Source organism: Ambystoma mexicanum, chromosome 2q (assembly GCF_040938575.1).
Source record: "Ambystoma mexicanum isolate Mex_15411 chromosome 2q, UKY_AmexF1_1, whole genome shotgun sequence".
NCBI lineage: Eukaryota > Metazoa > Chordata > Amphibia > Caudata > Ambystomatidae > Ambystoma > Ambystoma mexicanum.
The window spans coordinates 415282919-415355007 of record NC_090924.1 but is presented as its reverse complement, the minus strand read 5'-3'; positions in this window follow the sequence as shown (position 1 = coordinate 415355007).

Sequence of the window (72089 nt, the reverse complement as noted above, 5' to 3'; positions counted from 1 at the left end):
AGTTTTCTACGATCTACCGATTTATGCTTAAAAACACATGGCCGAACCGTAGGGACAATAAAAAAAAAGTCCCGGAACTATCCTTTAACACAATCACAATGTTCTCAGGATTTCGCATATCCAGTTTCTTGGGTGATTCAATGTTCACCCCGGATCCTCCACTACAAGGCTCATATCCACTTTTACATCAAATCTTCAATCAGTCTCCCTCTGCCAGGCTCAGACAACCTTTATCTACTTTGCCATAAACTTTCTTTATCAACATCGAAAACTTTGAACTGTGCACAGGATTTTTCTAGACCCGTCGCAGCCCCACTTCGATTCACAATCCTTTGCCACTCTTTCACTTTTGTCAACTCTCAGCTGGATACCTCACAGAGACCTTCGATTGAGCACACACACACAGTGCTGGACCACTCTGTCAAAAGTAACAGTTCCCTGTTGAAAAGGTCAAGGGAACTTTCCTCCTTGCAATCCCCTTCTGGTTCGCCATCTTTTCTCCTCTTCTTAAACTGCCATCTAGGAACTGCTGTTTCCTCATTTACTTTACCTTGCTCAGAGTGTGCTCTCGTTCTCCACCTTTTATCCATGTGGGGAATTGTAATGGAAGGCAGGTGTGAGTGCTAGTCAGTAACTGCCTGACCTTGCCTGACCATTGTATTGGGACACGTAAGGCATACGGCTCAGGTGTTAGTCTGTTTTCTCACATAGCGGGCTGCCCATTTGAAAGTGTTTGTGTTGTAAAGGGGGGGGGTTAAGATCCTAAGTATCCTACCTGATAGGATGGGGTAAAGGTGCTGCAGGGAAGGGGATACTGCATCTCACCATCCAGTGTCCACTCCCACTCCCCAAGACCCCAAATTCGCCAGTTATGGTAAGCTAAGCAACCATAACTCACGCCACCACCATGCACTGCTAAGACTAACACCCATTTGTGATGTCATCTTTGATGTCCTGAGTGTTAGTCTTAGCAGTGCACGGTGGTTACTTAGCTTACCATAACTGCACACATTTCTGAGGTTTTCAATTTTACTTGTAACCATAACGATACTTTAAAAACATTTTTCATGGAATTTCATAGGTTTTTATTAGGGCAACGTGACCATAACGTCCCTTTAACAAAGTTATTTTAGTGAATTTCATGGATTTTTACCAGTACATGCTGATTTCCTACAATTTACGAATATCAAACTTACCCCAATATAGCAAGGTTTCTGTACAATTTTATAAAGTTTCACCTTAAAACATTTTCCACTGTTTTTTCATTCGTCAAAAGCCTGTGAATGCCTGACATCGTTGCAGACTTTCCGGACAGTGTCATGTGACCTTGTGCATGCGTGTGGCATGATGATGTGTCGCGAACTTGTCCATACTTTGCGATCAGGTCCGTGCTTCACGGACAGTTCGGGATTACATTTTCTGCTCATCTAGCAACTTTCAAGATCAAAATGTACCCTTGGACAACTCCTACAGCTATGCTTACTCATTATCCATTAACAATCTAGCACAGAGCACATACTTCGAAGAATATTAGCAAAACTGCTATTTATCTTAAAAATGGCATCAGCTATTGCCATCCCTCCTCCCCAAGCACCATCACCACCACCAGCTGGAGGACCTACACAACAAAGAAGCTCTGTACTTCAAAAGACAAAGAAGAGGTCCAAGAAGATGAGGTAGAGGAAGTGCCTACCTCTAGCACCCACAGTGAATCATGGGAGTGGCAGTTCTTTAACACTGTTGGGAATGTACCAAAGGCAAAAGCTACCAAAGTGAAATGCACTGAGTGTAGCGTTGTACTCAGTCGCAGACTACCTGGACAGTACTCCTAAAGGACCACCTTCATGCGCCGCCACACCAAATGCAACCACTGCAATGCTCTCTGAAAGGCTGTTCGTTACTTAGCAAGTACTAGACTGTCTTCCTCCACCTCATCTTCCTCCACTAATACTGTAAGCACACAGCCTACTTCTGTGGGACACAAAATCCCACCAGCTACCTTGCAAGTGATAGATGAGGCTGTTGATATGTATCTTTCGAAGACAACAATACTCTGTATATATTCCAACACACCATTCTGCAGGGGGGAGCATTTTCGAAGTGCTTTTCAAGCTTTAATCAAGGAGCATGAGAAACACTGCACCCTACCCTAGTTGTAACGGTTCTATGTTATTTCGTCGATCACTTTTACATCGTGGGACTTTTCATCGGCGACCCTTTCATCGCCAACATTTTTTTAAAATTGTTTTATTTATTTATCATACCCCAACCCGCACAAACACCCCCCCCTAAAAAAAAAAGTAAAAAAAAAAATGTGGCGATGAAAGGGTCGCCGATGAAAAGTCCCACGATGTAAAAGTGGTCGACGAAATGCGTGTATACCGTTGTAACACATGCGCAATGTCTTACCCTGTCCACCTGCCCCTTCCATATTACTGCTTGGTGCCTCTTCCCTCATTTCCCTCCCCACCTTAATTTCTGACCTCTCCTGCAAAAAATTAAAATAAAAAAACAACAAAAAAAGGTTCCTTTAGGAAACACCTTTCACAGTAAAAAAAAGAACTAAAAAAATGATCTTATAGACTCCATCTACTTAACATTTCTAATTAAAGTTAGAGTCAATAAGATTTTCCAACATTTCCATTAGCATTTTGTGTTATGCTAGTGGGAATAATGTAGCATTTATCCCCCATTCCAGGGGCTGAAACGAGGGATAATGGCCCGGTAGCCCAAATTATGGGCCCATGCGAATTGAGGGCAGATAAAAAGAGCTCTGGACCGTTATCCCCCGTTCCAGCCCCTGCAACCGGGATGAATTCCATTAGCGCCCCAGGGTTGCCAAAGCCGTAACCTGGGGTGCTAAAAAAAGGATTTTCTTTCCTACAGTGGGACATGTGCGGCATCCCGCTACAGGAAGGAAAATCCTTTTCCATGATGGTGACCATGGTGAGGGAAGGCGGGGCTCTGTATAGAGCCCCTCTTCCCTTTCCATGGCAGCTGTGAGAGGCAAAGAGAAGTAAAGTAAGTAGGGTGGTGTGGGGTGTGAAAATAAAAAAAAATGGAATGGGGTGAGGAGGAAGATGGTGGCTGGGACAGCCGGCCATAAGGTGGCTTGGAACACGGCCTTGTATCATCGGTTCAAGCCTGCGTTCCTATCCACCTGATTGGCTGGTTCCACCATCCAGATTGCTAATGTACAATTGTATATTAAGTTTGACAAGTGTAATGTTGTGCTTTTTAACATGTTTCCACCGCCATGTTCGCGGACAACGAGTGGTGTCCGCGAATCCAACACGGCAACTGTTTCCAAAAATAAGACGCACCTCACTCTTCTCACCATCCAATCAGCGAGTGTGTCTGATGTCCGCGGACATCACCCCGTCATCTAGGCCAATCAGGGGCCCGTCGACGGTGTAACAGATTTTATAGTACTGCACACTCCAGCCAGGGACTTCTTCTACTGACACTGAAGGTGGCGCACTATAAAAACTTTTTTCTTGTTATTTAATTCCTGGATTCTTGGTTTGAATAGGCCCCAACATGTAACAGATTTAGAACACGGCACACTCCAGCCAGAGACTCTTTCCACTGACAATGAATGCGGCACACAATAAAAACGCTTTTAATCTTTATTTATCCTCAGATTCTACTTTGAAAAGGCACCCAACCCGTCTCACACCCACTTTAACAAATGCCCTGTGTCGGAATGAGCTGTGTAGCAGGCCGGTGTGTAACAATGAAATATTTATAAATTTTTAGAATTCAAAGAAAATCAAGCAAATCAAAATTAGGGCAGCAGCCACCACTGTGTGGCTGTATTCTTGCAAAAATCCCACAATACAGCTACTTCACACTCCTAACCTAAGATACATAACCTTTCATAGAAACGGAAACAAAATCACTTTTCTTCAGATTAACAGATAGCACACAGGTTAAGCACTCCCCCTGCAACACTTCCCCCAAACATCTGCTGACTAAATTCTTTGTGGATGGAAAGCAGTGGCAAGGAGTGAGAAAGAAGAGGGAAAACAATTACAATTGAGCCCACCACCCCAAGATGGGAGGCCAGAAAAGAAAATTAAAACCTTCAAAAAGAGCAAAATGGCATACTCAGATTTTACTAGTCACTTGTATCTCAGTTTACAAATGCGGTAGGATAGCTATGACAGAAATTTGTGTGGCTGCACTTAAGAGACAAGGAAGCTTACAGAGTACTGAGCAGGGCACCAAGCAATGTGAACACAGGTGAGAAACTCGATTTTGGGAGGAAAACAATGCATAAGAAATCACACCCGGCAGAATTGCAATTCTTATTTGACAGAGGCTTTAAATTGATGAGCAGCTAAGAATAGGGGGTTAGCTGGCAAAATCGGAAATCGGTTTTTGGATAAGAAACAAAGGCACATAACAGACCGGATTCTGAGGAAAAGGGAATATTCTTAATCGGATTATGTTTTTTTTTTATGGGAAAAAGGCAAATCGGAATTTAGAGAAAAGCACAATACATGGGCAAATTACGGTTTGGGTTGCACAATGACAGGTTCTACTGAGGCTATATTTTAATGACTATATTTATTAAAGAAAGGCACTTGACATTAGGTGGTTGAGTTCGAATTCCAACCAGCTCACTGTGGATCTCTTTATGGGGGAATTAATTTATTTATTTAAAAATGGTACAAGGGATTTATTAAGATAATGGAAGAATTATAAAAGGAATACGCTAACAGATATGGACGAACACAGATTCTTCTAAGGAAAGGTGAATAGATGATACTGGCCATTTGGGATTTTGTATGGGATTTTAATAGGATTTGAATAGGATGCAAGGGTAAAAGAGTGGGATATGCAGTTTTTGGGTACTGGGTGATATGATGCTTACAAGATAAGCTTGAGTTTGATAATTTGGACAGCCAGTAAGGTCTCTGAAGAACGGGGCCAAGGGTCGGGTCACTGGGAAAGCGGGGTCAAGAGGTCTGGTCACTGGGACAACTGGGCTCTCCTTGATAGGAACAGCTGGGCTAGGCCTGGTCACTTTGGTCAACGGGATGGGTCAGCTGGGAAAGGTCTGGTCACTGGGCTCTCCTAAATAGGATCAGCTGCCTTTCACCTTTCTCCCTGGATTCTTGGATATGGCTGGATATGGAGGGGTGGTTCTGCCTGGATCTGGATGGTCCTGTCTGGATGGAATCAGCTGCCTCTGGATCATGTTTAGAGTTTTTGAATTATTTGAATCACCTTGTGTCTCCCTGTCTCCCCCTTAAATAGCCAGAGTGGCATCATAGCATTTTACAATCTGGGGGTAAGCACTCAGCAGTTACTCCTAAACTAGGATAGGCCAGGCTACCAGTGTCCCCTCCTCCCTCCAAGCTGATTGGTTCAAGGGAAGTGATATCATTTTATGTGTGCATATTATGACTTCCTTTGTCTCGCAAGCCTATTTTCTTTTTAGAAAAATGAGTTATGGATCAAAACATCAGATTTACACCAGTCACCATCGTAAAAAGCCGATATGCAGATCCCATATTTCAAAAGGAATTGGCCAGTTCGAACATCAATTCTGTTTGATATTGCATCACCCTTTGGCACAATTTTGCCAATTTTAGAAGAAACATAATATCTAAAATTCTGCAAATGGCTACACATATGCATGCTAGTATTTGGCATGTTTTCTGCAAATTTGATGTCTGTGCCATTTATACTTTACCCAGAAATGCATGTCCGCAGTTGCTAGCAACATGCACTTGGTCTCATTTTTCTTGTTTAAAAATCACATGAAAACTGTCATAATATCACATTGCTGCTTATTCAGATTGCAGGGAATAATGTCTCAAAGTATAATTGTCCTTTATTGTCTATGGGGTAGATTTGCCATAGATGTGGGTAGTACTGCCATCCCCACAACTAAATTGCCTTCTTCTAGGTCAGCCTGAATAAAGGGTTTCCATGATGCCCTTTGAAGCCATCCATTGGGTGCTGGGAAGGGATATAGAAGGAAATCACAACTTTGGGTCAAAACACAGGTCTACACCCCTTCCTTTGTCCTTTGGGGCAGTTCTGTCTGGCAGTCTGGCAGAACCAGTAATTATCACACTGTTAATCTCAGCACGTCCTTGCAGCATCAGTTCACTTGTAAGTGCGAAATTGGGAACCAAGCCTTCCTGTCAAACTGGTATGACTGGAATTCCTGGGCCTCAGCCAGGATGATTGAAGTCTTTGTTGGGGAGAAAGACCATAATATACAAAGCTTTGCAGCCCCTCCACCCACATACAAAATTGTGTTTCTGTGTGAGCCACGGTATTGTTTAACATTTTAGTTTTCCAATGGCATTTTCCTGCTTTGCAAAAGCACATTTTCACATGTGTTTATTATCTTTCATGTTAATTTCACCAATGCGGTTTCTGCCACACACAGTTCCTTTTGAATGAACTTTCTGGAAGGCTTTTAAAGATACAGTCATTTTCTGGACACAAAGATATGCTGAAAATAATTTCTTTGTAATTGACACGAGGTCAGATATAGAGTCACGCTATTGCTTTCCTTTGCAGTAATTTGCATGCACATGTTCATTTAAAAAATAAATCATAGCCGCGCGGACTGAAACCAAATTCTTTGCTCTTCATGGACCTTATTAATGAAAACAATGTCATTCTGGGAGGGATTGCCTTACTTTATGGAAATCAAATGAAATACACAGCAGGGCTGTGTTTAATGGAGCAAAACTTTGTGGTCTTTAAAATGAAAAGAGGAACAAAGTGCAATGCTGTCTTGAATGCAGGTAATTTTCTTGTGCTTGATTTGAAGCAAAACAAATGCAGCCATTCCCTGGGGTGGCAGTGTTCAAAGCTCGCCACACATGTGCCAAGAACACAACACAGCCGTTTTTGGGTGGATGTTGAAATGCGGTTACAGCTGTTTTTGGGTGAATGTTGAAATATGATTTTGTGATGAAGGGAATTTCTGTTGGGGCTGGTAAATGTACCCCACAGCGGACCGAACAGGGAAGTGAGTCCGCGGACCAAACCCAGATAACACAATTTATTTGTTACATACTGTTTGGTCATTTAAGAAAAAACTACTGGATGGATTTACACCAAATCTACAAAAGCACACTTGGTGAAAATCTGTCCATTGTGATGGGCCATATGCTTTTTTTGGCAACTTTTGTGAGGATTTGTTTCCAAAACTACAGGGCCGCTAGTACATACATACTACAGACTGGGCATGAGTGAGCATACAGCATATGTCTGTAGGGTATATGCCATAGGGTGTATGTTGCATGAGTGTATGGCTGGAGTGTGAGTATATAGAATCTAGGTAGCATATGCATGTTTTGTGTAAAGTGAGATGAAATGCACATCGTATATGCCTCCTATAAATATGAAAATGAACATTAGATTAATGTTAGAATTTCATGTGAGTTTATGTAGTTATCAGAGATGTAAGGGAGTTTTACATTTTGCATATGTACACAATTTATATCTCCTATCCATCTCATATACATTTGCAAACTGACATGCAAGTTAGAAGTGACTTTAATGTTGGGGTGTATCGATATATCAGAGTACATTTATGAAATGTACATCTCGTGCACTTACGTAAATCAAACAGAAATGGGGGCTGCCTCAATTTAAAGTGGAGAGGTGCCTGAATAATGCCTTGTTTTAGGCTTATTTGTACAGATATACTTTTTAATTACCAAGACAAAGGTGTACCTGTGATATGCAGGCAGTGACTTGCTCCCTTAAGAAACTGCACCCCACAAATGGCACAGTTTCACAAATACCAGGAACATGTGCGAACAGGCCCAAAGACTGAGTTTTGAATAACTTTACATTGACAGCAGAAAATGCTGAAAGCTCCAGTGTAAAAACACGCTTTGTATTCATGGAGAACAGTTCCTGCCACACTGGAACAATATGACTGACATCACTATACAAAACTGAAGTATCGGTGAGATACAGAAGAGCATTAGATTTCAACAGGCATTGCTCCATTCTCTACCAATCATGCAACTTCACATCCAAAGATACAAAGCACCATATTAAAGGGAGAAAAACAAGTGAATTGTCCTGTAATTTTATCGGTTGTTGCCATATTTTCCAAAGAAGCACCTTTCTTCTGCATCTGAAGAAATAACAGCAAATGCAGATTCTAAACTTTGTGCCAGAGAAAAGATGTTGTTTAAACTGACAATTGTTGATTTATTCAGAGTGAAACATATTTTATTATGTATATGGCAATGCATGGTGTTTTTTACTGCCTTACACTTTACAATGGACGTGAAGAGGCTTTTCAGGCAGATAGACACATACCATTCTCTAAGTTGGCTTGTGGCAATGCCGGACAATCTTACAGTGAAATCACTGAAATACTCAATTCTTCACTTCAGCCATGCACGCAGGTTCCCATGTGGGGGAGGTTAAGATGCTCACAAAATTTGCATTGACCATCTACAATGTTTATCCTGGCTTTGCCTTTAACCATGAAAAATCCATTAAAGTCCTTGAACAAGATGTACTGTGAACAGGCCCTTTGAGGTAAATAACAGCTCCCACCTTTGCAAGTCCAACTCAAACATTTGTCACATACCCTCGGGTATACCTTGGGGTATAACCACGGCTATCCAACATTTCAACTGAAACTGTGTCACAGAAATGACGAGTGTTGTGGGGAAATCGAAGAGGGCAGGGGAGCTGTGGAGGCCATCAGCGAAGTGGGGCTAGCACTTGGTGAGAGTCTTGGACGGCAGGGAAGCATTGTTTTTGCAGTTTATCCCTATAACCACAGGTATACTAACCAGAAATAACCAGTGTCATTGGTTGCTGGAGTACGTGCAGGTATTTATCAGCACATCCGGGCATTGCTGCATTAACATGCCACGCCACCTGTTTGGTTGTTCATGTTGTTGCAGCTATGTGTCATGTGTAGTCGCATAACCACAGCATGCAATCTGATTGGTCAGTAGTGTACATGCGGGTATCCATCATCGTACCTGGGTGTGGCCGTTTTAACGTACCGTGCCACCTGATTGGTTGCAACTGTTGATGTGGCTATTATAGCCGCCGGTATTCAAATTCTCTGAAAACGTGGAATCACTAGTTTAGAGTTGCCGAAAAGGCAGCATGACACCAGGCTAGAGGTGGGGAGGGTGACAAAATACAGTTTGTGAAATTGTAGAGTCTACATTTCAGTAAATCATATTTTTGAAATGATGACATTTGCTGGTAAGTGTGGCTATACGCGCGCGCGCCTATATCCGTGACTATAATGATGGTATAGAGGACGAGCCAAGTGCCCCCACCTAAATCCTCTCACCCATATTGCCTATATGTTGGGAACCAGAGTTTGAAACACGTGCAGTACCAGTGAAGATACCGATACCAAGGAGAATCATGGAGGCAATATTCCCATTAAGAAAGCCATACTTGCATACGAGACAGTATGACGGTTATTTGAATGAAATCCCAGAAGAAGTAGGACCAATAAATAAAAGAGCAGATTGGTGACATCACACAAAACCAGACTGATGTACATGGAAGAGAGGCAGAGATGAAAGAGTGAAGACATTCTATAAGGCATCAAACAAGAATCAAAGATGAGTGACAGCTCGGGCTTGAGATGAAGAAACCTATGCTAACGAAATGATGAAGATATTAAGTCATTTTATACGTGTACAGATGCAAAGAAATGCAAGTAGACAAAGTATTCTTGAGGCTAGCTATGCAGCGAATAGATTGCGGCATGAGCCAACGTATACATACATGGGAGTAAGTAAAGAATGGATTTTTCCACAACGTGTTATAGCAGAGCTGGACCAGAGAAGGAAGCTGTTTCGAGTGTATCGCAGCTGAAAAACAACAAAATTACAGAAGTGAATCTCAGGCTGGATCAGACCCAAGAAGCCATGGTCTTATCGGGCTGGCATGAGAAGACATTAGTTACAATTGTGTGAAAGAATGAAACTTTTGTTCAGAAGGAATGGTTGAAAACAAGGAAGACGTCAGAGTTTCATTAAATAGTAGTATTCTAAATGCACCAGAGCCCAAATTTGTGGTCTTCAGTCAAGTGAAGGGATGAACTTGGACAAACATGACGAACCACACCTACACAGAGAGGCAGAGCGTGCCTATACTCCCATGTATTCTCCAGAGCAAAGAACATTTCCAAGGCGAAGTTCAAAGGTTTCATTGACGTGCAGACCACTGAGGTGATGATAGATCTGGTAATTGGTGATAAGCTATGGACATGACCAGCTCACTAGCATCTGGAAGTCCAGCCTGCGTGCTGCTAGCGTGGGTGGAAAAGTACTGACTAATGTAAAAGTGCCAACCAATTGTAGGGGGCCATATGATTAAAGGATAGTTCCGGGACTTTTTTTTTATTGTCCCTACGGGTCGGCCATGTGTTTGTAAGCATAAATCGGTAGATCGTAGGAAACTTTCCTATGGACCTTACCCGACTTTTCGCCCATTATCGCACTCGAAATCAGCCTCCATTTTGTGATAATCCTATCATTCCGCCGCATCGACCTGGCTCACCTGCCTTTGCGGCACTAAATCAAATCCCCCGCCCCTGAGCCTGACATCAGCAGACGCGTACTGCCCATTTCAAGCACGTCTCGTGTCAACAATCGCTGCGCCTCAGCTATTGACGTGTTGCCATGGAAATGGCAGGACGCCTCTTTCCCCAATAAGTATAAACAGACCGTTTCACAACACACAGCAGCAGATTTTCGATTCCATTCCTCTCTCTGTGTTACTTTGAGTATTCTGTGACTCGTTTCAGTGCTCTGGTCAGCTACCTTCGCCGCTTGTAGCCCGTGTGAACACCTGTACCATCTCTGTAAATTATTTTACTATCTTTACCGCACAATGGCCACAATAATGCCGTATATGTACGAGCCCGAGTACACCGAGGAAGAACTACTGGAAAGTCAAGCACGCGAAAACGATGGGGATTCGGACGGCAGTTGGGAGGACCAGTCAACGGATGAAGAGCCTGGACCATGTCGCATGGACGGCGTCTCCACCTGGTGCACGTGCAATCGGTGCGAGCTAATGCCAACTGAGGAGGAGAACTGCTGCTGCCGTGAAAATTCCGGGTGCTTGGCCTACATTTCGGAAAGCGAGCAAAGTCTGCAGGAAGGCGAGCAAAGTCCGCAATGCATCACCGAGCTGCCAGAGTTCAGGGAAGCCTGCCTCTCACGGACCGTGTTGAGGATGATGATGGTGCTTATGCACGAACTTCGCGGCACTGTTCGTCCGCGTAATCCGAGTAACGAGTAAGTATACTCTGTTTGTGATGTCAGTGATGCCACCACTATTTCATGGTCGTCTCCCACATATAAAATTACATTTACATATCATTCGAACGCATGTAAATTTGTTCCATATAGTGCATTTTCTAGATATAATTTTTTTCTAAGAAAAATGACATGTGTTACCTGAATCGACATTGATAAGAAAGTTTGGTCAGTTTAATACAGTTTGCATCTTTTTTTTTCACAGGTGGTACAGGCTGGTGGCCTATCGTTGCTTCACTTGGTGGCTTCACGGGAGGCTCGGACACCGCGTTCGGAGAGTAATACCTGCCTGTGCGGTACTTGCCATTAGACAACATTTCCCCAGTGACAGTGGACAATACCGCGGATTTTCCCTCGATGTGCTGCAACCTCAACTTTACAATGTGTAATGTTTATTATTTATGTTTAATTAAAATCTAAAATAAAGCCCAACATATATTTTAACAATGGTTGTTTTGATTTTTTAAATGAATCTAGTGTATATTCTCCTGGGAGGGTGAGGTATTTATAAACTCACCCCCCTGCATTCCATGTAGTAGATCCTGCAGCCATCCTCTTACATTCAGTTAGATGGCCTCTCCTTGGTGAGGCCCTGCGGCAAACGGGTCTTGTCTGCACGACCACCGCCCCGATCCACCCCCCGCCCTATCAAAGGCAGTTCGCACCGGGGTACTTGTGCTGGCAAGTGGAGCTGTCAGGGAGCGATAAAGGCCAAGAGGTGCCAAAGACCATGTACACTTCAAAGTGGTCTATAGAGCATGGGTTGTTGTTCCCATGTCTACCTCCAGACCCTGTGTCTCCTGCCAAGCATCCCCCCTCACGCTGGACGGCCCCCTGCAATCCACATAAGTGTGTCTCCATTCACGAGTCTTCCTGTGTCTTGTCTGCACGACCACCGCCCCGATCCACCCCCCGCCCTATCAAAGGCAGTTCGCACCGGGGTACTTGTGCTGGCAAGTGGAGCTGTCAGGGAGCGATAAAGGCCAAGAGGTGCCAAAGACCATGTACACTTCAAAGTGGTCTATAGAGCATGGGTTGTTGTTCCCATGTCTACCTCCAGACCCCGTGTCTCCTGCCAAGCATCCCCCCTCACGCTGGACGGCCCCCTGCAATCCACATAAGTGTGTCTCCATTCACGAGTCTTCCTGTGTCTTGTCTGCACGACCACCGCCCCGATCCACCCCCCGCCCTATCAAAGGCAGTTCGCACCGGGGTACTTGTGCTGGCAAGTGGAGCTGTCAGGGAGCGATAAAGGCCAAGAGGTGCCAAAGACCATGTACACTTCAAAGTGGTCTATAGAGCATGGGTTGTTGTTCCCATGTCTACCTCCAGACCCCGTGTCTCCTGCCAAGCATCCCCCCTCACGCTGGACGGCCCCCTGCAATCCACATAAGTGTGTCTCCATTCACGAGTCTTCCTGTGTCTTGTCTGCACGACCACCGCCCCGATCCACCCCCCGCCCTATCAAAGGCAGTTCGCAAAGGGGTACTTGTGCTGGCAAGTGGAGCTGTCAGGGAGCGATAAAGGCCAAGAGGTGCCAAAGACCATGTACACTTCAAAGTGGTCTATAGAGCATGGGTTGTTGTTCCCATGTCTACCTCCAGACCCCGTGTCTCCTGCCAAGCATCCCCCCTCACGCTGGACGGCCCCCTGCAGACCGCATAATGCCACGACATATACACGTCATTCATTCACAAACACACCCCTGTTTCGAATTCTTAATAACCCACTTCATATTTCTAATGAGAACTTCTTTGCGCTTTGCTAGTCAACCCGTGAAGGTGCTGGTTATCTGCTCTTCGTCTCTGTGAACTTCCGTGACCACTTTGAGCAAACTCGTCAGTTTGCAACCTGTGAACTGCTCCCTGTTCTACGACAAGAAACTACTCTGATCCCTGCATCTAACTGTTTGTTCGTCAAGGTAAGTCCATGTACCATAATCATTTTGCGTCCAATTTTTTAATTTATATCTATTTGCTAGTAGTCATCAAATTGCATCCATGTTTTCTTTTCGTTCACGACAGTACATGCAAGGAACTAGTCACATGTTCTGAGTTTAGTCAAATTACTTTTTCTATTTTTTGAAAGTTATTGAAATACTTATCCGCATGTGAATAACATGTATAGTTCCAAGAACCAAAACGGACCTTGCATTGAACCTTTTATGTGTCATTTAATGTTTTAACACATTGGTATTCATAGAGAATTGTTGATCTTTACTTTTCAGAACTTTCCATAATGCCTGCCTGTTCCATTGGCGGTTGCCCTTCGAAGACCCATAACAAATCTGAAGGTACTATAATGCATGTTTTCCCTAAGACAATAGATCAGATAAGAGAATGGGTCCGATATTGCGGATATCCAGCCTCTGAGATAGAAAGTAGAGTCCTAGAAGTCTTTGCGGACAAGAGGGGTGATCGATACCGCATCTGCAGCAGGCACTTTAGCCCAGACATGTACTCCACATCATTGCTAATAAGGACGAAAACACCGCGAGCGAGGCGAAAATTGCTCTCAACCGCTATTCCCACTCTATTCGTCCACATCCCTCCACTGGTGAGTCAAGTTTACGTATTTATCTCTCGGCATTGCGGTAGTGTGTAGCATTAGCTAACAATAATTTCCCCATTTATGTATCCACTCAATATGAAGGCTGAAGATTCTCCATCCGTGTCGTTATTGCAGTCATCAGCCACTTCAAGCGCCTATCGGGTAATCTTACTTAGCTATTCTGACACTGACTTGTTTTAGGCATGTAAATCAATAGTTTTAATTGATCGTGTAATTATTTTACCTAATGGTACACCACAGTACTCGTCCTCTAGTCTTTGTTTTCAGTTATAATTATTGTTAGCCAAAATAATGCAAGTACTGTCTTTCAGGGAGATGCTGAGGAGTCCAACGCATTGACGACAACCGTAGATGTCACTCAGATGCTCGAGGTACGTTTCCGGACAGTTCCATCGATGGAGATCATCAGATCTTGCATTCTTGTAGCGTGATTGTTACACACAATGTTTCTTTCGTTTTTAGCCATTGGTATGTCCTTCTGTCGTCGCCCTCCTATGTGTCTTCTTTTTTCAATATTGTGTTCATTACTAATGAAAGTCCTATGTTTCAGGGAGTCGATGGAGCATTAGTCCAAGAGGAAGGGGGAGCATGCAGTTACGGGTCGGCGCAACAGCTTGCAGAAGTGTGCACCGCAGTTACAGCGTCCCTTGATGTTCTTATGCATTTCGAGGTATGGATACTGACAGATCAATCATGCGAGATCAAATGACGTGATTACATCCGCTATACTTCCTTCTTTATTAACGCAAGTACTATGTTTCAGGGAGCTGACGGAGCTTCTTCAACAAGAACATCACCCCTAGTAGTTGATGCAGATCTCTGGGTGGTGACACTTCCAACGATGGAGCAAATCGAATCATATTTAGATATCCATTATTTATTTTAGACAACTGATCATTTGTGCAGGTCTATTTAGATGAGCCGTTGACGCCTGCAGAAAGTTTATGTTCTTTTAAACAAAATAGAAAACCATACTAATGCAATTACTGTGTTTCAGGGAGTTGCTGAAGCGTCATCTTCAATAATATCATCAATGGAAGTCTATGCGGAGCCCGAGGTATGGATCTTGACAGTTCCATCTAACTAGATCAACAATGCGTGAACTATTGTCGTTTGAATGTTCTACACAATGCGTTCATTCGTGTTTTGCTATTGAGATGTACGTATGGGTATTGGTCCCCAAGTACATTTTGTGTTTTCAATATTATTATACATACTAATGAAAGTTCTATGTTTCAGCGAGTCGATGGAGCCTCAGTGAGTGATGGATGTGCTTATCATGAAAGTATAGTCGTTGCAGCGCGAGAGGAAGTGGAGACATGCACACACGAGTCGGAGCAACAGCGTCCAGATGTTGAAGTTCGAGGAAAGAAAGTTTCAAAGAAAAGAAAGCAAAAGAAGGTTAGTGTCCTGTTCACTATATTATGTTGTCTTTCACTGTCAATAGTTCAATACTGTAAGTTGTGTTTAAACTGAACATCCCTTTTCTAATCTGTCCTCTAGTTGCGAGTGGGTGTAAGAACTAGATCTACACAGACAGTGAAGCGAACGAGAGATGTTGCTTGTCAAACCTTTTGGCAGGGACTTGAGACTGGAGATGCATCGTGCCAATGGGAAGAATATGAAGTGATTGACAACGGAGCTATACCACCACCAGCCATTGATAGTGAATGTCCTCCTGGTAGTTTGGATGCAGTCGTAGATCAATTCACAGAATCCACACCCGCAAAAAATAAGAGCACGCGAAAGTTGAAGACATTGTTTTTTTCTCCCATCTCCGGACAAGGAACAGATGTTGCAATGGAAGAGAATGAAGTGGACGACAATGAAACACCATCAATATCACTCAGCATAGCGGAAGACGATATCAGAGATTGTACCTTTCATGCGAGTGACATGTCCTCAACGTTACAGGCCGAACCAGCTGGGATGCAGAGTGACAGTATAAGGAAAGAGGCCAAATTCATTGTATTCGATAGCTGTTTGATGGATATTATTATGATGATGAAATGTGGGCATTGGGTTGGTGGGGAAGTATGTGGGGAGCCATTGATTAATGTGACTCGTGCAATTCGAGGCACTAACCTTAAAATACATGCCACCTGTACACAATATCATCCGTTCGCATGGTCTGCACAACCCATGCTGGGGCAACTGCCAGCAGGCAATCTACTTTGTGCAGCGGCCGCACTTTTTAGTGGTTCAAGTTTTAAAAAGTTACAGTATTTCTTTCAGTTTGTGGGAATCCATTTCATTGCGAAAAGTCAGTTCTACAAATACCAAACCGATTATCTATTTCCAGCCATCAGCGAAGCTTGGAGAATGGAAAAAATGTCAATGGAAAGTACATTCGCGGGCAAACGCTTCAGGCTAGCCGGTGATGGACAATGCGACAGTCCAGGATTTTCAGCCAAGTACTGCACCTACCACTTTCAGGACATGGAAAGTAAGAAAATTGTGAGTTCGGTGGTCGTGCAGGTGTCACAAAGTACATCCTCAGTGGCCATGGAGAAAGTTGGCTTTGTAGCATCATTGCAAGAACTACAATCGCGGGGAATGGTGATCGACCTGATAGCCACGGACAGACACGTTTCAATTGCCAAGACAATGAGAGAACAGTACAAAAATATAAATCACCAATTTGACGTATGGCATCTTGCAAAAACAATCAATAAAAAATTGTCGGCTGCAGGAAAAAAAAAAGATATGCAAGGTATTTCACAGTGGTCCAAGTCAATCAGCAACCATCTTTGGTGGAGCTCAAAAACATGTGAAGGGTCGTTGGAAATTCTACTGGAAAAATGGCGGTCAGTAATGTTGCACTGTAGCAACGTACATCAATGGTCGACAAATGAGCATTTCCACAAATGTGAACATGGCCATTTGTCCACAGAGGAGGCACGGAAGAAGAAGTGGTTGATTCCTTCATCACCCACTCACAAGGCCATTGAAAAGATTGTATTTGATAAAACTATAACAAGAGATTTGAGGGGACTCACGGAATTCTGCCACACAGGAGATTTGGAGGTGTTCCACAATATGTGCCTAAAGTACAGGCCCAAAAGATTGCATTTTGGCATGGAAGGCATGATAAATCGGACTCTTCTAGCGGTCTTGGCACATAACCATAATGTTGGCCGTCAACAAAGTAGGACGACCGGAACTTTAGGGACGCTTCGCTACAATAAGGCCTTCACTAAAAGAAGTAAACAATGGGTGATCAAACCAGTGTTTGAGGATATGCAATATGAGTTTATTGAGAGACTTATCGTAGATGTCCTCGATAGGCACATACATGGAGTGGTGAACGAACCTATGCAGGGGACAACTGCATTGCCACCCAACATTGCCTCTGTTCCATGTCCACCTAAAGCAGAGCTCATTGAGAAATACACATCACGGTTTAAATGATTGTAATTCGATTGTCTGTTCTCTCGAGTCTCCTCATGTTGCAGGCCCATTGCAATTAAACCAAACAGTAATATAAATCATTTTTACAAAAATTATAGAATGTTTCCGTATTACAAACACATGGCCGACCCATAGGGACAATAAAAAAAAAGGCACGCAGACAAGATGCCCTTACACTAACTGGAGCTAACTAGAAATGTGTGCTCGCTCAAAGTGAAGGTCAGCTGCTTTGATGTTTTGCTCGGGTGGCGGAACGGCCCACGACCCAATATAAGGTTCTATTGTGATTTGACCTTGACAGGCCGGGACCATCCTGAAAGACTAAGAAAAGATAATGAATAAAATTTCAGAAACGAAACGATGAGCCACGTTCATTAGAAGAAGTAACGTCGGCAAAGAAGGAGTGGTGTTTCGGGTCTGCCCTACACAGAGACACAATGGAAAATGCAAATATAATGTAAGTAACTTTTGATGAGTTTATACCGCAATTTCATTACTATACAGTGGCTTTAAAGACGGGTTCAGTTGTACTTGTTCGTTCTATGTGGCATAGTGTTTTCTACCGCGCACTATCTGGAGGAGAACCATCTTCTTTTACTGAAGCACCTCAAAACCTTCCTCTTTGCTTCTGCTTTCTCTCTCCCTCTCCCCTGCTACAACTGGTCCACTGTCTGCGACCTCGGTCCTGGGCCCTTCCACTCTCCACCTGCACTGCCTCCCTGTCAACCCCTGCACTGGGGGACTGTCTCAGTATCCTACAGCCCCCCCTTCCCAGCACTTGTTCTGCACTTACCTTGCACTTGCCACCAGCTGGCCCTATTTATTTATTATTTTATGCTACTTACCTTGTACTCCACTCCCCCCCCTCCATGCCTCGCCACGCCTTTAAACACTTGTGTACACCCAGTAGCGCTGTCCTCGCTATGAAATGAATAATTTTAATAAGGATCTGATGGTGAGACTAATTTCATTTTTTATGTTTTTAGGTACATCATTCACTACTGTCTGTGTCACGAGTACCAGACACCGGCGGACGGCTTCTACAGCCGCCAGTTGCTTCTCCGCGTGAACAACGTTACCACCCTGACCATTTTATGGGACGATCGCCAAGTACAAGTATGCCCTTACGCGGTACTAACGGTTAGATGCAACATACCTACCGTTGTGGTGGCCTAGTGCCTCGTTGTTGGAACAGCCATGCGATTATCAGTGCGACAGAAGAGCTTATTTTTATCGTAAACCAACACCCTGTGTACTGCACACGAACATCGCTTCCCTCAAGACGAACTAATTTGGATCGAGAGCAAATAAAAATGCAAATCGCTGAATATTCTCTAAACATTTGATGTCCAATAAACGTACTTTGCCAAATGTACAATCTTGCCGTTTGCTTTTAAACCACGGTTTCACATTCCGAATTGTGGTGCTGTATTGTGAGATGCTCTAAGACCCTGTGTACAGCAAAGGACCATCGCGTTCCTCAATACGAACTTTTTGGAACATGAGCAAATAAAAATGCAAATCGCTGAATATTCTCTAAACATTTGATGTCCAATAAACGTACTTTGCCAAATGTACAATCTTGCCGTTTGCTTTTAAACCACGGTTTCACATTCCGAATTGTGGTGCTGTATTGTGAGATGCTCTAAGACCCTGTGTACAGCAAAGGACCATCGCGTTCCTCAATACGAACTTTTTGGAACATGAGCAAATAAAAATGCAAATCGCTGAATATTCTCTAAACATTTGATGTCAAATAAATGTACTTTACCACATTTACAATCTTGCGGTTTGATTTCAAAGTACAGTTTCATATTCCGAATTGTGGTGCGCTGTATTGTGAGCTGATCTGTGTTGATTTCCGGGGTCTGTGTGGAGTCGCGTAGAAGACGCCTGGGCGCGTTTGCCTACGCAGCACAGTCACGTCACGGATAGAGGCGGGGAATATGAATGTTTTGATAAAGTCTGTTTCAGGGGCGGGGGATTTGATTTAGTGCCGCAAAGGCAGGTGAGCCAGGTCGATGCGGCGGAATGATAGGATTATCACAAAATGGAGGCTGATTTCGAGTGCGATAATGGGCGAAAAGTCGGGTAAGGTCCATAGGAAAGTTTCCTACGATCTACCGATTTATGCTTACAAACACATGGCCGACCCGTAGGGACAATAAAAAAAAAGTCCCGGAACTATCCTTTAAGAGCCCTATAGTTTGTATAACCAATGGGACGTCGTCTATTTAGTGACCTTCATAGTGACTTGTTTGAAGTATGGGCTTAGTAGTCCCACCTGACTTTAAGGACCCTATCAATTTCATAGACTAGTATGAAACGTATACCTAGATGTTCCCTTAAGCCTTTCACATTTGTCACTAGGTTTTTGTAGTTTGCCACATAGAATGACGTTAGCAAATACGTAGGGTAACGTCATCAATGAGGAGTTTGTACTATAAGTTTAATGTTTTTGTTAAATGCATTGAGAGACCATGCTATGAGACGTCAGTTGATGGCCTTTATAATCCCTGTTTTAGATAATTGATATTAAAACAGTCAAATTTGGCAACTTCCTGAGTCATTTTAATTATTGATATTTGAGTATTTCTGCATCCCCATTCGTCTCAAAGTATTGCTACGTCGTCTTAAAGGGTTGGGTCGGCTGTCCCGGTTCTATGGGGAAGATGTGAATTGTGAGTGCATCACAAATAAAATACTGTGTTTGGGCAGGGAGGACAGTGGGCATCATGGGGAGCGGGACAGCAATTTTTTGGGCATGGGGGAATAACTACAGTATTCGATGTATGTAGAGAGAAAAAAGGACCCACTTTTTTTTAACGTTCCGCTTATACCTGTGGCTACACGGAAGGGTACATATTGTAACCGCTGTTATTCATTTTGATTTTAAAAAAGACATTTTTTGACACACACTATATGAAATGGATCATATAAGGACTATTGATCCATTTATACAGTCTGTGTTTTTATTACCTATTTTTATAACTGAAAAGTTGGCCCTGAAAAGTGACGTTTTGGGGGAAAGGTACAGAGGAGGGTGGAACTGGGAAGGGAAGAACATTAGTGTTGACACATATAACAAGGGGTACTATTTTTGTTTTCTTTTTTCAAAAAGAGGTGGAATTGCCACTTAAAACAAATATATATATGCCTTGGGGCAGCAGTTGGCCTTGTATTGTGAAACAGCCCGTGACCAGCCATGGTGTACTCTCCCACTGCGATTCAGTCGTGGCATTGGTAGCACATAATTTTGCTCTGCCGCAGATCAGGTTTTGGCAGCAGTTGATGAGGATGGATCCTTGTGGTTGTAGCAGAAGGGGTGGATGGGGTGGAGGTTGCAGTAGTGGGTGCTGGTGAAGAAGTAGATGCCACTGCAGATGGTCAATGGCATACAGAGTTAGGCCCATGTGTCTTCACCTTGTGGTGTTCGTGGGCCTGCCGATACTGCTTGTCCACCTCGTCCCAATGGACACGGACCATGCAATGGATGAGAACTGATGTTCCCAAGCTTTGGGACAGAACAATGGTCTGGCCCATGTCCAAGTACCTTTTCAAAAATGGTGCATTGCACTTCCTCAATGTCCTTCCTTGCGTGCGTTAATTCACAGGGAAATATCGCCAGCTATCTGTCGTCTTCTTCATTCCACACAACTTTTTGCCAGGGGGAGGGTCTGGTGTAGGTAGCCAGATGACATCGTTATCATTAGTACTACTGTGGCCAGACATATTGAACATCTCATCAAGGAGGAAAATGTAAGAATAGTAAAAAACACAAGACAAAATGGTTAATGGGCCTCATTACGGGTTTGGCGGTAGCCGTGCCCTTGTTAAGGGCACGGCTACCGCCAAACTCACTACTGGCCCCGGCACCCGCGAATGGGCCATTACCTGCCCATTACGAGATGAATGGGCCGGTAATTGCCCATTCGCGGGTGCCGGTATGGCCGGCCTCCCGATCCCCATTCTGTCCCACAGGGCAGAATGGGGGTCGGGAGCATGGTTGCACCGGCAGCGTTAATAACGGTGCCAGTGCAATCATGAGTTCTGCTCACAGGTGCCGGTCTGCACGCCTGGCACACCGGCAAGCAGAACTCGTAATGTGGCGGAGAGGTAACAACGGCACCGGTAGCACTACCGGAGCCGTTGTTGCCTTTCCACCACATTCATAATGAGGCCCAAAGCCTCTAAAATAAAAAAAAATGCTTAGAACGAAGGAAATATCAAACTAATATTAAGAATAGACAAACACAACAAATGACAGAAAAAGAGGAAAGAGGCAGGCACAAAAGGGTGGTAAAAATGAGGAGTGCTTCGAGTGTCTTGGGGCATAGTGTTTGCTTGAGGGGTGGGTTTGCTTGAGGGGTGGGTGTCTTGGGGCATAGTGTTTGCTTGAGGGGTGGGTGTCTTGGGGCATAGTATTTGCATGAAGGGGGGGTGTCTTGGGGCATAGTGTTTGCATGAGGGGTGGGTGTCATGGGGCATAGTGTTTGGTTGAGGGGTGGGGGCCATTGGGCATAGTGTTTGCTTGAGGGGTGGGTGTCTTGGGGCAAAGTGTTTGCTTGAGGTGTGGGTTTGCTTGAGGGGTGGGTGTCTTGGGGCATAGTGTTTGGTTGAGGGGTGGGAGCCATGGGGCATAGTGTTTGGTTGAGGGGTGGGGGCTATGGGGCATAGTGTCGCACTCCAAGAGTGAACCCAAAAATAAAGCTAAAACAGGCACAGTTAGGAGATGTACGTCCTTTTTTTTTTTTGTGAGTACCTGACTCAACGAAGGCCATACTCCTCTTGGGCAATCCAAACAGCAAAGTATAGCAGTCCAAAATAATGGAATGTCCAATTAAGTGTCAATAATATATATATCATTTAATTAAACAGACGATATGCAATAACTAAATAGAAATAAAATAACAATGGAAAATGTGTAGTACAAAATATAAGTTTGAAACACAAAATAAAAAATCATCACACCTCAAAAACATTCTTTTTCCATGTGTTTTAATAAGGGGGTTGAAAAAGCGTCCTGCAACGCCACGCCCCACTGTGCCTACCGCCCTACCCACATTTACTTTTCAGCCCACTATAGCCATCATGTAAGGTACTTTCGGCCTTCTGTCAAAATCAGTTGTGCACCCCTGGTATAGAAGAACTGCTCACCACCAAGGACAAAAAGCAATGATAATATTTAAAGAGTTTCCTCTGGGTGTGGTGAATACACACAGCTAAAACCACCAGCCAATCAGAGAGCACGGTTTGTATCTGCGTCAATATGAATGTGTGCCACCTGTTGCTGCACCTACGATACAGACGATTCGATTGGTCGCTGGCATTCGCATTAATACATCATTGTACCTGGGCATAGCAGTATTATTGCACCGCACCACCTGATTGGTTGTTCTTGTTGACGCAGCGATGTGCCATGTGTAGGTGCGTAACCACAGCACACAATCTGATTGGTTAATAGTGTATGCGCGGTTATGCGCCATCGCGCCTGAGCGTAGCTGCTTTAACGTATCGTGCCACCTGATCGTGCACTGCGTTAAAGCTCGGCGTGCCATTGGTTGTATTTGAAACCATGAGTGTTCATTTTTCGGGCCCAAGTGTACCCGCGGTTACGAATGTCGACAGTTGATTAGGTTTTGGTTTCCGCTATACTTTCAGGAATCCCCTTTACTTTTCCTCACTGCTTTTGGAATCTTGGCTGGTAACAGTTAATTTTGAACCTCCTGGAAATATCAAAAGGCAGTTCATTTTCCCTACTTATTTTTGTTCTACCTTGATCCTATATCTTTTATACCTTGTCTTGTTGTTTGTCTGTTTTTTAATTTTATTTTTTAAACCTTTAAATCATAAGGTGCTGCACCGGGGGCGTCTATTGCAGCTTCACAGAGCCTAGGGACATTGGTTCTAATACAACATTTATTACATTTTCGTTGGACGGATGTTGATGATGCTTATCAGCAGGCTCATGAGTGTCACAGGTTTCAAGCACATTGAGTTCAATGTTAACGTCGTTCCGGCACCAGGGTTGTATCAACCTCTTCTTCTGTGGCTTGATATTTCATGTCACGTGCAGGAGCATCTGTTGAGTGTGTTGCATTTTCCTCAAGCGGGGTATTGATGATCGTGTCATCTGGGACTCAGACGGATGTCATGCAGCCGGCATCCATTTTAAGCATGTGCAATGTTATGTGCACTGTGTGCCACAATTGGATTGTCATGGGCGGTGCCACTCTAGCTGTGTGAGACATGGCTATTGCAGAACACCAGCATAAATACCATATCTGAATTTCTTTTTTTTAAAGTGGCAATTTGTTTACCCTCTTTTTTGAAAAAAGTCATAAACAATAAATGGAGAAATGTATGGGTTTTTTTGTATCCCTTTGTTACATGTTTTTACCTACTGCTCTCTCCATCCAAGTCCACACTCACTTCACCCTTCCACCATATGGTTCTTTTAAGAGCCATTCTTTCAGTTTTTAAACTAGACATAAAAAACAGACTGTTTAAATGGATGCATAAATGTTATATCATCCATTGAAGTGAAGGAGGTACAGAGACTCAGGTACGTTTTCTATAAGTATTTATTTTCATAAAAGAATGCCCTCCTGTCCAGGATGGATGTGTTTATCTGGACAGGTTGTGCCCTTATATGCATACTGCTTCAGAACCTTTATAGGTTCTATGGTACCTAGGTAACCCATTAACATGTTGATCTTACTTTGACACTTGATTGGCAACTAGGTAAACAAATACGAGTTTGAATATAACAATTTACCATAGTATGTTTATAAATGCTGTTAACTGTCCCATAACATGTTTGTTTATTACAGTAATCTTTTATATACTCTAAAGATGCATTTCTTATAACAGATCTTCATACCCTTATAAGGCAAACAGTATCGCAACCTGTGATATGTGAACAATGATCAATAACACATACATGAGTGCACAGTATACATGTATATACTACCTCTAACATAAGAATATATAACACACCTCCCTTCCTATCCATCAGGAAGACTAAGAAAATACACTTTTCTCCATTTTAGGCCTTATGGCTAGTTTGTGTTTATTCATGTCCAGCCATCACTCAGAATTACTGCATTATCTAATACTTTGTCCACTGTTAAAGGACCTTGAAACTTGATCCCTCCCTTAAGGACTCCGAGCGGTCATTGAACCCAGACCTGGTCTTCACTCTTGTGAGCCTGGCATTACATTTTTGATCATGTAAACTCTTTGTAGCTTCATTTTTAAACATTGCTATTTCTTTTAACTCATTTTCGCCCCATTCTATAAACCTCATCCTACCTAACCATGGAGGACATACATGAGTGGCAGCTTTCCTTCACTTTAGTACTTTGAATGGGATCAAACCTGTTGTTGCATGGGGTGTCAGTCTATATGCCAAAGTCAGCTTTTCTATGCCCTCTTCCCAACTTCTCCCATCATGAATGGACATACAAACTCCATGCATTAGGGTTCTGTTGAACCTCTCCACTATACCATTTGTGGAGGGATGAAATACAACTGTCCTGTGGTGTTCCACTCTCATATTTCCCCAGAAATTTTTCATTAATCTAGAGGTGAATTGGACCCCATTGTCTGTTAAAATATTTATTGGGATGCCTTCTCTCTGGTAAAAACTATCCATAAATTGCACCACCACCCGGGAGTATGCCTCAAGGACAGATTTTACTTCTACCCAGTTGGAAAACAGGTCTACAATGACTATAACATACTTTTTCTGCCCACCTTTGGATGATAATGGACCCCGAATCTCTGGTGCTATGCATTACCATGGAAAATCTGGCAGTTCTATATGTTTGAGGGGTTGAACATGCATTCTAAGTACTTTGTCAGATGAAGAACACATGGTACGCCATTTAATTATTTCTTCAATTTAAGTGTCTAAACCTGGCCTCCAGTAATCAGTACGAAGTATAACTTTTGTTTTAGAGATGCCCACTATCAGCCAACTCTAGTAATGTATTTCTTAATCCCATGGGAGTAATACTTCGACCAGGTCTCACCACATGGGGACTTTCTATCTCCATTTCATCTCTTAATTTGTGGGATGATCCTAAACCCATGTCACAAACCCATCCTGGCCAATTGCTTAGTATGAACTCTCTGACTTTACTAAGTTCATTATCCTCTTTCAGGGCAGTATCACACTCCTATTGTGAGATAGACTCTCCACATACCCAGAATAGATCCTGAAGTGGTTCTTACATTTCTTCATCACATGTGTCCACTGAATTCCTGGAGAGATAGTCAGCTATGAAATGATCTCTTCCAGCAACATACCTGATAGCAAATTCATTGGCTTGTATAGATGTCATCCAATTAATTATGCATCTGGAAACAGCATCATACCCATGTAATGTAAAAATTGCAACTTATTTTTCTTTCTTATTAAGTGAATTTGTTACATTTAGTGACCTTTTACACTACTCATCATTCATAATAAGGAAATCTTGAAAAATAAGATCCTATATAAAATGCAATACATACATCATATTAAGACCCACACACTTTAAAATCTGATGACATCATAAAACTCATCTTGATGATGCAAATAAAATCAATCCATGCAGAAAATGTAATTATCTGTAAAACTGCAGGCACAATTTCCTAATGACCCGTTGCCATATGTAAAAGGCTGATGAAGCAGTCACTAAAGACTGTGAGCTGGAAATTAAGCTCTAGGATTGATCCAAAGTATGGGAGTTAATGTTGTTGTAAGTCTTCCCATACTCCAGGCTCAAAATGCCACATGGGGTCAGGATATGGCAAGGTGTTTCAACCTGGTTAGCACACAATCTACAAACCCTTTCGAGCCTTGGAATTCCCTCCCAAACCCCTGTATTTTCGAAGACTGGTAGGGTGTTTAGCCGAAGCGCGACTATGAATCTAATCAGGAGTGGTAGACTAGGTTTTAGCAAGTAAGACATCGGAGCGCCGGCCAAATAGTCCAATGATAACCCCACCCCATGGTGTAAAAACATTTCCTCGATTTTCACCAAATTCATGTCCAGTCAGGACTCCAGGAGATTGGCTATGCCAACTTCCACAATGCGGGACCTCGTCAACATCTCGATGTCCCTATATAAGACACTTTTAGAGAACCTTCTGGAGTTGTCCACCATCCTGCTTAACAGCGAGTCATCTCCTGTTCAACCATAATGAATCTTGGCCAAGAACTTGCAGGCAGCAATTTTCCAGAGTGCCAGCAAAGGAGGCACACCCAATTCCAGTCTTATTGCCTCCACCGACAGTCTAGCTAGGAGGGACAGTACAGAGCTAATAATCTTTGCTTTCAGTCTAGGCAGCCAATCTACCGCCCTTAGGGGAAAAACCTCCAGGGCATACAATATGCCTGGGATAGTTGCAGACCTGTAAGTAATTATGTTTGCCTCAAATAAATGCTTCCCTGGGCATCAATGATTCTTTTAAACACAAGCCATTTAGCACAGCCCCTATGAGAAATCCCCTCAGCCAGGCAGGAAGGCGATAAAGAAATCCTAACCAAATCACCCAGATAATTATACTCTACTACCTGTTCCAACCTGATGCCTCCCATCCTCCAAATAAAGGACAGTTGCTTTGGGAGTAAGGCTGTGATTTCTAGCAAAATAAAAAGGACATTTAGAGGTCTCTGGAGTGCGGTCTAAAATTACTGTATCTTCAGTGTATGTCAGCCAGGGAATACCCTCCCTGCCATACCACAGCGTTTGATTGTTAATCGCCCTAAGAGCCAGAAGAAAATCCGAAATATACAGGTTGAAAAGCAGGAGGGCTAAGGGACACCCCTGCTTTAGCCCTCACTTAGTAAAGAATGGACATGGTAGCTCCCTATCTTGTGATAATCTAAACTTGACCTGGGTGTCACTGCACAAAGCCTTGATAAAATACAAGAGCAAAGTATCTATGCCCTATTGTGGCAACTTTCCCCATAGTTTCTCTCTTATTACACTATCAAAATCAGCCGAATAATCGATGCAGCATAGATAAAGCGCTGTTGATGGGTAGCTCTGGTATCCGACATCAGTGTTAGCACAGTCCAAATGGAATCGGAGGTCCCACACACTTTCCTGAAACCCGTCTGCTGGAAATTCAATAGACCCTTCTCTCTGGCCCACGCGGAGAACAGCTTCACTAGCAAGCCAGCAAATAACTCGGAGCTGCAATCCAACATTGCCGGTAGCCTGTAATTAGCTGGTTGGATACGCAGACCCTTCTTGTGGACGGGAATCAGGATTGAGGATTTCCAAGTGGGTGGAATGACACCAGAATCACTAATCGGATTAAGTAGTTGATGCAAAAATGAGGCCCACCATTGTGGGTCACTCTTTAGGACCAGATTGAATAGTCCATCAGGGCCAGTGGCCCCAGAAGTCTTCAACCTGCTAATACTTACAACCAGGTCGGCCTCTCTAATCTGCCGGCCTACCTCTGAGTCAGACTTGGACTCAAAGCCCCCCCCACGCAGGGGAACCCCTCTCACCCATATCATTTCTCAATATACTGGCACTGATATACCAGAGAGCTCTCTGGCCCACTCACCCGCCCCATAGTTGCGAATAAGGTGCCAAAACCACTTTGAATCGTCTTTATAAGGCAGTTAATACATTTTCAGCCTGCATTATTCTCTGAGAATCTATAGGCCCTCAAGCAACTCTTGTAATTTGTCCTTCTAGCTGCTATGATTTGTGTTTTCTCTCTCCTAGTTAATGAGCCATTTCTCTTCATTTTGAGCACCTCCGCATTCAACTCTTTTTTCCTTTGGGATATACCATAATCAAATCTTCCTCCCGACTTGATCGGCTGATTTTTCTTAAGTAAATACCTGTGATCAAGGAGGGGGAGAAGCACCTGTAATTTCCCCAGATCACCACCACATTTCCCCAAAATCTCTGCCTCATTATAGCCACACCGAACCAGAGACAAATTGAATTTTGCAATGTAACTGGCTGACCTTCACAACCTATTGCTTTGAATGTTAACCGTAGGGTTGTTGCACAAACATTTAGCAGCAACTGTTTTTGGTCCGAATCAATTCATGACCAAAATACAATGGTCACTAGCCGATGTATCCTGCATCACAAGTTCAGGGTTAAATTTAGCCAGGCAGGGATTAGTGAAGATGAAATCGATGTAACTGCTATAATGTCCGTTTGACCAGGTGACTGCTTTCTATCCCCAATCACCACCACAGGCATGAGTTCAAATTCAGCCAAAACTCCCCACCAAGGCAGAACTCCCTGACCCCACCCAACTCTCCCTCTCCGGGTATTGTGGTGTTGTAACTGCCTATAACTGGCATTAAAGTACCCGGTCCAGACAATTGCCCTCTTGGGACACTGCATCAGCCAGCAACAAAAAGTCTCCACCATCACCTCCACCAACTCAGCTGTCATATCTCCACCTGGTGCGTCGTATGACGTGGCCACCAGATTCTCTTGGACAGACCAAAGATCTTTTGTATGAGCCACTGGGAAATTTCCATGTGGCCTCATGGGAGAATATTCAGAACGTTACAGGCCACTTTAGCCCCTATACTCAGGCCACCTTTTGGACGGCCTTTCAGCGGCAGAAGAGAGGGGTGGAAAAGAGTTGTATATCCATCCAGACCAAAAGAGGAACATAACCATGTCTCCTGGAGACAAAAACACTGTACATACTTTAAGACTGCCAAAGACCCTACATTATTTATGAAGGAATTGTGTCCTCTAGAATTCTAGGACAGCAGGGTCAGGTCCCTCACCTCCTCTTGCCAAAACCATTGGTGCTCAACCTGGAGGCATTGGCCCTGCTGTCTCATGGTTGGTAGGTTCCCTTTAAGATGACTTGTCGCATTTAACCGGTTATAGGCTGGGACCTAGGGGAGTGATGGACACCCTGGCCTGAGGGATGGAAAACCATAATTTCTAAATCTAGGTGGCATGTTTTCGGCCAAAAAGACAGAGTTGAAAAGACCTACCCAACTAAAAATCCTAACTAAGGTACTACCAAATGTTCGACCTTCTAAAAGGTTGGCATTTGGTTGGGTAGGTTTTTTCAATTTGGTCTAGGGCTGCGGGGGCTGCAGTGGTGTCCCCCGCGACCCCAGCTCACTATACTGAGTAGTAGAGTGAGCGGGGGTTGCGGGGGACACACCCGCAGCTGACCCGACAAAAAAGAAAAAGAGAAAGGCCCCTGCAGCACTTGTTCCCAATCACGGAAGTGAAAGGGAACAGGCGTCGCAGGGACAGAGCAAGACTGAATGCAAGGCAAGTAGGGAGGTGGGGGGTGGAGGTGTCATGGGGTGTGGGTAGGGGTGTGGGTGGGGTTGTGGGTAGGGGTTTGGGTAACTCAGTAATGTTCAGGGGAGAAAAGACCGAAGAATGTTATTAAAAAATAATCTTTCGGTCTTTTCTCCTTTGAACATTTCTGCTCTGGTAAAACAACCCCAAATCAGGTGGCGTAGAGCCTCAACATTTTTACATATACGTTCCACCACCACTGGTGAAATGAAAGTTACTAAAGACAAATTGAACACACTCGGCAATTCCAATTTACATATGTCCTTTGTCGAAAAAGTGCAGAGGTCCGGAATAAGATGCAATAACTTCAGCAACCATGTTCGATTAAAAAAATGGGCTGGGCTAGGGGCTGTGGGGTTGAGCTCTACAAACTTGATGTGTAACAAGTCCTAATACCAAGCTGAATCCGTTTTTTTACCCAAGTTGTCAAGAGAACTATGTCTCAAGTGCTCCACTCTCTCTAGCCAAGTCTCTTGATTGATTGTGTGCTGAGCTAAGGGCCGGGAAATCCCAGAAGAACCCCTCTCCCCTAGTTGTAGCTCCACTATACCCCTCTGCAAGGACTTAGATTCCACCCTAGGGGCCCTATAAAAGGAGCATGTGTCCGTTTGGTATGAGGAGCACTGACCCTTCACACATGTTTTTAATAGGGGCGGACAAGAAGAGGAGGGGGCAGTAGAGGATTTAGTTTGGTCCTGGGGTGCAGCTGAGGGGGGCAGATCAGGAGCTGATGGGTAGCTGGAGCCAATGATATGGACAGTAAATGAACGGACCACCCAGGCATGTGCTAATGTTCAGCCTCCCCTGTTGAATGTCCAAGCCAGCCATCCAGAGGGCCCCACAAGCATACTCATTGCATATGGGCCCATATGAGCTTGTTTACAACTCAGGACCTCGGTTTGGGTCTTCTTTTACTGGTTAGCCCTTTTCTTACAATGTTTATATTTGTGCTCGGGAGGGTGGAGCAGAGAGGGCTATTAAGCAGTGATAGTTCTGCACAAATTGTCTCCAGAGCACCACTTTCAGATTCAGCCACCACATAGGTTGTATCACTCCATCGCTCATCCCTTACTGGAGAGGACATGGCCCGCAAAGGTCCCAAAGTCATAGCGCCATGTGCCAGGTTGAGTTTGATGTCAGGAGGAGCTGCTAGATTAGGAGCCAAAGGGAGGGTACACATCCCCCACTCACCTCTGCCAAAGCAACTCCTACATTCTCCTAGCTACCCGCCTTCAAAGAAGCCTGAAGAAATGTCTCAATCGCTTTAGACAGGCCCTCCTTTTGGCCAAACTGCTCCTCCACCATGTGGAGCAAAGCTGTAGCAGAGCATCCAGTTTTGCTTCCAGCGCCACTAAGTGTATTACCGCAGGGATACTTAGATTCTGGGAAGCATCCCGCCATGGGTCAAGAGAACCCACTGAGTCCTTCTCCTCGTCACTGTCGTCAGACAGGGACTTGATAGAGGTCAACAGCTTTTCCAAGTCCGGGGTACTGGATAAATTAGATGAGAGCACATTATCAGAAACAAAATCAGCCGGGCCATGGAGTTCCTTTGAAGGCATAATTTGAGGAGGGAGCCGTTGTTGTCAATTGAAATGTTGCCCTGCGTGTCACCATTCTCTTTATTTTCCATTTCTCTTTTTAGGACAGCAGAGCAGTAGGAGGTATGACAATAAAGGCCTTTATTGTAGTTTGGAAAGGAGCACCCTTAGGCGTCACCTGTCATAGTGACTTTTTACTACTTGCGCAGTGTGGCCAGAGCTCTTGTTAGTTTGTGGGCTCCGCAAATGTTTTCCCCGACATGGAGTTTCGCTGCGTAGCGTCGCTCGCTGGATCTTAGTTGAGCTCATACATTTTTGCAGCAGAGACGAGTCTTAGGAAAATAAATTTTGCTCAGAGGATAGCAGCGCGTTTAAAGATATGTGGTTACCGTCTGCCCCCCAGGGCCTGGTCTGAAGCACCGTGGCACTGAACGCCCAACACTCAGACTCCCACACTCTGCGTAATTGTATAACCATCCTGGTTCTAAGGATTTCCCCAACAAGCACCAGGGCCCTATTACTCAACAATGACAAGGCGTTTGTAATTATCACCTCACTATTTTCTCAGTACTTCCTAGCTCAAAGGGCACCAGCCCAGCAGTCACTGGGAAACAAAACATCAATCAAGCCTTTGTGCAGCACATTTGTAATTGTCGTCACACTGTTTCCTCGCTTTTTCCCAGCACATAAGGCAGTCAGCCCCGCAGCCACTGGGAAATAAACATCTCTGCTGCACAGTGCACATACACAGTTATCCAAGTCACGAAGGTACTCACAGACTTCTAATGCTTCCAAACGTACTTTCCACTAGGAACTGGAAGAAACGCTGGCAGTAAGGTTGATCGACAACACCGTCCAGGTCCCACAGCCCTACAGCTGACTGCCGACTGCTGCCACACTTTCCTGCCGCAATCCTTTTTATAATGCCAGATGTAACATACACAAGACTGGCGTGCGCTGTTGGTGTAGCGCAAGAGCGCAGGCACGCAGGTCCTTCACAGCGTACTCTGCATGCCGATCCACAGCTCAAAAACACCCAAACACTGCCAAAACACTTCTGCCTTACTTCGCAAATGCTTTGCTATGACAAAGTCATTTGAAGGGAGGGTCTGTGGAAAATTAAAGGAGCAGTATTGGTTTTCCTTCCCACATAGGAGTCAGCCAGTAAAGCACAAGTCCTTCTCCAACACTGCCAAAACACTTCTGCCTCACCTTAAACTGCAATTTTAGGATTATGATCAGAAACAATGGAAGATGTCCTGCCCCATAAGAAAGTCATAAACTTTTTAACAGCCTATATTACTGATAATGCCTCTTTTTAAATGACTGAATACCTACACTCAGCATCCTTCAGAGACCTTGAGGCGAAAGCGACAACCTTGTTGCCGTGTTTGTCAGCTTGCGTGAGGACTGCACCTAATCCTGTGCCACTAGCATCAGTCATCACAAACATAACTTTAGAAGGATCAAAAGGTAAAAGAACTGTGGCATTGGAAATTGCAAGCTTGATATCACAAAATTCTATGTCACACTCACTGGTCCACTCTAACTTTTGTCAGTGTTTTACATAAGTTCCTAATGTGTATGCATTTATCTGAAAAGTTCCTCATACATTTCGAGTAGTATTCAACCACCCCTAAAAATTACATCACCTCATGTCTATCCTTGGGTGGTGAAATATGCAATATGGCTGTAACTAAACCTTCTCTGGGAGATATCCCTTTACCTGATAAGCGATGCCCCAGATAATCCATTTTTGAAGTCCTAAACCAGCATTTTGAACTTTGTAGCATTACTCCTGCCTTGCTAAGTCTGTCCAACACTCTCTTCAACTTGATATCCCGATCCCTGATAGAAGAACCCATCACAAAGATATTTTTATTTATTTTAGTTTATTGGTCATTTATAAAGCACCTATACAACAAATGGTGCCTCAAGGCACCACAAGACAAAAAAGGGGAGGAGCGACAGGGAAGAAAACCAACAATAATCCTCCTACCAGGCCTTGTGTCATTCGGATCGTGCAAGTGCAATAACTAGAAGTGGAGGAGAGTGGAGAGGGGAGTGGAGTGGGGGGAGGTCCGGTCATGGCGGAATGGATAAAGCTAGGGTGGGAGGGGAGACCGGGTTAGCGTTTTGGTATACAAGTGCATGGGAGGAGGAGGAGGTGAAAAGAGGGTCCCTGGGGCTAGTCAAGTGCTAAGGGGAGGCAATGAGAGCAAGTGCAAGGGGATGCAGGAAGTGCAGGAGGTGAGAACCACATGGTAAGTGCGATGATGGGGGTGGACCAGGCTTGGTAGGGCTGCACACCCTGCCAGGCTAGTCAGGGGGAGGGGACCCACAAGGGCAAGGGCAGTTTGGGGGGGTGTCAGGGATACAGGGGTGCTGGGGTAGACTGGGTAAGTAAGGCCTGGTGCCCTGTAGGACTCGGAAGGGACCAGGCAGCCAGTCAATGAAGCAGAGGGGGGCATTAGCAGGGGAGGGGGGAGAGGGAAGGAAGAAGAGAAAAGGTGGGTCTTGAGAAGCTTCCGGAACTTAAGGAGATCCAGCTGAAGCCTGAGATGGGCAGGAAGGCCATTCCAGAGGGAGGCTCCTGCAGAAGAGAGGGATCTACTCCCCACTCGCTGCATGGAAAAGCATCTGATCTGCATAGAGTTGGAGCTAGAAGACCGAAGGGCTCTAGCAGGGAGGTAATTAGGGAGAGAGAGTTGGATATAGCACGGTCCCAGGCCTCAGAAAACCTTGTAGATGATGCAGAGGGTGTTGAACTTGATACTCACAACCACCAGGACACAGTGGAGAGATTTCACAGCTGGATAGATGCAGTCCCTGGACTTGAGGCCAAGGATAAGCCTTGCAGTCCTATTCTGGACTAGTTGAAGGGGGATACAGGCAGATTAAGGAAGAGGCTGTTGCAGTAGTCCAGCCTAGAGAGGACCAAAGTTCGGGAGACATTGAGTTTATTGGGGAAGGTGAGGAAAGGAAGAATGCCTCTGAGGAGGTGCAGCTGAATGTGAGCCTTCAATGCAAGGTCCGAGTTGTGAGGATAGAAGAAGAGAGAGGATTCAAAGATGACACCAAGGATATTAGTCTTGCAAGATGGTGAGGGGAGGGGACCCATGGACAGAAGCCAGAGAGTAGGAAGGAAGGAGGGAGCAGGGGTCCCAATGACAAGGATCTCAGTCTTACTGGCTCTCAAGTCAGAGATTGTTAGCAGTGCACCATGCCTGAATCGAAGTCAGCCAGTCAGGAATGAGAGAGGAAGAAGAGGAGGCAGTTCAGGGAAGCTTGAAGGAGAGCTGCGTGTTGTTGGCATAACACAGGAAATAAGGAGAGAAGGTGGAGATAAAGTGGGCCAGAGGGGCTAGGTAGATGTTGAACAGCCATGGCAAGAGGATAGTGCCCTGAGGGACATTGCAGGTGGAGAGTGTGGTGAAGGAGAGAAAAGGGCCCAGTTGAACTTGGGAAGGTTGCTCAAAAAATAGGAACAAGGTCAACCAGTCCAGTGACAGGTCAGTGATGCCAAGGGTATGACGGAACCGATAATAAGGGTGGCATGACCGTATCAAAGGCAATCTTGATAATCTTGATAATAAAACACACCAGTGATGTCACCCACAACATCCTTCAGCACTCTTTGAAAGAAAACTACTGGGCCTTCAGAAAAGGATTGAAAACTTGGCTGTTCAACTAAGGCCCACCAAGTCATCTCTAATGCTCTAATTGACTTTAATGTGTATGTAACTGGTTTGTAACAGTGCCTTGATGCCTGAGGGTTTTTTCATACTTTATATACAAAAATAAATAAATAAAGCAGCAGCAGATAAAGGTCCAAATGACATCCTTTTAAATTTGAACGTGCCTTCCTGAGGGATGAAGGAAGTGAGGTACCTGGATTCTAGACGGAGTTTGATATGGGGGTATGCTGATGCTAAATCAAGAGTGGAGAACATTCTAGCATCAGACATGAGACTGACCAGATCTCAAATATTTGGAAGGGGAAGCCAATCTATTGCCGCACATTTATGCAATGCCCTTAAGTCCACACATAGGCGGCCAGTTCCATTTGGTTTTCTAACAACTACCAAAGGTGAGCACCATTCTGAAGCCTCAGCAGGTTCAATAATGTCTTCCTCTATCAACCTGTTGATTTCCTTGGACACTACTTCTCGAATGGCAATAGGAACACACCTTAACTTGGCAGCTACTGAAATAGATCCCTTCTTTAGTCTAATGTTGTGCCATCGCCCTTCTAATGATCCTAGCTTTTCTCTAAACATATTGATATGTTATTTTCAGGGGATGAAGTGATGGTGGTGACACAGCCAGGACCTCTGGAATTGTTTGTCAAGACCATGCCTGTGGGATGTATTGACCCACTCTGCTATACTATGCAGCATCACTCTGCTATTTATGGTGCAAGAAACAGCAAAAATGGTGGCAAAACACTTGTGCGCGACCAAACCCTCCAAAACCATGTTCTTCAACACACAATAAGATGGATGCACAACCTACCACCCATGGTGCATGTTTGGTGGAATAGAGCACACACTGCAGAAAATGTGCCAGTGGGCTAAATGACAAGCAAACACAGAGTGCAGAGGGAAAAGCAGCACTTTGCAAATAAAACTCCAAAATTTGCCTGTAAATGACATTTACTTTGTTGCTAAAAACTCCAAAATGCCTGTACACAACACTTCTCAACACTCAAAATCTTGCTTGGCACTAAAATTCATTTAACCAAATGAAGCATTGTGAATGCACAAAGTCCTAAAATGTGAAGAACAATACATTTTCTCAGAAAAACTGGATTGCCTGTGGATGACAGCCCCTGTCAAAATCTGTGTGCAGCACACTGGGCTACCTGTGGATGACAGCGCCTGTCAGATGGGCTCTCTTGATGAAACTTCAAAGTTATCTAAACTAAAAGTCTGCCAGATTAGCAAACATAAAAGGATTGTTGCTAAAAGGAATACAGAACTCAGTTGTGTTTTTGATCCCACAGGTTTAGAGCTAAGAAATTAATTGATCTATGTCATTTGATGCAACTAGTTTGGTTTCTGCTGGATTTTAAACCAAGAAATTAAGAATACATTTGCCTGGCTGGGCCTGCAAGAAGTAGAAAAACAGGTTTCTCCCAAGAGGAGGGAAATCCTCTCAGCAGAAACTCACTGACATATGATAATTGTGGGTTAGGCGAGATTTTTGTCGACAACCAAGGAATGAACAATGGCAGATCCCCAGGCCAGGAAATGGATGTGTGAAAAGTTCGTAAACTGCTCCTTGAAGGAATTCCCCAAGGGAGGGGCTACTCCTTGAGCTACAGGGAGAGACAAAAGGTGGGCCATTTGCTGCTAAGACTAAATAATGAAACATTTTTAGAGACTCATAACGTGTTATCCAAAGTGGTAAAAAATGTAAAAAAGGACAGATTTGTTAGTCTAATTTTTGGCTTTACGTTTCAAGAGGCGGTGGAACTGTGTAACTTATTCTGGACAGGAATGGCAATATATGTGGTTTTATGTGAACGGTATTAATGCTAGAATTGTTAAACTTTACACACACATCCCTATGGCAAACACACACATTTGTGGAAATTTGCGGAAAGTTTAGACAATGTGTTCATGGCGAAATGGACAAAATTCTGCAGAAAGTTGAAACAAGATCCCACAGCTGTGGGATTTTGATGAACAGATACTACATAAAATATGGATCTTTGTGTGCGGTTTTTGTAGAGGTTACCAATGTATAAACTTGTATTTAGGACAAAATTCGATTTTGATACTAGTGGCTAGGGGAGGTTTCTAAGGACTGTAAAAGCCAAACAATAAATGTGACATCATCTGTCCGTGACACAGTCACTCAGATGCAAAGCGCAGATGAGGTCCTGATCCAATCCCAGTTCACAGGGGCAAGCTTAGTTAAGCCAGCCCATACACCCATTTGTGATGTCATTTGAAAGGATAAATAGAGACAGCTGACAACACATAGGGACTGACTGACTGACTGACTGACAATTCTGATTCCAGCGAAGCAAGTTGTTCCAACATTCAAAATCCAGCCTTTAACATCCTTCCAGATCCAGATGCCAAGAATCTTGCCAAGCAGTAGCTGAACCATTTTCAGCAATTCCTCAATCCTCAAACTTATTCTCACAACCCGGTGGAGCGTTGTGGTGTGGGAAAGCATCCTGAAACTAGCATCCTGAAACTATCTGGCTTGCTACCATAAGGCTTGCCTGATGAACTCGCTATCTCACTGATTTGAAATACCCAGAAACAAGAAGGGCAGATCCTGTGCAGTCCGGAGACCGGCCTAGTTGACCAGTCCCGCGCCTGATGTGCTGTCTTCCCGTGATAGACCCAATCAATTGACCAGAACCATGACTGTCCAAAAACCTTAAATCCCAGTGGATTGTGAGTATTAATAGGACGGTAGAGAACTATTGTATACCTTGCATTATCTTGTTTCACTCCAAACTCTGTACTATCCCTACTTTCATAACCTGTAACAGTGTCACAATCTGTAGTGTTATCTTCTTCTGTCTAGTTGTTAAAGCGCCATTTTCAGTCATCTTTATTGTGTAACTCTGATCCATAAATCCCTCTTTGAGTCTTTGGACTGGTGCCGCCGGGGAAGGTGATGGGGATCTGTAACTGAAGTCATGAATCAGTCTCAGAGCTTACTGTGTCCCGACTTGGTTGCCTAGCCAAACGCTCTAGCCCTGAGTAAAATCATAAGCCATATTTTCTGATTCTAATCTGAAGTCCTTGTCCAAATTCGTGTCTTTATTTTCGAAAAACACCTCTCACTAAAACCTCCATAACGCCCTCAATTTTTAAGATAGAAACGAAATTTCAACTCCCACTTGTACCTAACATCCTTAGCTATCTCCAGAACCCAAAACAGTGCTAAACGGTGTGATTGACCTGTTATATCAAAAATCGCACAAGGAAAAGTTTGCAGCGAATTGACATTTTGAAAAGTTTTACATGTGTGAATTAGCTTTACATTATTTACCACTTTGACTTTGAGATTTCAAATGTTTTCTTCTCATTAAATCATTGCTTTTGTTTTCTTGCATCTGTTCAAAGCGGCTCCCATAGAAATGTATAATAATTTAAGCATTTTTGACCATATTTGGTGTTTTTGCTCAGCCAATTTCAAAGCCATCCTAACAGTTGAAAAGTAATTTCCTTTTTTCTCTTTTTAAAGGGGGAAGGTGGGAGTGATATTCTGTTTGATCAGTGTTATTCCTGAGTACCTGCTCTCTCCTCACATCTATTTAAATTGCCTATTGGTGGGTTGAGGGGTGTTACAGGGGGAACCCCTAACCATAGTGCTATCTGTTCCAAACCAACCCAAAAGTATCCTTTTCTGTGCTGCATTTGCTTGTGTGCTCATTACTTGATTCCTAGTGCATTAAAGATATTATTCAGTGTTCTGTCACCCCATTGGTGATTGTTGTTCACTATCAAAATATATTGTGATTTAAATTCAAATACATAAATAAATATTTACCTTTCCAAACTAGCCTGATTCCTGGTTCAGTGTGAGCGGTGGGGGGTCTCAGGAGAAGGGTGTGATATGAGTGGTATATCATTCAGAATATTGAATTTATAGATAAAAATAAATAAGGGTTTAGTTTTCTCACTAGATGCTGGGCAAGACTTGGGTGTGTGCCAGATTGAAATCACTTCCAGCTTGGGGGCTCGTCCGTGATCCTGAATTTGACATACCACTCATGACAGTCTAACACAGGGCCTCATTACGACCCTGGCGGTAAGTTACCGCCAGGGCCGTGACTTTACCGCCATGGCGCAAACTACGTTTACGCCATGGTGGTAAGGGGATTTACCGCCCCATTCCGACCTTGGCGGGGCGGTAAATCCCCAATCCCCATTTACCCTTCCCCATTCCCATTTTTGCCCCATAGGGCATAATGGGAGTGGGGAAGGCGTTAATTACGCCACCGTAAATTACGGTGGCGTAATTAACACCAAGTTCCCTTACCGCCATGGTTTTTTACACCTGCTAAAAGCAGGTGTAAAAACCGCCATGGCGGAAAGGGAACTCGTAATTGGCGGAAAGGGGTTGGCGCAGCTAACGCTGCCGCAAACCCCTTTCCGCCAGGGTCGTAATGAGGCCCACAGTGTGCTAGCCGGCGGGGTACATACACCTTGTTGGGTTGCCATACTGTGCTACACTGTACAAGCACCCCTCAAAAGAAATACTCAAAGGAATTGGGCCTGTTTGCAAAAGTAAATTAACCCTGAGATAAGTCAGAAGGAATTTAATATTTCCGGAATGGCGACCCCCCAGTGGAAATTAATATTGCTAGGAAACACTTCCAGCACAAATTGTTTGGCAGGGGTGAATGACCAGAACAGGATGAACAGGTATGGCTGAAGGGAATAAAACAACAGGTCACTGCAATTGACCTTGATACCTGGCAGGACAAGGGTCCATTACATCAAGCGCTTAGCAAACTATACATGGCCCCAAAAATAAAAGAGGAGCAGTGTAAAATTGCCAAAATAGCGGCCTACCTGTACCTCCACATAGAAATTATACAGGAAAAGCATGCAGACCATATAGATTTCTCAAAGAGGCAAAGGGAAGCACTGCAGAAAATCCAGAGCAATCTGGACTCTGCAGAGCAAAGGCTCCAGGATAGCAAAGAATCAGAAACAGAGGCTAGGCAGTATATCGCCAAACTCCAAGAAGATCTGTCTCTCTGACAGCAAGATAATGCAGAACAAAATACTCAAGTACAGACAATGCGAAAGAGTGTCAGGAAAGGTCTGACTCTTTACAACAGAGTCAACAAAAGTTGGAGCAGCAATTAACCTTTAGCAGAGCCTGCACAGAGCAGGTAGTCACTATACAAGACTGCCTAGAATCCTTGAAAGAGGAAAATAATACATTAATTATTAAAGCCATCCACTCCCAAGAGGAATTCGATGAGGAGCGCCAAAAAGCTAGTGCAGTTAAAAAAACAGAGGGACGACCTGGCTGCACAGAGGGGCACTCTAACTCAGGAGGGGAACACCTTAGGCCAGGAAGTCAGCCAATTAAAAACTCTGGCCCTTCAGGAGTTTGGTGAAATCAAAACTGATTATGAAAAGCTACTAGAGCACACCAGGCGGGTGGAGGAAGCTTTGGAAAAGAAAACTCAGGCCAATAAGGACCAAATTCAGGAGGTGAGTCTCCTGCAGCAAATATTGGCCCAGTATTTCCAATCTAGGCAGGAAGCACAGAGAGACAATGAGGCTCTCTGTGAAATGAATGACAGGCTCCACAAACAGATAGCCATGCAATAACAAATCATAGAGACCAGTAAGGCCTTAATAGAAGAGCAAAAGGGTCAGATTTTGGCATGTCATCAGGGAATAGGGGCTGAAAGAGATGAGGTAAGAAGGGAAAGAGAAACCCCTGAGCATAACCTCAGGACCCCTGTCATCAGGGCCTTTACTCTTTCCATTCCCATGGACTCTGCCACCCTCATGCCCACTGGCTCATATGAACCAAGGGCCACAGGGATGGTACACTTCAGCTCAATGGGAAATATGAGATCAGCGCCTCCCAGAAATTGATGGGTGGGCATCTATGTACAGGTTCCCAAATATTAGGGTCAGCCTCTCTGATCAGGAAGACTCCAGTGAGGGGAGAATCAGAGAACTGGATCCTCAAAAATATCACCTACCAAGGGATCAGTCTGTCAAATTTGGTGGGGAATTCCATGAAACTAGGCCCACAAAGAGCATCTTAAAAACCTCTTCCCAGCTAGGGCAGTGGGGGGGGGGGTACTCAGCCAATCCTGGGAGCAAGGGAGAGTCAGAAGACTCTTCTGAGCGCCACGGGTCTCAAGAGACTAGGCCCCCACATTCTGCAAGCCATTCCCAAGCCCGCAGAATCAGGGAGAGCCTAGAGGATCAGATAGCCACCTCCTGGAGCAGTGCCTCTGAGTCAGAGGATGAGTGGACAAGGGTGACCAAAACTAAAAAGGCCAACAAAATTATGAGGGCCCTACTGAAAGATCCCCTGAAGCAAATCAAGGCCTTTAGGAGCATCACAACACCCTATTATAAAAATGTCAATTCTCAATACCTAGAAACCCACAAGCGGCCCGCAAGGCGGCCTACAATCTGCAATGTGGGGAAGACCAGGCCCCACAAGAATTTGTACAAGACCTGAAACGTGCCTTTGCGCAGACCACCAGGAGGGTGCGCACAGACAGTAGGAAGTTCATCGATACTTTCTTTCATGCACTCCCTAAATACATTATGACCCAACTTGTGAGGGACTTTCATGAGAAGAGACTGGGTCATTGAACAAGCAACTTGCATTTATGAAGTGCAGAAACCGGTAGAAAATAAAAGTGTCAATAAAAGCCCAAAACCAACCAACACCTCTGCTGCTGCTAAGGTGGTGGAGGTGAAGGTCGCCCCCATTTTAGATCTGGAGATGGGAGGCTCTTAAAAATATTCCTGTGCAAAATCCTCCTAATCAAAGACCCATAAGGCCCTCAGGCCAATCCCGAACAGGTAGTCAGGGAGGTAACCCCACAAATGTGACCCCTAACACCCCTTACTATATCAGCCCCCGTTACAAGGGCAGCAGACCCATCCGGGGCTATGTGTGGACCCCCCCAGCCCAAGGGTGGGTTCCAACCAGGTGGCTGCCAACCCAAGAAACTTCCCTCCTAACTTTCCCCAGGAGGGCAGTAATCCCACAAATGCCGGGTTGAGTTTCTTTCCCTGGTGCCCGTCAAACATCAACCTCCAAAACAACCCTTCTTTCCTTCCCCACTTTCCTGAGCCCAGACAGCCCAATCCGGGAGGGGGGAGGCCAAGGGTGGAGGGGTACCAGAACTATCCCAACCAAGGGTATTATGAGAGAAGGGACAGTTACCCTTCCCGTGATCAACCTAGGGTAGACTAGAGAACCCTGTACCAGCCAGAGCGGGTGTCCCAACTGACACGCCAGGTCCAGAACTTGGCACAGGATCTGGGTCACATGTTGAGGGCTCAGCAGAACCCTCAGATGAACATGGCAGCCTAGAAGCCCTCAAATAAAAGGTCTGGTACTCCAGAGCAATGACAGGGAGAGAACCCCGACAACCCACCGGTTCCCAGGGAGGAGGCACAGGAGGAAGGGGGTGTAAAGCTTTAGAGCAAGCTTCCTTCCCCACTTGTGAAAAGCCCCTGGAAAACCAGGAACCGGAACCAGAATCTCCTGCCCCTGAAAGTCTGCAACCTAAGGAACAGAGGGCGGGTAGGAAAAATAAAGGCCATAAAAAGACCCATTTTGTGGAGGAGGTTAGAATCTTCCAATTTGAAGAAGAGGGGTACTCAGAGGATTTTGGGAAAAGGATCTTCTCCTTAAGGGATGCGGGAACTCCTCCCAAAGAAAAATGGGCCCCGAGAGATCCTGATCAAGACTGGGTAGATGTGGGGACCGAGTTAAAACCGCCCATCATTGAACCCCAGAATGATCAGCAAGAAAATCACCTTCCCCAAACCAATTCTGGTGACTGCCTCCAAAAAGGGGGGGGGGGGGCAGCCCAGAAACAGAACCAGAGGAGCCCAAAACTCCCCCCATATCCAACTGTCACCTTTTTCTTACAGGTTCCTAAGATCCCAAAAGAAATCCTGCCCAAATCACCCCTCTGTCAGAATCCAGAGCAAAGAAATTAACTCACCAATTGGCCCAAATTGCGCATTATCTTTGCCCCCTTGAAGAGAAGGAGGGAAGATTTTATGCCCCGGTCCAAATACAGGGGCAATGTACATTTTTGCCACTGGTGGACACTGGATCCCAAGCCACCCTTCTGTCAAAAAGGGCCTTTCATCAGCTAAATTCGGGAAGGGGGAGAAATACCAAATCCCTCTCACCCCTCTTCCTGGACAACTTCAGAACTTCAATGGGAAGGAAATTCCTGTTGAGGGGACTGCGGATATAGACCTTAAATTGGGTGACTCAAGGTGAAGCACCCGGTCATAGTTGTGACTCCAGAGGGCACACCATGTTTACTAGGGAATGACATCCTGCGTAGATTGTCCCCCCTCATAGATTGTGTAAACAAGGTCCTCTGGACCCAGACTAACTTACCAATAAAATTAAAACATAGTGTCAACCATGTTAGTTTAAATGGCACATGCCACATGGTTGAACAAAAACCTGACCAAATTGAATTCCATTTCCAAAATCACCAAATCCCTGACGTGACAGTAATTGCAGAAGAACAACAAACTGGTGATGGGAAGTCCTCTCTATTTCTGGAAATCAACCTTCCTTCCAGTCTTAAGTGCCATTCCACACTGGAAGGGAATACTCTGAAATTCTATACAAATTCACAATCAGAAAATCCCACTTCTATAGTCCAAAATGATGAGAAGCCAGTTCAAAGCTTGGCTGACATTCAGAAAATTGGGAACAGTTGTTCATCCCTATTCAGTTAAATGAGGGGAAGGACTCTGTTATCGCCCAAGTGTGGGTGAACAGCGGTAAGAGCTTCATCAGCGAGGCCATGTTTCCGAAAACTCCCAAAAGATCCAGGCATCCCCACTTTTAAATTGATAGATAAATGGTTAATGGACATGGAAACACCCAATTTCAAACATCTCCTGCCTAGCAGGTGTATGCCCAAAATATCTATAGGCAACAAGAGCATAGTCCATAATTGTTGGGTCATGTGTGATGTACCTGCTGTATTTTATTTAGGCAGTGACATTCTCAATCGTTTTGCCACTTGTTTGGACCTAATAAACTTCAAAGCCTGGTCCCGATTAGCGGGTAATCCCATGGACTTTGATGACCCCAAGAAAGCATTTCGGTCATCTCAACTGCTGCCGTATGCAGTTGAAATTCAAATTGGAGAGGAAGTCACCATCCCAGAATGGACCCAACAATTCTCACTTAAAGTAAAAATTAAAAGAGGACAGAAACTGAAAAGTCCTGACGCATATGTTCACCTCAATCTTCCAACAGTAAGAGTTGGTGTTAAACCCAATACCACTAGCCAATACAGAACACAACACCATTCCAATAGAGGTGGATAACAGCGACCTTAGGAGTATCACTTGGGGCACGGGCACCATTATTGGAATGGCGGTTGATGACTGGCATTTTCCCATAGATTTAGGTAATGAACTGGTAGGACCAATCCCCAATGACTGTTTTGACAGTGAGAGCGACAATGACACAACCCCAGACAGGATCTTCACCCGGCATGGGGGGAATTTCCTGGTGTACTCTTCCTGCCCTTATGGTAAGGAGGGATGAGGTGATTTTTCAAGTCCACCAGGACTGCATTCCCCACCTGAAGCCATCAGTCCAAATCATATTAATATATTTAATATTTAATATCTTTCTGCATAAGGCAATGCCCGACTTGGGTGAAAGGGTTAACCTGGCCTGTGTAGATGATGTTCTAATCAAAAGCTCAACTGTGGAGGAACACATAGCGGAGATCTGTTATGTTCTGACACAGTTGAGGGCTGCCCGAGCAAAACTCTCTTTCCGAAAGGCACAGTGGTGCAGGACCTGTGTCAATTTCTTGGGGCATGAGATAACTCCTGAGGGTATTTGTCCCCAGGAAAAGAAAGTAGAAGCACTCCAGAAACTAAAAGACCCCACAACTCTGCGGGAGCTAAGGAGCCTCCTTGGACTGACTAATTAAAGCAGAAAGTTCATTGAGGATTACGCAGAGATCACGAGACCCCTGATCCATCTGTTGAAGGGGGGGTCAAGTGGGAGTGGGGTCCAGAACAAGCCGAGGCAGTAAGACATCTCAAAAGAAGCCTCTCACAAGCACTTTGCCTAGCTTACCCTGTCAAAAACAAGGAGTTCTTCTTGGAGACAGGGTTCTCAAATACATGCTTGACTGCAGTATTATACCAAAAGCATGACAAGGTCAATAAAGTAATCTCCTAGGCGAGTAAGGCTTTATCCTCTGTGGAGGAAAAATTCAACGATTGTGAAAAGGCACTCCTGGCAACGGTGTGGGCATTGAAGAATTACCGCCCGTTTATCCAGGGGGAAACATCATAGTGGAGACTACACACCAGCCTCTACAATATCTTCAAAGTGACAGAATCTGGGCCGGAAATGTGAGTAAAAAACTGTCTCGAGGTTGAAAGTCTTAAAATCAAGGGCAACATGGAGGCATACCTTAATTCCCCACACAAAATCTATGAAGAAGACTAGTGTGAGGGAATGCCCACTGTCTATGTTGATGGGTGATCCTACCATGTTGACAACAATGGGGAAAAGGAACTTGGGGCCGGCGTGGGGAATGCATGGGTGAATGATGCCCCAGAACCCTCCGCTGGGTACAAAATCGGTCCCCGGAGTAGTCAAGTGGCAGAGCTGATGGCTGTGCACCAAGCCATGCCACATCCTCACTGCTGTCAAACACCAACTCCACTAACTGGTCATAATCACTGATTCAGATTATGTGCGGAACGGGTTCGTGGGCACCTGGTTAATTGGAAAGACAGATGCATGCTATGTGCTAACAATAAACCACTAAAAAAAGATTAAGGGTCATTCTGAAGTAGAGGGACCAGACAAAACTGGAAATGACCTCGCTGATCAGCTGGCCAAAACCAGAGCCATCCAAGGGGATCTACTTGAGATCGAGTCCCTGTTGGGGGAAATCAGGTCACTGCTATCACTAGGTCCCAGACAAATGCTCACAATGAACTCTGAACTGCCCAATGGAGTTAGGGGACCCCAGATGCTGATTTGAATACGGCTCAAAAAGGGGATCCAATAATTGGTAAGTTTTATCAACACATTGAGGACCCTGAGAACTTTCCCCTGACGGATACCAATTGCATTGGGGAAGAGAGATTCATATCTGGCCATGACCAGTGGGTGGTCCCTACCTCATTCCGTAGCCTGATGCTAAGTCACGCCCATGATGCAGCCACAGCCGGTCATCAGGGGTTTCATACGACATTAGAAATCTTTTGAGAGGTTGCATACTGGCCACACATGGGGCAGGACCTCGACCAATACTTGAAGGGGTGTCTTGTGTGTGCACAATTTTAGCCAACATCACTCACACACCGTGCTCCCCTCCAAAAGAGGGGGATGACACTGCCTTGGTCAGATTTGCAAGTTGATTTCATCAGGCCCGTGATTCGCTCCTCTAGAGGGAACAAGTACATGTTGACCGTAACATGCTTGTTTACTAAATGGGTGGAATGTCTCCTGGCCCCAAATTGCAAGGCAGAAACAGCAGCTGCCCTGATGATCAATCACATCTTCTCGCATTTTGGACTACCCCAAAGGATTGAGTCAGACCGAGATAGCCACTTCACTAGCAAACTGATGACAAAGATCTGGGAGATACTTGGGGTAAAAAGGAAACTAGACATTGCCTACCGACAGTCATCTAGTGGTGGAGTTCAGAGGTACAATAAAACTATTGTGAGCATATTAAAAAAGTTTGTGGCAGATTCTGGGCCCAGTTGGGATATTGGATTACCCCTTGTCCTGGTGGCCATCAGACCTACCCCTTCTTCTGCAACAAAAATATCTCCATTTGAGCTGATGACTGGACGAAGGATGGTGCTACCCCAGCATCTGCTCTACAGAACCCAAAAGCAGACCTTGATAAATGCCTCCACAGCTCATGAGTATGTTGAGAATCTGAGAAAACACCTTCAAAATGCTTTTGCCTATGCTCAGTGGAATCTAGAAAGATCTGCAGACAGTATGAAGACCCACTATGACCTTAAGACAACTTAAAAGGAATATCAAGTAGGAGACCGGGTCTACTTGTACAATTTCCAAAGGAACCCAGCCAAAGAGCGCAAATTGCTCCCAACTTGGCGGGGTCCTTTTGAAATTGTGGACAGAATCTCACCAGTTGCCCACAGAATCTGCATCCCCAAGGGCAGTTTGACAGAAGGGGAAGACAAGTGGGTCCACATAAACCAGCTAAAGAGTTGCCACACCAGGCATACTTTGCGGCAGATAGAAGGGCTTACCAGAAACCCAGAGGGGGAAATTCTGGACACCTAGAAAAATGATTAAATCTTCATTGATTACACCTAAGAAAATGAGCAAAGGATAACTGAACAGAGATGGGGGAATATTGCCAATTGTTGAGGAATGCAAGTGTCTTTCCCACTGCTGACATCCCCTGAAGATGTGTGGACACAGTAGTGGGAACATTTCCATAACCATGCTATGTTCTGTTTTCTAGCATTTGAACTAAGAATCATCCAAGAATCACCAAGGAGGACCACTCGGGGACCGGAAGGAAAAACCCAAGGATTCCGGAGTATCGTCCCATCCTAATATGAACCAGCGAGGAGAGCATGTCACCTCAATCACTGACGTGAGAAGCAACTGAAGTTCTCCACTTGGACAGAAAAGAACATCCCAATCTCCTGACTCTCCTTCAACTGGAGATCAAAACAAAGCCGGAGGGGATTTGTGGGAAGTATTGACCCACTCTGCTATACTATGCAGCATCACTCTGCTATTTATGATGCAAGAAACAACAAAAAGGGCAGCAAAACTCTTGTGCGCACCCAAAACCTCCAAAGCCACGTTCTTCAACACACAAAAAGGTGGATGCACAACCTGCCACCCATGGTGCATGTGTGGTGAAATAGAGCACACACTGCAGAAAATGTGCCAGTGGGCTCCATTACAAGCAAACATAGAGTGCAGAGGGAAAAGCAGCACTTTGCAAGTAAAACTCCAAAATGCCTGTACACAACACTTCTCAACACTCAAAATCTTGCTTGGCACTAAAATTCATTTAACCTAATGAAGCATTGTCAATGCACAACGTTCTAAAATGTGAAGAGCAAAACATTTTCTCAGAAAAACTGGATTGCCTGTGGATGACAGCCCCTGTCAAAATCTGTGTGCAGCACACTGGGCTACCTGTGGATGACAGCGCCTGTCAGATGGGCTCTCTTGATGAAACTTCAAAGTTATCTAAACTAAAAGTCCGCCGGATTAGCAAACATAAAAGGATTGTTGCTAAACAGAATACAGATCTCAGTTGTGTTTTTGATCACACAGGTTTAAAGCTAAGAAATTACTTGATCTATGTCATTTGATGCAACTAGTTTGGTTTCTGCTGGATTTTAAGTCAATGAAATTAAGAATAAAGTAGCCTGGCTGGGCCTGCAAGAAGTGGAAAAACAGGTTTCTCCCAAGGGTATGGAAATCCTCTCAGCAGAAACTCAATGACATAGGATAATTGTGGGTTAGGCCAGACTTTTGTCTACAACCAAGGAATGAACAATGGCAGATCCTCAGTCCAGGAAATGGACGTGTGAAAAGGTTGTAAACTGCTCCTTGAAGGAATTCCCCAAGGGAGGGGGCTACTCCTTGAGCTCCAGGGAGAGACAAAAGGCGGGCCATTTGCTGCTAAGAATAAATAATGAACATTTTTTAGAGACTCATAACTTGTTTACAAAGTGGTGAAAAATATAAAAAAGGAAAGATTTGTTAGTCTTATTTTTGGCTTTATGTTTCAAGAGGCGGTGGAACTGTGTAACATATTCTGGACAGGAATGGCAATATATGTGGTTTTATGTGAACGGTATTAATGCTAGAATTGTTAGACTTTACACACTCATCCCTATGGTAAACACACACATTTGTGGAAATTTGCAGAATGTTTGGAAAATGTGTTCATGACGAAATGGACAAAATTCTGTAGAAAGGTGAAACAAGATCCCACAGCTGCGGGATTTTGATGAACAGATACTACATAAAACATGGAATATTTGTGTGTGATTTTTGTAGAGATTACCAATGTATAAACATGTATTTAGGACAAAATTTGATTTTGATACTAGTTGCTAGGGGAGGTTTCTAAGGACTGTAAAAGCCAAACCATAAATGTGACATCATCCATCCTTGATCCAATCACTCAGATGCAAGGCGCAGATGAGGTCCTGATCCAATCCCAGTTCACGGGGGCAAGCTTAGTTAAGCCGGCCCATATGCCCATTTTGTGAGGTCATTTGAAAGAATAAACACATTGGTACTGACTGACTGACTCTGCTGATTCCAGCAAAGCATGTTGTTCCAGCATTCAACATCCAGCCTTTAACATCCTTCCAGATCCAGATGCCAAGAATCTTTCCAAGCAGTAGCTGAACCATTTTCAGCAAGGCCTCAATCCTCAAACTTATTCTCACAACCTGGTGGAGCACTGTGGTGTGGTAAAGCATCCTGAAACGAGCTTCCTGAAACTATCTGGCTTGCTACCATAAGGCTTGCCTGATAAACTTGCTATCCCGCTGATGTGAAATACCCAGAAGCAAGAAGGGCATATCCCGTGCAGTCCGGTGACCGGCCTAGCTGATACAGTCCCGCGCCTGATGTGCTGTCTTCCCTTGATAGACCCAATCCATTGACCAGAACCGTGACTGTCCAAAAACCTTAAATCCCAGTGGATTGTGAGTATTAATAGGATGCTAGAGAACTATTGTATACCTTGCATTATCTTGTTCCACTCTAATCTCTGAACTATCCCTACCTTCATAACCTGTAACGGTGTCAAAATCTGTCGTGCTATCTTCTTCTATCTAGTTGTTAAAGCGCCATTTTCATAGTCATCTTTATTGCGTATCTCTGATCCATAAATCCCCCTTTGAGTCTTCGGACTGGTGCCGCCAGGGAAATTGCATAAGAAAAAAATTGCCGCAAGTTGACATTTTGAAAAGTTTTACACATTTTCCAAACCAACACAAAAGTATCCTTTTCTGTGCTGCATTTGTTCTTGTGCTCATTACTTGATTCCTAGTGCATTAAAGATATTATTCAGTGTTCTGTCACCCCATTGGTGATTGTTCTTCCCTATTAAAATATACTGTGATTTAAATTCAAATACATAAATAAATATTTACCTTTACAAACTAGCCTGATTCCTGGTTCAGTGTGACCGGGGAGCGGGGTGTTCTCAGTAGAAGAGTGTGATATGAGTGGTATATCGTTCAGAATATTGAACTTATAGATACAAATAAATAAGGGTTTCATTTGCGCACTACATGCTGGGTGAGACTTGGGTGTGTGCTAGATTGAAATCACTTACATGCCTCACTTCTGGTATCACCCCAAGAAACACCCCCTTTGGCAGAAACATAAACTCTTCAGTGGTTTTGTTTTTGCACTCTAGAGTCGCCAAAGAACACCCTAACATGTTGATTTTTGGGCCACCATAAACACTAGCCCTGACTTGAGAGGACATTAGCCTGACATTGAAGAATTTAGATTGCCATCTGTCCCTGCTAATAATGGTGTAATCAGTCCCCGAATCAATCAGCATCTTTACTGCTAGCCTATCAATTAAACCTATGGAGTGAGGTTTCTCATCTCATCCTGTTTTTGAAGGGACCAACCTCCCATACCGGCTAGCTGATGCCACAAGCTTCATCATTAGAAAGAGTTTCCTCAGGATATTCATTCTCATCATTTTCATAAATTTCTTTCACCAGCTTTCAGGACATGCTCTGACAACATTTAGTGAAGTGACCCCTTTTTCCTCATTTACCACACACAGCTTTGGGTGCTGGACATCCAGGGTTATTAGCTAGATGAGAGTAACTCCCACATCTGACCAATGAAAGGTGTCGCTTTTTTGATGACTCTTCTTTTATCAAGCCTTAATTCACGTTCATTTCTTTTTGACTGAGGTTTCTTTTTTAGAGACTTTTTGTTTTCGTTAGACTCCTTTGAGTCGAATTATTTGACATATGCTAGCATATGCTGTACCCTTTTTGCAATTTCTAAAACATCATCAAGGCTTGGGTCACCTCTTGCCCAGATCTCCCCTCTTATTTTAACCTCCTTTACTTGTAATATAAACTGGTCACAAAGACACTCATCATAAGACAAGTCAAAATTACATTTGTTAGCAAGCTCCCTAAGAGCTGTAATGAATGCTTCAATAGACTCATCTTTGGCATGTTTCCTGGTACTGAAGTCATAACATTGTAAAATAACACTGACTTTCCTTTCATAATGTTTGTCTATTTTCTTTAAGATAACATAATATGAAGAGGGGCGATCCAAACCTTCACCAGCTGTTGGGGGGCTGTAGCCAAATCAGGGAGACTTTTTAATATCTGCATGACCTCATAGACCAAACAGTGCATTAAGAGAGGTCTGTGTCTCTATATATTAAAATTCAGTCCATGCATGGCATTTGCATAGTCAATAAAATCATCTTTCCATGTTTTCTATGGAACTATTGGTTCGCCAGCTTTCTGGAGAAAGTGAAGAGGTGAGTTAGGCATGTCATTTTATGGAAGTTAAGCTATCATTTTCACAAATGAGCAGAAATGCAAAATATTGACACCACGCAGTATGGAGTGCAGAACTATGACAAATTGTGAGTAAGAATATTATAGGGTAAAATTCAATCGTGGTCAAATTCAACAGTGGTAAAGACTGTGAAGCACAGTGAGCACGCTCCCCACATGCAGTGCAAAGATTTAAAAAAAAATAAGTGGTGCGGATCTATTATAAACAGAATCATACTAGATAAGAATGAGTACTGCATTGGAGCGAACAGCAGTAATGCCTGCAAAATCACATTGAGGATGGTCCGGATCCTCCTGGGCTTTCGTAGGCTGCAGCAGGTAACGGATCACCTTACCAGCAAGTGAGGAACAGTACAAGTAATATGGGAGACTTGCTGTATCGTGGGGCTCCCAAGGGTCTTGTCTGGGACCGGCGGTCAGTGGGCTGGTGGCAGAGGCATCCAGAAGGCTGTGCGGACATCCAAAATAAACAATGAAAGTGATCAACTCCATGCATATGGTACATAGACAAGCCAGTTTCTAGGTCAACTGGGAAAGCATTGGCACCGTGTCCCCACGCTGTGCAAGCGGCATAGGAGCCTGTGGAGGGCTGCACAAGTAATGTACAATTGCGGCAATGAAGAGGCAAACTCAGTGGTGGCTGATAATGCCACGAGGAAGATTGCCAACAGAGGCCGTAGAGAGGCTATTGATGCTGGCAAAGTTGTACGACTAGTGCAGGATTCTGTTACAGCTGAGCAATGAGTGGATGATGCCAGCAAAGAAGAGGTACATGTGACAACGATAGTACGGCTTCTCCAGCACATCAGGTGACTGTTGTGGTAATGGCAGAGGAGGCCGCTTATCTCAGCACGGCTCAGGCATCCAGGACCACCTACAAAGAACAGACAGGGAAAATGAATGCCGACAACAGGCAGATAGGAAGAAGAAAACTGCGGCATGAAAGGTTCAGATGAAGAAAGAAGAAGAGCAGCAGGCAAGGGAACAAGCAGGAGGACCTCGAGGGGTTCTCCTCATCACCATTCTGAAGGGAAGGCGGTCCAGAGACTCAGGTACGATTTTCTGTAAGTATTTATTCTCTTAAAAGGAAGCCCTCCTCTTCAAGATGGATCTGTTTATCTGGACGGATGTGCCCTTATATACACACTGCTTGAGAAACTTTGCAGGTTCTGGGTTGAATTTAGCAACCTACCATAACTTGTTTATGAATGCTGCTAACTGTCCCACAACATGTTTGTTTATTACAGTGTATTTTATATTCTCTAAAGATGCATTTCTTATAACAGATCTTCATACCCTTATTAGGCAAATACCACGTTACGCCATGATATGTGAACAATGATCAATAATACATAAATGAGTGTACACAATATATATATATATATATATATATATATATATATATATATATATATATATATATATAAATATATATATATATATATATATATATATATATATATAATACCTCTAACATAACAATATATAACATACATTTAATACTGTTTGTGTGGGAAAAGTGACACATGTAGTATATTTTCCATACTTGCGGCTATATTAAATGTCTATGGGTCCTGGTACAATTTCTGTGAGCCTATTCTATAGTGTTCCGTAGGCATGTTTATGCATAAACATAACAAAAAAGGCCTTGTTTTACACATACTGTATAAAATGGACCATATAAGGATTATTGATCCATTTATATAGTCTGTGTGATCTATCATTGTAACTGAAAGGTTGGTCCTGAAAAGGGCCGCTTTGGGGGAGAGGGAAGGAGGAAGGTGAAACTTAGATGTGATGAACGTTAGGGTTGACACATATAACAAGAGGTATTTTTTTAATGTTTTGTTGCTGTGCTTTTTTGTTTTTATTTTTTCAAAAAAGGGAGGTGTTTATTTGAGAGGGAACGTGGTTGTTGTTATTTTTTTTCTTGTATTCTCTTCCATAGGGACATAGATTTGTTTGTATGCATCATCCGCAATCACCATGTCTAACTTTCTGTTGAGGTCCACAATACCTTTTTTTATATTCCCAATGTCCTCTTGAATGGCATGTATAATAGTCTTATTTATTTTAAGGATTGTTTATTTCATTACAAGCTAAGTCTTATGCTGTCTGCTGAACAATCCCTTTCCTCACCTGTATGACTTCTTCGTCTGTTAAAACAATATTTTGAAAATATTATAAAACATTTAAAGACATTATTGAATTTAACGTAATTTTCCTGGTAGCACCTATATTACAAAAAATGAATATAGATATTTCACTCATACATTTCACTTTATATACTATGGTAGTTATCACAGAAAGGCACACCTGAAACCACCATTATTTCTATTATTGATCTTTTTTATTTGGGTTATGGAACACCTGTTGCTAATTTAGAAACCCTAGCAAAAAAATACCTTAACATTATCCCTATTATATCATTAGGACCACACATTCCCCTGCCTAGAAGTATTCAGGGCTTTTATCATGGTGTCATGTTGTTACCTCTTCATGGAAAATATACTAAATACATAACTGTGCCGTAAACCTAAGCTACTGTAAAGTACATAATTAAATATAAGTACCTCACTCAGATGTTTGTCTTTCAATACCAAGTATTTTACAATACAAAGGAATGGCAAAAACTACAATACTCACTAGTACTGACTTTTATTAATTAGGCCATAGAAAAGATGAGACCCTATTATTGATCCAAATGTAACACATGCCTTACCTCTTACACAAATAAAATATGTTGGCCAGAAAAAAAGCAATACTGTTATCATGGTAGCATGTTTCTAACCATCCATGGTACTTATGTTAAGATTTGTCTATGGACTACAAATAAGATGTAGTGGAAAACATCATTAAATATAAATATCTCTCACATTTTCACTTTCAATACAACCTGAAAGCAAAATGTTCTCTATTATTCACATTTATAATTGGTGAATACATTTTATATAAATATTAGTGATAATCTCACATAATCCAGAATAGCTTGATTCTTCTTCTGGTGGCCGTACCTCAGCAACCTCCTTTTGTATTTGATCCTTTGTGGGGAAATTCTCCTCTAGCCATTTCTGAACATTTTCCATATTGTAATTCTCCACAAAATACTCTAAACTGTCTCCCTCTCTCTCCTGTTTTCTAATAGCGAAAAACTAAAACATGTTACCATCACAAAGAAAGTGGGATTATCTGGTTCTGTACTGTTTGTACTGTGACAAGCAGCCAATAGGATGTCAAGTACCTTATGTGCTCTTCAGCTATTGAACTAATTGGGCATTGGGGGTCATTACAGTTTTGCCAGTCTGGAAAAATTGCTGGTAATTCTGGCACAAGCAATTTTACAGGACTGGCAAAACACAGGTTTGCCGGTGGGGCACGTATTTACCTCCAGTCCAGGGCTGCTGGTAAACAAGGTCTCCATTGGCAAAAAGATGCTGCAATTACTGGTACAGCTATTACCAGTGCTGGTAATTACGGCAATCCCCTCCATGGATTCCTTTAGGACTCCATGGAATGGGGATTTACCAGCGTTTCTGCCACCTGGAATATCCCGGTAATACAGGGATATCAGACGGCAGAAACAGTAGGGGCAGTTTGCCGGTATCCCACCGAAATTAATGGCAGGATACAGGCAAACTCATAATGATCCCCTTTGTCATTGTGTAAGTGGCAATTCTATGGTCTACTTAACACAGGATCAACCTATCAGTTGTAGAAATAGAAAAAATCACAGACGGTATAAATGGATCAATAACCTTTATATGAGCCATTTTATACAGTGTGTTAAAAAAATATTAGTATCACTGCGGGTAAATGTTAAAAGTTAAAAAGGGGCCATTTTCCTCTCTACTCACATCCACGATCCTATATGTCCCCCCTCCACCACTCTACACTCCAAAAAGTACTCCCTCTACTTGTTGCTTCAATGACCTCCCTTTGTGTGTGTGTAAGGATGGTCTCCACACATTTCTTAGTTCATATTAAAGTAGCATATTAAAGTAGCTTATTCAGAAGATATATGAACAACAAAGACCCACAACCTTTACCCAGAGGAACAGCCAACAAGATGACCTCAACCAAAGAATAACATTCTACTGTAGTAGTTGAACACTCCATATTCTATTCCATAATTCCACATCCTCCCAAGAACATACATCACAACAGTATGCACGGTATATATTTTCAGAGGCACATAAAATGCACTCATGTGCTTCTATTATACCCATAGGCTATGTAACAAGCCAATGGCAAGTCGTGTGTTTTGTCGGGATGCTCTAGTCACGGTTATATTGTCTGTGGTAGCCGCTCATATAAAGATACAAAGCTCTTTCAAATTACCTCATCATTTCGTGGATGATACAGCCTAGAATTTCACATACCGTTCTTTTCCCACCGCCCCACCTCTATCCTGATGTAATTTGAAGGTTGAAACTCTGCATATGTGTTTTCAGCTATGTAAATCTTTCCACTGCAAAAAGTGTGTCATTTATACTCATGGCTATCTCCAAGCCTATGAGACATCTTGTATTTTGGTGGGATGGTGCAGCCGCCGTCATAACTGCCATGCCAGCCGCGGGTATACACGTGCCTATCTCCTCAACTAGTGTTAAATGTACACAGAATAAACGTATCATTTTGTCTATGTTGGAGGTCAACATTTCACATATCATAATATTTCCCTCTCCCCACCTCTAGCCTGATGTCATTTGAAGTTTGAAACTTCTGCACATACGTGTTTTGAGTATACAAAGAAAATGCAGACCTGTGGCTACAAGGGGGTTTGTTTATAGATGCCGTTATTGACTACCCAATGGGATGTGGTGTATTACACCTCCAATTAAGCCAGGATCTGAGGGTCAGCCTTCACAACCCTGGTGCCAACCTTGTGCAATTCACCCCATCCATGCATTAGACACAGTGAAGACTACATGGCATTCAGGAATGCACTCGAAGCCTGGCTCTTCGTCTAACCACCCGACGACCTAGGGCCTCTGCCTAGATGTGAATCCAAATCATAGTGGCACCTGACAGAATTCTGCACCTGGCAGAATGTATTCATCACCTTATACACATGAACTCAGCACGCGCTAAGGTCTAAAGCCAGCTATTGCCATTAAACATGGGCAAATGTGCTAGACTTATAACCAAAGAACTAACACTCTTGAGCTTGATTAAGGCAATGCAATTATTCACCACACAATCAGCCCTAGAAGGCACCTGCCTGCTAATGCTACTCACCTGTAAATCCCAGAGCAGAACTAGATATTGGTGGGCCGTCCAACAGTTAAGCTGCTAATAACTCCTACCATTTAATGTTTATTACAGAACTACCAACCGGTAATCTAGCTAGCAGAACTAGAAACTCATGCGCTAATCAGCACTCATGAACTTAATCACTGGCCTGCAAATATACACTATGCAATCAAACCAAGAATTGCCCTCACTTGCTAATCCTTACGAAGACCTATAGCAATAAACACCCTTGCCTTTATTCGTTGTTGATCCCAACTTTCCAGGTATGTCCAAGCCTGATTGCCCCCCGTCTTTCATCACTGGCCTTCCCAGGGCAGACCTTACCCGGCAGCCCCTCCTCGGCTAAGGGCCCCTAGGCAAAGGGCGGCTCCCATTGAGGTGACTCCTGGCTGTGTCTGCCGGTGTCCGCAGGGGAAGCCAGTGGCCAGCCATCCACCAGGTTTGACCCGCAGATGCCCTTCTTACGCCTGTCTACCTAGCAGACTCTCAAACCTAGGTGTGTTTTTCTCCTGTTTTTAGGGTTGCATTGTGAAAGTATTTAAAATTGCATTGTGAACCCTAGGCCTTTTCCCCCTCTGTGAGGACTCTCAAACGTATGTGTTTTTTCTCCTGTTTTTAAAGTTGCATTGTGAAAGTATTTAAAATCTGAGTGTCTGTTGTCTTGTCCAATTGTAAATCCACACCTGAAAGTTCGGTATGCCCGTGGTGAAAAGTAGCAGGCTCGGGAAAGAAGTAAGGTAGTACAGAAGGGGTAGTACTGCTACTGGATAAGGCTCAACCTGATTTTGTCATTGAATGAAGGAAAACATATTGGTTGTGTCGGGGAACCTTTACCAATTTTACTAATGGAATGTATCCCAATGTTAATAGCCCATGAAATTGTCCAGGAAGAGAAACCACATACACATAAGAGGCTGTGGATGTAAATTGATTGTATTGAAACAAAATAAAGTTTACTTGTAAACACTTACATATACGAACAAAATTCAAAATTACAAGCCATAACATATGATGGTGTCTTAAACAAAACAAGACATATTATAATCCTTAAATTAATGTGGTTTAAAGGAAGGTCAAAAATACAACATAAAGCTTAAACATAGATGTTTTGAAGAAAATTAAAAACACAGCATAAAACATAAACGAAATACATGAATATTTTGACTGTCCACGTGAATTAACACATATATACATCTGTCAAGAACTTGTGTTCTTAGGAAATGCCCAGATTCTAGGTGCCTTATTTAAATGTTTTAGAGATGCCTAGTTAAAAACCAGCAGTCTTGGATCTGCCCATTTTCATAGATTCTACTAAAAGTGGTCCCAATAGCCATATGTCAGATTCTACCGGGGAAAAGTGGTCCTAATAGCCATATGCCAACGTAGCAGGGGGTGGAGTGGTGGTCATGCCACCAAATGTGTATAAATCACATAAATCATGTTAGTCATAGAACCCCAAACTATCGGTTCATTATTCCCCCTTGCGTGAAAATGACGTTTCGGCGGCAATACCATCCATCTTGAAGCTGCCTCTGAGAGATGTGTGTTAGTGCATGTTAGCCGCCTTCTTCAGGGCGATTGAGCAGCCCCTATAATAGAAAAACCAAGAGAAATGAAGGAATAAATCTAATGTCCTCTTGGTGATATTGTGTTTCCTTTCTGGACATTTCTAGGTGGATTAGTACATTAAGAATTCTTTATACGTCAGAAGAATTAATTCAAGATTAGACAATTGTTTAAATAGTGGGACTGGTATAAGTTCAGGGTTGTCCAATTGTTCAATTTGTTTCACCTCTCTGTTTCCTCTGCTTGCACCCTGCCCTGTGCCCTTCCCTAGCGTTCTCCCCTTCCCTCTCCCTTCCACTTCTCTCCTCTCCCTCCCTTCCTCTTGTCTCCTTTCCCTACCTACGCTATGGTGCTCTCTGTCTCTCCTATTTTCTCTAACTGCTTCTCTATCGACTAGCCTGCTCTCCTCACTAAATCTGGTAGGAAGAAGTGTAAAAAGGACATCCTGGTCTCCAACCCAGGCATCCCTATTGCTGACGCCTATACCAGTTCCTCCTCCAGGCAAACTTTCACCGACATCCTCTTTGTCGTTCCCTCGATAGACCTATGGACCCTACATATGGTCTCTGTGCTTTCTCCTTTCTCTTCTTCTCCCATTAATGGTGGCACCCGGGGGGAGGCCATCCTGGCCTCCTTCCACTCCTCTAAGGTCATCATTAATATTTATGTGAATGGTACCGTCTTGGTCCAAGGCCCCCTTCCAACCTTCTCCTCCTCGATAGACACTTCCCACGCCTCATCAATTTCCTTTCTTCTCCTGCTGTCCCCTCTCCCCCTCCACGGCTTCCTCGCCTTCCGCTACTACCTCCTCATTGGCTGCCTGGAAGTCTTTCAAGGACAGCAACCTTTTCCATATTGCCACTCTTAACTCTCGCTCGGCTGTCAAACACTCCTCTGACATTTGCTGCCTTCTGGAGGAACTTGACCTCAATGTCCTCGGTCTCACTGAGACATGGTTCACGGCCAGCTCGGTCACTAGCTTTGACACTCTCCTCCCAGACAGCTACAAGATCCTCTCCGTGCCCAGGTCCAACTGATCCACGGGGGGTGTAGCCCTGATCTTTCCCGAGTGGATTCTTGCCTCTTTCATTCCTACGCAGGGCTAATCCTCTTTCGAATGCCTCATCTGCAGACTCTCTCTCTCTCTCCTAGCCATTCCCTAACTGTGGATACTATCTACCGGCCACCTAGTCAGATCTCCTCCTTCCTCTCTGAGTGGGCGGACCTCTCCTCTTCCCTCCTGGTCTCGACCACTCAACTCCTCCTTCTTGGAGACTTCAAAAACCACGTGGATGCTTCCTGTCCTTCCTCTGGACTCTTTCGCGAGCTTTGCTACTCTCTCTCACTCTCTATTTTCCCCTCTGGCTCGACTCACTCTGCAGGGCATACTGTAGATGTTCTGATCTCCTCAGACCTTCCCCTTTCTATCCCTCTCACCACTCCTCTCTCCTGGAGTGACCACTTTCTCCTTTCCTCCCAGCTCACCCTCTCTACCCCTCAGGTCAAGCCAACTCCATCACTGCCACCCACCTTCTCAGTCATCCGACTCATGAAGCAGGTGTCAGTCAAGGCTTTCGCCGCCACTTTCTCACCCCCATGCCCGTTTGGCTGACTCACACCCTGGCACAGCCCTCTCCATGCTCCACTCTGCTATATCTGATACTCTCGATGTTCTTGCCCCTATCATGAGGATCCGCCTGAAGACCAAAGCCAAGTGCAACTCCTGTTACTACTCAGACCTTTTCACCCTGAAATGCAAGTGCAGGGTGGCTGGGAGAAAATGGCTTGCTTCCTGTATATCCTCTGATAAAACTGGCCTGCCGCCTGCTCCAAAGGCAATACCAGCTCTCTGTCCTCACCAAGAAGAGAGCTCATATCCAAGCCCGTGTCTCTGCGGCATCTAACAACTTCCTGCTGACTTCCTGGCTGAACTCTTTAAAATCTGCAAGGAACTGGCCAATCCTGCCGCAGTCTCTACCTCTTGTGTCCCTTCCCAGGCCCTTTGCACAGCACTGGCTTCTCATTTCATCTCTAAAACCCAGGCCATCCTGTCCTCTCTCTCCTCCTCTCCCCTTCCTCCCTCTACTCCCTGCTTTTGCTCTGGCCCTTCATCAGCCACCTCTCCTCCCTCCTTCTCTGCCTTTCCCCAGTTCTCCCCAGATGAGGTTTCTAGACAAGTCCGATCTTTGAAAGTCTTGTCAAAATAGGTTCATCCTTGTTCCTCCAAAACCATCAAGGACCACATTAACTCCCTAGCTCCTACTCTGGCTGACTTCTGCAACCACTCCTTCGCCACTGGGGTCTTCCCTTCCCCACTGAAGCACTCCCTTGTGCACCCTCTTCTTAAGAAACCTTTTGCCGACCCGTCTGCCCAGCAAACTATCTCCCAATCTCCATCACTCCTTTCCTGGGCAAACTCTTGGAAAAGCTGGCCATCTCCCAGCTCAGTCTTTACACTGAATCTGTTGGTTGTCTCCATGATCATCAGTCTGGCTTCAGAGCTGCCAGAAGCACGGAAACTGCTCTCTTAAACATCTGTGAAGACCTGCTCTCCAAACTTGATTCCAACACCCCCTGTGTCCTCATCTTACTTGATCTCTCTTCTGCCTTTGACATGGTCAACCATGCCATCCTGCTCAACCGTCTCTGTGATAACCTGGGGACCACCAGTCAGGCCCTAGCGTGGCTGACTTCTTTCCTCCCTCATCGACCCTCCCAGGTCCAACTTGGGTCTTTCCTCTCCTTTATCTCGACCTCTACCTGTGGTGTTCCCCAGGGGTCTAACCTCTCTTCCTGGCTGTTCAACCAATACTTGGCACTTCTTGCCCACCACATTGCTGCACTCTGCCCCAAATTCCAGTGCTATGCGGATGACACTCAGCTCATTTTCAGGCTACCCTCAGCCACCTCTTCTCCCTCTCTCATCTCTGAATGTCTGTCTGCCTTCCAGGAGTGGTGTGCTGCCAATGATCTCTGCCTTAATGCCAGTAAGACTGAGATTCCCCTCATCGGTACACCCACACCCTCCTTTCCTGTCACTCTCTGGCCGGCCTCTCTTGGCCCTCTTCCTGCTCCCACCTGTGAGGCTAAAAACCTTTGGGTCATCTTTGACTCTACACTCTCCTTCTCTCCTCACATCTCCGACGTCTCTAAGAAGTCACACTACCAGCTGCACCTCCTCAGAGGTATTCTTCCTTTCCTCTCCTTCCCCCTGAAGCTCACTGTCTCCAGAGCTCTGGTTCTCTCTAGGCTGGACTATTGCAACAGCCTCTTTCTAAATCTGCCTGCTTCTACTCTTCGCCCTCTGCAACTCATCCAAAACAGGATTGCAAGACTTGTCCTTGGCCTCAAGCCCAGGGATCGTATCTCTCCAGGACTGAAATCTCTGCACTGGCTCCTAGTGGCTGCGAGGATTAAGTTCAAAACACTCTACATTGTCAACAAGGCCTTCTGGGGCTTGGAACCTCAATACCTTCAACTCTCTCTTCCTAAATATCTTCCTTCTCGAGCTCTTCGCTCATCCGCCTCGAACTCCCGCAGGGTCAGTCGCTTCTCCAAGCAATGAGTTGGTGGTAGGTCTCTTTCTACTGTTGGGGCCTCCCTCTGGAACAGCCTCCCTGCCTCCCTGAAACTTGAGGAGAATCATCTCTGGTTCTGGAAGCACCTCAAAACCTTTATCTTTGCTTCTGCCTTTTCTCCTCCTCTCCCCTGCTGACTTCCTGGCTGAAACTGAAACTGCACTGGTTACCTGGTCACCCTCTAATCTCGGGTCCAGGCCCCCCGCCAGTCGCACACCTGCACTGCCTTCCTGGCAACCCTCGCACTTGGGGACTGTTTTCTGTATCCCTACAGTCCCTCTACCAGCACTTGACACCTGATGCTTGCACCTACCCTTGCACTTGCCACCTGCTGGCCTTACTTTAATTATTGTTATTTATTCTATTATCCCATGTACTGCACTGTCCCCTCCCTTGTGCCCCCCGCACTTTCTCCCTTCCCCCTTCATATGCACTTGCGTGATCTGAATGACACCTGGCCTAGTAGGATTGTTGTCTGTCTTCCCTCTGTTCCCCCTCCCTTGCCTCGTCACGCCTTGAAACACTTGTGTATAGGCATGTTTTAAATGCCATATCATATCATATCATATCATATCAAAGAAGTACCTACTGGGGATTCAATTCAACAAACTGCCGACCGAGGATAGCGCTAGCAGCTATGCAATAAGAACATGGCCCTCATTACGACCCTGGCGGAATTCGCGGTGCTAAATGCACCGCGGAGCACGGCGGAAAGCTGCCGATAGCGCCATGGGGGTTGGCGGATTTTCCACCCCATGCCGACCTTGGCGGAGCGGTAAATCCCCAATCCCCATTTTGCCCTTCCCCATTCCCATTCTTGCCCCATAGGGTATAATGGGAGTGGGGAAGGCGTTAATTACGCCACCGTAAAGTACGGTGGCGTAATTAACAACGAGGTCCCTTAGCGCCATGGATTTCTCCGCCCGGTAAAACCAGGCGGAGAAAGGCTCCATGGCGCTACGGGAACTCGTAGTAGGGCGGACGGGTCCGCCACGATTACCGCTGGCGGTAACCCACTCCGCCAGGGTCGTAATGAGGGCCCATGAGTTTTATGACTGACCTTCCTGTTCCCACCCATCAATCTTCACCAAACAATTTGATCCACCAATATACAGGAAGATTCCACACCCTTGACAGGGACTGGAAGCTGAAGAGAAACAAGGTCCCCCGGAAAACACACAGACACTCAAACACACCACTATGTTAACTTTTGCCTCTGCACCAACAAACAATTAGAATGCAGCTACACCCCTCAAATTATTCGGTCCAGCTGCACACATACTTGCACACCTCCATGTTCACCTCAGCAGCCTTTAGAATGCAGCTATACCCCTCGACTTTTGCCTAGCTGCACACATAACGTCACCCTCAAGCACCAGCGCTGCCAGAATGCATATACCATTTCCATTGGTCTTACTGCACACATTCTACTGCCATTACACAGCCACAACACCACAGCTAACGCTAGTATGCAGCTACACTTCACCTACTGCACACTGGCTGCACACATACTGAGTGCACCCATGCACGTTGTACTACACTACTCTCTCCGCTGACCTGGAATGAGGTCCCCGGGGGCATTCAACCCACAGCGCTTTGGAATCATAACAATGGTAAAAGGTGCTACACAAATGCCAAATAACATAACATAACATGGCGGTGCGGGGGCTGGGCAAGATATTCTGCAGCAGCAGTAACATGTTTTCTTCTTGTAGTAGGAGAGTTTTTCTGGCATTAATGCCAAAGCCAACGAGAGAATGTTCTTACATGGGGATACTGGCAGAGCAAGTATGAACATGTTTTCTTATGGTATCTTTACTGTGCATTATATTACTGGCCACACACAAAGTAGGCTGGTATATTTTGGTATCAGAACTCAGGAGCCAGGCACAGCCCTTTTTTCCCCGCTAGGTGAAAGATTTAAGGTGTGATTAAAACACATGCTTCCATCTTTCGCCTATTGTAGGGTGCAGCATTTCCCTACAGCAGCATGATCATCATGAACATTGCACATGTATGGTGATCCAGGCATACTGCAGTGTGGCACGGTCTGTGCTTTGTTGATGAGCTTGGGGGCGCCCTCAGCATGGCTTGCAGGGTGGCCCCCACATTTTGTGTTACGCCACTGTTCCTGACATGCGCAGAGGAGCCTCTCCATCACAAAGAGACGTTTCAGTTGCACAGTGGGAATGGATCCTTCACCCTGCAGTGCAAACAGGACATTTCTTTCTGAAAGACATTGTTTGTTTCTGAAGTCGTGCTTTGACTTCTGAAAGAAAGGATTTCTTTCAGACGCTTCTGGAGGCTGGAGTCCCACCCCGAACCCCCAGGATATGGCTTGGTGGGGCCTCCGCACAGCAGGGGCTGCGGGGCTGCCGTTACACAAGTGGTCGGGGACCTCAATCAGCCCCCATGATGTCTACACAGCACAGTGAATTGAGAGGCATCATGGGAGTTGCAGGCCCAAACATCAGGACAAGTAATAATTTCTGGGCCATGTTCTATGTTGTTTAGTATTTTCTAGACATTGCAACTGGCCAGCAAGGTTAGGTGTACATGTGTGCCCCACATGAAGCATCACCACACGCCTGCAAAAGTACTTGAAACTCAGTCTGATCACTTTCCATGGTTTTATTCCTGACTCATATTCATTCAACACAGGCATAAAAGGTTTCACAATATGGAGCATGTTATTTTCAACTATGTAAGTGAAAGATGAAGCGATGCAAGAAAAGGCAATTCAGCTGTGGTTTGCAATCTCCACTCCATGTGGTCTGTTTTGGCCACTGTCAGAGACTAGCAGGTACGTCTTAGCCACACGTTGATCACTCCAGATACTGGGCGTGGTCAGATCTGCTTATGGGACTCTGTGAACCAAGTAGAAACAGAGTTACGGAATTTAATTTGCCCTAACCAGAATAGATAATTCACCCATTGATAGCATGTGTTATTTGTAAATTAATGCCATTAGTGGGAATTAAACAATTGAGTGCTCTGGATCAGAGATCAAAAGCAAAGCTATGTGTCGCCAACTTGCAAAACAACATCAATGCCTGTTATTACTGCAGGCATCTTGGTGCATCATGACCTCATGTATCGGAATCTACAAACTTAAGCACACAGATTGGGCTCACCCAGCATTGGCTTAACACACACAGGTGCAGGGAAACATCAACATCTAAGAGGAAGAAAGGCACTCCCTAATTATATCTGCTACCAAGTGCCCAAACACATAAACAGAGTGCAGACCAACCATCCGTGCTCCACTGACAATCTACACCTGTGAATTTGTGTAAGCTGTGTCAACTGATTGCCAGCAGCAAGCTGATTTGGTCCCAGCAGAAGCAAAGCCCTACTCAACTCCACTGGAGGCCCCAGCATGAGTGCATATTTCAGTCCAGAATCGCACTTTTTGAAATGCCACAGCCGTGAATTTTTTCCATCTGACTGCATTTTAAAGAACTATTTGCATAAATATCACAGGCCAGTCTCTCTTGCTGTGTACACCAGGTGATCCAATGCATCACCTCAATGAGTCAACAGTACATTGCCAAGACACAAACCGTGTACCTAAAGCCACACATCACAAGTGAGTTTTATGCCAATGGCAATTCTGATGGTGTTGGCTGCTGTGGACTGCATACACGTAGCCGTTTGGCCACCAATACATATGGAGTATGTGTACTGCAACCAGAACCACTCCCATTGCATTGATGAGAAGATTATATGAAACACTAGGGGACTCTTCACTGATGTGTATGCTGATTTCCCTGGATTGCCGCATAACAGCTGTATCTTTTGCCTTTACCAGTTCATGTCTAATTGTAGGTGGACTACTATGGGGACATGTGGTTGCTACATGAGTGCTGAAACATAAGGTCATACCAAAACCATACCAATGTACATGCAAACACACACAGCCACACAAAGAAATCATCAATGGGAAAGTGGTGTATTGGCACAGACATGGCCAAAGACAAGGCACAGCTTGCAAACAGGTAGCATGTGTTCACATACACAGTAGATTGTGTCTACCCATGTGCAGCTACACACATATTCACCGTTTCCCCCTAAGTTGTGGAGGCGACACCCTACGTCCATATTTTGATTTGATTTGATTTGACTTTATTCTTATAAAGCGCTACTAGTCCATAGGCCTCAGAGCGCTAAAATCTCTTTGAATATCTCCTAAACCCAATCCAGAAACCCAGGACCATGCTACAACATATGTACTATCCACACAATTGACAACCAGGCGCATCATTGAGCAGAGATTTGGCATCCCGCTTAAGGTTCCGGGACCACTCAGGGGGTGGACTCATGTACAGCTCAGCTGGTGCTCTCCTCCTTTAAGAGCATCTCCCACACTGATTTCCTGAAACCTCTATCCCAAAGCCGGCTGTCTGGATCCCCAGATGACCCATGCTCCCGTCTCTCTTGAAGAACATTCTATCCTCAACCTCTGCAGGCAGCATTGCATGAGACCTGATGAACCATTCTCTGATCACAGGCATTTGACCCCTACACACGTTAAACCCATACTTAAAAAGCCCTCCCTCGACTCTCTCATTCCTTCCAACTGCCACCCAATTTCCAACACCCGCTTCATAGCCAAACTCCTAGACCACAAAACGTACCCCCAGATCTCTCTATAGATGGTATCCTATTCCCTTCTTCACCCAGCCCAATCAGGTTTCAGGCCCCTCTGACAAACAGAATCCTCACTCGTCTCTATCTGGGATGACTTGAAAATAGCATCAGACTTCGAAGGCTGTGCTGCACTCATCCTCCTTGACCAATCAGCGACCTTCGATACTACAGACCACTCCATACTCACGGACAGACTCCACTGTTTGGGCATCAGGGATTCCGCTCTCAGATGGATCTCTGAATTCCTCTCTAACCATTTACAAGTCATGCTCCTTCCCCCATTCTCCATCCTTCTCTAAAGGGGTTCCACAGGGAGCCTCACAATCCCTCCTCCTCTTCAAACTCTACCTAAGCCCCCTTTCCGCTCTCATCTGCTCTCATAACCTAGCCTGCTACATTTACACCGATGACACCCAGATCATTTTCAGGATCCCCAAAACAGTGTCCTCTTCCCACCCTGACCTCTCCTCCTGTTTCTCAGGAGTCGACCACTGGATGACGACCAACCACCTCCTCCTCAAACTCAAAAATGAAATCATGATCTGCAGAAAAACCTCTCTCCCCAACCCACAACCTGGCCGGCCTCACTCAGATCCTCACAACTAGCATCCATCCAGGTGAAAAAACCTTGGATGAACCTTGAACTCTGATCTGACTCTATCTCACCACACCAACACTGTATCCAGAACATGTCAAATCTACCTCCACAACCTCAGAAAAATCCTTCCCTATCTCTCCTACCCTCACAGAGTCTCAACAATCCTGGCTATCATTCTCTCCAGCAAGGCCGATGCCAACTCCCTCTATCTGGGTGCCCCCAGCTAACTCCAGCGGATGAAAAACTCAGCAGCCAGACTCCTCCTTGCCCTCTCACCCAGAAAACACATCTCCCCTGCCCTAAGAGCGCTTCACTGGCTCCCTGTCATCCGAAGGGCAACTTTCAAACTATGTGCACCATACATCACACACCGTACCCTTCATAAGACAGGCCCCAAATTCCTACAAGACAAACCTACGCGTTAACAACCCACCAGAAACCATAGATCAGACTCTGAACACCTTCTGGTTATACCCCCGCGCATTTCTAAAGTGCTAAGTGCTGTTTAGTTGTCCTGCTGGCTACACTGCTGCAAAAAAAGAGAAAATCCATCTCAGTGGAATCCCCACTTGGCTCCTCCCATTTACCCACAAAGCCTATATCAGCACAGGAGTAAATGCTGTTTAGATGTTTAGATGTTTTAATGATGATATTTTGTTTCGCTTTTGTCTGTTTATTACTTTTATGTTCATTATTCAAGCACGTTGTCATACCCAGCGTGCTATTGAACCGCTTGCTTTGCCGGACCACACGTGAAATTATATGTCTAGTTTTTATACACTAACCTCCGCAATGCCACCAGCAAAGGAGATTGCTAAACTCCTAGATAAAACGAAACGAGCGCCTAAACGCGTTTCACACAGTGTGAAAATGAATAAGAGCTGCTCTGTCACTGACTACTGATATCCGTAATTACTGTAATACGGACTCCTCTATCAAGCAGACTCCCCCTACCATAGCCACTGTTTCTAGCATTCGATCTGGAGACTCGGAGTCTATGGTGAGTGGGAACTCCGCTCTTTTTATCTCGTATGATAACAACTTATACACTCGGCAAGAATCCTTGGTTGCTGGACGCTTCATTTTATCCTCTCAGCCCTTGAGGACTAATATACCAATCCTAGATCTCTTGGAAACCCCCAATGAGTTAATTCCCATGGCTCAAGTCCATAAACACTTACCTGTTTCTCTTACTATCCCTCACTTACCTCTTGTAGTTAACGATCATGTTACCTATGATCTCACAGTTACACCTCAAAATGAGACAATCCTTAACCTTGTAATTTCTATGCCTGCTCCTACATCTGTTTCAGCTGGAGATTCTGCAATTCCAATCCCGATGACTTCGCCCCCTCTGCCAGCTCTTAGCAATCTCTCACAATCACTAGTTATGTTTTCTAACTCAATTCAGGATTTATCAGGATTATCGCTCTCATTTGTAAATCCCACAGCCAGGAAACCTCTGCCTTCTCGTTCATCAGATTCTTTACCTTTGCACTCAATCCCTCCGTTCATTGATACCACCTTGCAGGCAATGAATACAGCTCTGCTTTCTTTAACAAAGCTTTACGAAATTCTTGATACTAAAATGAATATTCAAACCGACATGCTGATGCAATTATTGCAGACAAATGAAGCATTTACTTCCAGACCCATTGCCACTGCTCCCAATAAAAATATTATTCACACTGAGGTTTTTCCTCTGGCATTGTACCTGAATTACATGCTTCAATCTGACACTGCTGAAGCTCGCACACAGATACATGTGAACCCTCCTGAAACTGTAGTTTTAAGATCTAACAACATTGTTTCTAAATACACTACAATTCCTCCGACTCACCCTAATTGAGACAAAGTTGTAGCTTTCAATGATATTCCTCAGACTAAGGGCCTCATTCCGAGTACGGCGCTAACCAATGGCGCTATTAACGCCTTGGTTGACGCCGTACCCGGACCGGCAGCGCCTTGGTGGATGGCGGAATTACCGCCCCATTCCAAGGTTGGCGGGGCGGTAATTCCCCAATCCCCATTTACCCTTCCCCATTCCCATTCTTGCCCCATAGGGCATAATGGGAGTGGGGAAGGCGTTAATTACGCCACCGTAAATTACGGTGGCGTAATTAACATCACGGTCCCTTAGCGCCATGGTTTTTAACACCTGCTAAAAGCAGGTGTTAAAACCTCCATGGCGCAAAGGGAACTCGGAGTATGGCGGTAAGGGATTACCGCCACCGCTCTCGTTAGCGGTGGCCGCTATCCCTTACCGCCATACTCGGAATGAGGCCCTAAGACTGTGGCAACAGCCTCTGTTGTGAAACCAACGTTCACGATTTTTTCTAATTCAAAGATATCAAACAAGTTGGTTAAACCCAGAGCGTAAGCGCACGCCATTTTATACATTCCCTAACACCGAATAAACATGCACCGTCAATCTTGAAAAAAGATATTAATTTGGTTCGGCAAAAAAAATGCTACTAGGAAAAAGCAAACAAGTGTTGTGGTGCCTGAAGCCTTTCAAAAGCGACTTGCAATATGAACCTCTTGATGATTTACTGCAAAAGGTCGAACATCTGCAGGCCACGTCTTTGCTGACCTCAGCCCCAGTTAACCACCTAAATTCTCACATTGTTCTGAATTAATCTTCCAAAATCTCGTCTTTAGCATCCAAGAACAACGTTCTCACTCTGTAAGAGAGAAAAGTGGAATTTGCAAATTCTGTCCCTGTTTTTGCTGCATGCCCTCAGACCAACTCAAGCCTTGTTTTCAGAAATGCTCGTCAAGGCCTAAATGCAGTACATGATCTGTCCAACTGTACTCAGCTCAAAATGAGCCATACCAGATCTGAATCTATAAAATATGTCTCTACCCCTCAATTCACGAATGAGACTGCTGTATTTAAAAGCAAAACAAGCTTATGCTCTTCAAAAACTCACAATCAGCTGATTCTACAATGTAGAGGTGGCCTCTGCAAGAGCGGAAGCGCACAGGGACTACACAGCGTTCCACATGCTACTCGCATATCACTGCTGTTGACAATCAAGAGGCGGCAGACAGAGCGGCTTTATTAAAGTCATCTTTATTCCCCTCTCTAACAGCAACTGAAACTCCCTTTCCCCGCCCACTGCCTCCCTAACCCCAACGTAAATTCCCCTGAGATGCAGCCTCAACCCTGCCCGTCCCACACAACGATGTGGACTCACGACACGTCATCCCCCCCTTTTTAAGATAGTGGGTCACACAATGTTTGTCAGCCCATTTCCTCAATCAGTCTCTGAGGCTTTATGCAACACCTCTGAGGCCTCTGGGGAAGACAAGTCACAGGCGGGGTTGAGGGCTCTTTCCCACCACTGTCATCTTCTTCCGACTGCTCCCCGTCTCCAATGTAGGAATCATCTGAGTGTCTCTCATCTGGGCTGTCATAAGTCTGTTCCCCATCCGAGGGCTGGGGAGGACCGACCTTCTTGAAGTGTTTCGAGTTTCGCATCACGGACGTCTGTCTCTCCTCACTGGTGGTGATCGTGGTGCCTTTCTTATGCATCACTATCAAGTGGTCAGGTGAAAATGTGGAGTCTTCCTTCCAACCCCTTGGTTGACGTACCATTACTTGGTCTCCTAGTTCTATGGTGCAGTCCTATGCCCGCCTGCGGATGTCAGCTCGGACCTTCATTTTACTCTTCTCATCCTGATCTTTGTCTCTCGCTTGCTGCTCCAATGTGGTCGGTGAGGTCTGGGTGGGTCCTCCCGGTAATCTCGTCTTGATGTGTCACCAAACTACTAGGTCTGTGGGGCAAACCCAAGTGCTGCTGTGAGGGGGGTGGTGAAAATCCTTCAGCAGCTGATAGAGGGCTTGCTCGAAGGGTTTTTAAGGATGGTGGCTATCTGCAGCGTCCACACAATGCTGGCCATGAACCTCTCAACTATGCCGTTGGCCTCAGGGCATCGCTGGGTTATTACCCGGTGCTGGAACCACATGTACTTCGCAAAGTTCTGAAAGTCTTGGCTCATGAATGGCGGGCCATTATCTGATTTTATAACACTAGGGATTCCATGTGTTGACAGCATGCGGTCCAGCACTAGGATCACACACGTGGCGGATGTGCTCCCAACCCGCTGGGCCTTCAGAAAACGGGAGTGTTCATCTATCAGTATGAGAACATACAAGCCGTTGCGAAGAGGGCCGAAAAAGTCCACAGCCATTTTGTCCCAGACATTTGTAGTGGATTTGGATGTGGAGGCGGAGCCACCTGTGCACATGTTGGGCATCCCCCTACTATCTCCTCTACCATGGTGTCCAGTTTCGGGAACCGCACCTTTTGTCCAAGAAGACGCGTCATTGACACCACCCCCGGTGACCTTCGTGGGGCAGCTTAATTATCTTCTCTCATAGTGCCTCTGGAATTACCACTTTGCAGCCTTTGAGGACGATGTGATCATCGACGATGGCAATTCATCCTTTATCAGGTCCAGACACCAGCTGTCCTCCCATACTGCCTCATTGTCATTCCTGGCTTGATGCTTGAAATGTGAGGTTCTTCCCGACTTGATGCAATGACTCACAATACTGAGGGCCTTGTCCAGCTCGGATGCGGCGGCAAGGTCAGCCCAGTCCACTGGGAGTGGCTATAAGTGATGCACTACGTAGTTAATATATGCGTCTGCGATGGATGGCCCCGCGTGAGCCGGATGAGTCGGGTGGCGAGAAAGATAGTCTGCTGGATTTTCCCCTTTGCCGGGTCAATGTTTGATGTCGAATGATGTTGCAGGCTAACTGGCGTATCACCGCTGGTGACAATAAAGAGGCGGCAGACAGAGCGGCTTTATTCATGTCCTCTTTATTCCCCTTTACTAACAGAAACTGAAACTCTCTTTCCCCGCCGCCTGCCTCCATAACCCCAAAGTCATTTCACCTGAGATGCAGCCTCACAGCTGGCCGTCCCACACAACGATGTGGACTCACGACACGTCAGCCACTTTCCGCTATATGATCTCAACAGG